Here is a 72,089-nt window from a genome sequence, read left to right on the forward strand (position 1 = left end):
AAAGAAAAGAAAGAAGGAAGAAAAAGAAAAGAAAGAAAAAAGAAAAGAAAAAAGACCCTGTTTTATAGTATATGCCAGGCCAGGTTGCATAGACCTGTAAACCAAGTTAGGAGGCTGAGGCATGGGGACAGCAATTTCAATGCCCATGTAAGCTACAGTGTAAGTTCAAGGCCAGCCAGTGCAACTTAGTGAGCCCGTTTTTCAAAACCAAGAAAAACCTTTTTAGGGCTTCTGTTGGACCAGAGGCAGGTGATTTCTGTGAATTTGGTACTGGCCTGTTCTACATAGTGAGTTCCAGGCTAACCAAGGATATATATTGAGACTGTCTTTAAAAAAGAAAAAAAAAAAAAAAAAGGAAGGAAGGAAGGAAGGAAGGAAGAAAACACTTTTGAGGCAAGGTACAATGGTACATGTCTTTAATAGTAGCTCTCAGGAGGCAGCTTTCCTTGAATTGAGTGAGGGGGCAGGGGAAGGTTGATCGCTGAGTTCTAGACCACTGTGATCTATGTAGCAAGCTGTAGGACAGCCATGGCTACAGTGAGACCCTATCTCAAATAAAATAACATACTTCCATTCTGGTGGCCATATTTAAAAAATAATGGGTAAATTAATTTAAACAGAATTAAAAAATCTTCCATTGTTTTATTTATTGTCTCATAACAAGGAAAACTACTTAAAATCAAAGTACTTGCTTGATAGCCCCCACTTCTGAGATGTGCTTTTATTGTGTAGTCCTGGGGGCCTGGAATTAACTAGCTAGTTCAGGGTGGCTTCAAACTCACAGAGAGCCACCCGCTTCAGTTATCAGAATGCTGGGATTAAAAGTGTGTATCCCTGAAATCCTCATACACAGCCCCAATCAATCCCCCCCACACCCGCATCTCTCCAGGCTCTGTCGCCAGAAAAGATAGCAGCGCAATGGCTATCTTTAAGACTAATTTTTTTTTACATTATTTAAAAAAATATTTATTTATTGTATATACAGTGTTTTGCTTGCATATATGCCTACTTGCTCGAAGAGGGCACCACATCTCATTGCCGATGCTTGTGAGACACCACATGGATTCTGGGAATTGAACTCAGAACCCCTGCGAGAACAGGCAGTGGTCTTAACCACGGAGCCATCTGTCTAGCCCCTTTTTGCGTTTTAATTTTATTTATTTGTTTCGGTAGGGACCATGTGCTTTATAGTAAGGTCATCGTCTAGGGGTCTGAGGAGAACTTGTATGGGCAGTTAGTTTTGTTTTTCCACTCTATTGGTTGTGAACATCCAACTCCAGTCCTCAGGCTTGACAGCCAAAAAACCTGTACTAATTCAGAGTCATTTCCCTGGGCATAGTTTGAGTGTTAAAAAATACACCAGAAGCCAGACTTGTAGATTTGAAATCACTAAGATGGCCCACCTTCCCTAACCTCGCTCCACCTTGTTGCCATGCGCCCTCTGCCCAACTGAGGCGCAGCTTGAGGCGTGGCTAAAATGGCGGAAAAGTTGGGCCTGTCTCTAGGCAAAGTTCGAGGAATTTGTAATACGCAGGCATGCGCACTTTGTGTGGTCATCAACTGCCACTACCCAGTGTTCTCGTGAAAAGGTTCTGAGCCAACAGCTAACAGCCCTTCTGGAAAGTTCTAGTCCTCACTTGTCGCCCCAGCTCGCGGTGAACAGTGGCCAGTAGTACCCATCTCACCTCAGGACGCTTGTCCCTGAGGCAGCCGTTAAGATGGGGCCTGGAGGTTTCTATTTGGGGACCAAACTCTGCCTTGGCCTCCCGGGGCTAAGGCTCCTGCTGTGCCTGTGGCTCTTCGCCACCACCTCGTGCGAGGCTTTCTACTTTCCCGGCCTGATTCCCACCACTTACTGTGAGGAGGGCCATCCTAACCCCCACTGTCTGGTGAGGAGCCGGGGAAGGAAAGACCCCATTGGGAAAGGCCGCAACGGGGACGCGGGGATGCGGGGACGCGGGGATGCGGGGACGCGGGGATGCGGGGACGGGGGGGGGGGGACGCGGGGACGCGGGGATGCGGGGACACGGGGCGGTCCCAGCCCCACCCTCTTGGCACGGCGCCATCCTTCCTCCTGGGTTCGGCCCTCCCATAGTCCCCTCCTGCCTCTCAGCTCCCTCCTCGGCCCAACTCTCCTTGTCCGCTATGGCTGTGGCTCTTCCCTCGGGCGCTGTGGCTCACTCCACCTCCATTCTCTGCCTCCTGCCTGGCCTGCTTCTCTCTCTTCCTAGGCATCCTATTTCTTCCACCGCCTCCCCTCCATCTTCCACCTTGCAGCCCCAAGCCTGTGCCTTTCTCTCTCTCTCAGCTTCTCCTCCCCCTTCCCTGTGTAATGACCCTTCCCCTTTGGGCCCTGTTATGCTCCCGCCATCTTTCTGTCACCCTAACTCCGGGGCTTTCCCATGTTTCCTGCTCTGATCCTTGCTTGCTCCCTGCGGCCTCCCGGGTCCTTCAAAATGTGTACCATTCATTAATTTTCTACTTCTGCAGGGTGGTGGTACTGAATTTGCCACGTGGGGCATTTAGTCAACTTTCAGGAGATGAAATCGTGGTAGCCGTGCCCTGGTCACCCTTTTCCTCCCTTCCACTCCCTATTGACCCCATTGCTTTTTCAGTCAAGATCTGAGTTTGTAGTCCAGGCTAGCCTTGAACTCAGCATCTGTCCAAGTTTGGAATTAACAGATGTGGACCTCTGGCCTCCTCAACTTTTTTTTTTTTTTTTTTTTTTGAGACTTGGTCTCCTATAGCCTACGCTGGTATCTGCCATCTCTATAGGGATCTTCCAGTGTTGTCTTGCTTCACTGTGGTTTGGTTTTTTTTTTTTTTTGGTTTGGTTATTTATTTATTTTATTTTATTTATTATTATTTATTTATTTATTTATTTATTTTTTTGGTCACAGCAGCAGACTGACCTTGAGCTTGAGGCCTTGAATTGGTTGGTGATCATTGCGTTTCAGCAATGCTTGCTCAGAATACTGGCAGAAAGGCAAGCTCTGCAATGAGTGGCCTTTATTTATTTATTTATTTATTTATTTATTTATTTATTTATTTATTTTTAATGAGGGGATCTGGGTTTGCTGAGCAGCCCAGGCTGATTTCCAAAAACAGCCTAGCATCCTAGTGTTTCAAGCCTGTGGAATGTTGGGGTTGCAGGGTATGACATTGTTTGTCCCATTTGCGTGTTTTTTAAGAGAACATCTTCTTTGTTCAATAGGCTCTGGTATCTCACACGAAATGCATTTGCCTCTGCCTCTTATATGCTGGGATTACAGGGTGTGCCACAGCACTAGATTCGTGTTTCTTTTCCTTTTATTTATTTATTTATTTTTTATTTTATCGTCATCATAATTCGTTTTGGTTTTTCAAAACACAGTGTGGTCACTCTGTAGAGCAGATTGACGTCAAACTCACCGAGGTCCTCCTGCCTCTGCCTCCCAAGTGCTGGGATTAAAGGCACCACTGCCCCACACTTTTTTTTTTTTTTTACAGTCATTATCTCAACTTCAAGCACTTTTATTATTTTAGCAACAGAGCTTGAAGGTTATTTGATGTCGTGGTGTAGAGTATAGCCCTCCAGCTTCCCTCTCCTGCATTTTTTCTTCCTTTTCATTGTTTCCCCCCCCCCCACCCCGTCTTTCATTGTTTCCCCTTTCTCCTGGTTTTTGTTTGTTTGGGTTTTTTTTTTTTTTTTTTGGCCTCCCCCGTCTCAGTTTTCTTTGCGCTATGGTTTCATTTTCTATGTCCTTTCTTCTGTTGCTCTTTATGTGGCAGCTGCCCTTACTCTGCTTTGCATTTCTTTGTCCTTCCCTACGTTAGCATTTCTGGCTCCTTTTATCCTGTGTCTCCTCCCTCACTGTCTTCCCTTTCCCGCTTCGCACAGACTCCTCTTTCTCATTTTCTCTGCATCATTCTCGGCTTCTCCTTCGCCTCTCCTCTCTTCTGTTCCATGCATTGTCTTTCCCTTCTCTTCCACTGTACTTCTGTTTCTCATTTCACCCTTTCCTTTGACCGTCGCCCTTTCTCTCTGTGTTTTCTATCACCTTTCCTCCCCTTTCCACTCCCTTTTCTTCTTCCTCTGGCATGCTGTCTTGCTTCTCTGCTTCATCTTTTCTTTGGAATTGTCTTTCTCACTCTTTCCTTTTTCTTCTTCTTTGAAACATTCTTTTGTGTTTGTCTGAGACAGGGTCTCATGTATCCCAGACTGACTTCAAACTTGCAGACGTTCGACTCTGACCTTCTAGTATCTACCTCCTAAGTGATGAGTTCAGGAACACTCCTGGCCTCTTCTGCCTTCCTTTCACTTCCAGTTTTTCTCTGTTCCTGTCTTTATTCCTCCCTCTTTTCCTCTTTTTTTGTTTTGTCTTTCTCACTTTTCCTTTTGTTTTTAATCTTTTTTCTCTCTCACTCTCCATTTCTCTGGCCTTTGGTTTCTGTATTTTCCTTTTTTCTGTTTCTTTTCCTTTCACATTCACCCACTCTTTCTTTTTTCTCCCATTGTTTTGTGTGCCTTTTGTTTCCTTCCTTCCGCTCCTCCCTATCACATTTCCTTCCTTTCCACCTTTTCTCTCCTCCCCCCTCCCTTTCCAGGTTTCTTTCACCTTCCCTCTCATCACGTCTTTCATCTTCTGTTGTCTCTCATCGCCTTTCTTTCTTTATCTCTGCACCTTTTGTTTTGAGACGGGGTTTCTCTGTGGCTTTGGAGGCTGTTCTGGAACTCTCTCTGTAGACCAGGCTGGCCTTGAACTCACAGAGATCGGCCTGCCTCTACCTCCTGAGTGCTGGATTTAAAGGTGTGAGCCACCACTGCCCTTCTCTTATGTCTTCCCCCTTTTTCTTTTCTTCCTTTCCTTTTCCTGTCTTGTTACATAGCTGAGTCTGCCCTGACACTTACTATGAAGACCAGGCTGCCATAGAACTAACTCATGGTTAATCTTCCTATTTGTTCGTTTTACCCCCTTTCCTTTTTTTTTCTTTGCATTTCTCTATTGCGTCTCTTCCTTTGTTTTCTTCTTTTCCATTTCTGTTATTTCTATTGCATTTTCTTTCTTCCTTTACTATGGCCTTTCACCCCCCTTTTTTAACCTGATTCTTGTGCTGAATTTGGTGGTTCACACTTTTAGTCCCAGTACTTGGGGGCCAGAGACAAGCAGATCTCTGTGAGTTCAAGGCCAGCCTTGTCTACAAAGTGACTTCCAGGTCAGTCAGAGCTAGAGAGACCCTGTCTCACAACCCCTCCCCCCAAAAAAGAATGGTAGAGATTCTAATTGTATTCATTCAGAGAAACCAATTGTCTTGGTCGGGGCTTCTATTGCTGCGATTAAATATCATGGCCATGAACAACTTGAGGAGGAATATAGGACTGTACAGCTGTAAACTGATGTAAGCAATAGGGCAGATTACGTCTTAGTTGTTTCATTATGTGTTTTGGAAACACTAGCTCATTGTATTATTAATGATTTTTTTTCTTTCTTCAAGTCATCAATACAAGTGTATGCTGATAAACTGTACTCGCTGGAAACTGTGGTGAGCTACGACTATGATAGGTAAATGTAGTATATAAGTTAAAAACATTTTCAGAGTTGTAGCGTGGCTTTAAAACAGGAAAAAGGTTCATGTAGAAGTGTTTAGTGAATAATGATGTTTTGTCTGGTAATGTTTTGTTTTTACATGATCAGCTACAGTATGACATCACATCTGGAAAAAGTAGCTGTATTATAGAAAAAAGAGTAAGGGGGGGGGCTGAAGAGATAGCTCAGTGGTTAAGATTACTGACTGCTCTTCCAGAGGACCCCTGTTCAATTCCCAGCACCCACATGGCAGCTCACAACTGTCTGTAACTCCACTTCCAAGGGATCTGATACCTTCACACAGACAAATGCTGGAAGAACACAAATGCTCATAAAACAAGAATAAATAATTTAAAAAAGAAAAAAAGAGTAATGAATCTTTTGGTGTTACTTTATTTCTACTAAAATCAGGTCTGACATTCATTATACAGAAAGCCACAAATATAAAGTAACATGCATATTTAAAGTATGTAAAATGTCCTGGCTTCTCTTCAGATTATGTAGCCCTTTTGCCTCTTAAAATGCATACAAGATTTATATGTATTTTATTTTCTACTTAAATCATCTTATATTTATAATAGTTGAAAGAAAATTCTAATTATTTTCATCTACTATGGGAATATATACGGAGATTTTGTTCTTTAAATTTGCTTTTGATCAGAACTAATATGTATAGTTTCTTAATATATTGAGTTAGAATTAATATACTTGCAATTGTTGTTTTTCTTAATTTTGTGTACTTTGAAAAAAGTACACAAAAATTATTGTGAGTTTTTTTTAAATTGCTATTTCCTGTGTTAAGAAAAGTCAAGATCTGCAAAAAAAAAAAAAAAAAGAGCCTTTAAATAATGCAATCAAACTGGCTGGATTATATAGGATATAGCAGCTCCACTCCCTGGGTTGGAGAGTTCAGTGGGAGTCAAGGTATGCCAGCCAACAGGGCGCTGTAACAGGTAGGGACTGAGGGATGCAGGGAGAATCTCATAGCCAGTGTCCAATTTGGTATATTAAATAGGCACCTCAGCCATTTATCCCAGGTTTGAAACCTAACAGCAGTCTTGTTAACAATGGAGAGGCTACATAAATTATAATTAAGACTGATTTCTTGCCAAGTTTTTTTTTTTTAAATAAAAATCTTACTCAACCTTCCTCTTTCTTAGCTTTGACTTCTGCAAAGATACTTTGAAGAGAACACCGTCGGAGACTCTTGCAAAAATCTTATCTGGAGAACAAATAATATCAAGTCCTTACAAGGTTATTCTGCTGATCTTATTAGTATGTCTTAGTTTTGAAAGAACATTCTTAAAACTATTTAAAATTGAATCTTTGTTTTAATGGGAGGGAAAGAAAAAGAGCTCATGTTGATAGAGAAATCTGCTAAAATGCCTGCAGTAGCTGGGTCCATCCATATAAAGGAGATACAGAGATGAAGAGGTAGAGACAGTGATAAGGAGAAAGTGTGTGTGAGAGTATTATTTCGGAGTGAACTCTCGGCATCACATATGATAAGCAGGTGCTCTACCATGGAACTTTGGTCCAGCCCTTTTTATTCTGAGATAAGTACTAGTGTTGTAGCTCAAGTTAGCCTTGGAGCATCCTATGTAGCCCAGGTTGTTGCATAACTTGGAAAAACCCTCCTGCTTCAGCCTCTTGATAGCTGAGATTATAGATGTGTCCATCAGGTCCAACCTTCCTGATTTTCTCCCAAAGAGAGTGTCACACCTTATAGCCCAGATTGTCCTGAAATCCATGGCAGTCCTGCCTAGCATCACAAGTTCTGCTATTGCAAGTGTAAGCCATACTTCTTGGCTCAATAAGGTTTAGTTTCAATGTGTTTGTTTTTTGTTTGTCTGTTTATTTTTGTTTTTACTGTATAAAGAAAAGCTGTTAATATATCACACTTTAATATGTGTGTATGAGTACAGTAATAACAGTTAAAAACTGAAACTGAGAGGAGACAGACTTGAGAATGATAATATAATTTTGCCTTCGAAAGAAAAAAATACGTGCCTGTAAGTTAAATTACTTATTTGGTGACATTACTGAATTCAGCCAAATTTCTTACTGTTTTCACTTTTTGTAGTTTTCTTTTAACAAAGAAGAAACATGTAGAAAAGTTTGTGTAAAATCTTATGCTCCAGAAAATGAAGATCAAATGAACAAGCTGGCTTTTTTGAAGGGAGGAATAAAGCAGAATTACTATCATCGCTGGTAGGTTTATTATATGGTTTTAAACTCTTTTTCAAAGTAATTTTAATAGACATATAAATTACGTTCTATTTTTGTGATTTGAGTTTGATTAAAATTGAACTTAAATATACATGCGATAGATTTATGTTGCTCAATATGAAGTGCTTGTTAAACACCTTATTTAAAAATATTTTTATCTAGGGTTATTGATAACACAAGAATGATATGGTGTTATGATACGGAAGGTGGAGAACACTATTGCATATTAGGATTTCCAATAGGATGTTTCAATAACCTAAGTGGCCAGCTGAAAGGCTCTTGCCTGCCTAATAATGTAAGTATTGCCAACTTAGAATGGAAGTACAAGAATATTGCTTCATTTATGTTCTAGTTCATATTTTACTCATTTAGAAAACATTAATGGGACACCAGCTAGTTAGTGTTTGGAGATACAAAAACAAGTTTACTTTGTCTCTGTCTTTAAATTTATAGTCTTAAGTAGAGGAAATAGACTTATAAAGAAGCGAATGCAACAGTATGGTATATATAGGGGACTCGGGTCAGTGGAGGCAGGCAAATGGAAGGGTAAGCATATGTAGCCCATGTGACCAAACTTTGGAAGTGTGAAGTAGCATATTGTAGTTGGGAGTCTATGAATAGCTGAGCATGAGTCTGTGGCATAAGCTTAAGACTTACAGCTACATAAATAATTGAAAGTGAGTTAAGCAGAAGCCAGCTATATGCTAAGGAAAATATTATTGAATGCCAGTAATTGTGCCATCAGTATTGCTGGTTTTGTCACACATGGTGATTGGTTCTCAGAACAGTTACACTGCTAGAGCCTTCAAGTACAGTTTTACAGATGAGGAAGCTGAATTTCAGATAAGACATGTGACTTGACAAGGATCATAACAGCTGCAAAGTGGCAGAGGTCATACCTGAACTCAGACCTTTTATTTTTTTTTAGTTTTTGTTTTTTGAGACAGGGCTTCTCTGTGTATCTCTGGCTGTCCTGGAACTCGCTCTGTAGACAGGCTGGCCTTGAACCCACAGAGATCCACCTGCCTCTGCCTCCTGAGTGCTGGGCTTAAAGCAAAACACTGTGGCATATGCATTGTCTCTTGCTTACTCACTCTCAGACATATCATACACATCTGTAAAGATAAATGTATTTTTAAAGAGTGGATAAAATTTAATAAGTCCTGTCCTTATCAAGTCTGGTGCCTGTAGTTTTAACACACTGGAAAATGAGGCAGGAGAATTACTATGAGTTTGAAGTTAGCCTTGGCTACTGGCTAACCTCCCTCCCTCTCTCCCTCCTTCCCTCCCTGTCTGTATGTAGTATCTGGCTATCGGTCTCTATTTGTCATTTGCTGCAGGAGGAAGCTTCTCAGATGATGAAGGACAAACACATCATGTACTTAAACTTTATACATTGCTAACATATTTTTAAGAAAGGCTCATTCTAGCCCAGGACAGTCCAGAACAGGAGTCAGTTCTCTTGCCTTAGCCTTTCACGTGTTGTGCTTTACAGTCATGAGTAATTATACAAAGATCAGAAAAGGGCATCAGGTCCCTTGGGACTGGAGTTACCAAAGATTGTAAACCACCGCGTAGGTGCTGGGGAGTAAAGCCAGGTCCTCTGCAAGACCAAGTGCTCTTAACTACTCAGTTGCCTGTCTAGCCCCATGGTACACTTTAAAAAAAAGTGTTAGTGTATCCATTTTTCTTATTCCATTATTACGTTTTGCATCTTTTAGTTGCTAGGAAATGTTCAAAGTTCTTTTATGTTTTTACAGCCTGAATTCAGCAAAAATAATACTTTGTACCTCTTCAACCATGTTGATATTACTATTACATATCATATGGAAAGTGACACAACCAGGAATATTGCAAAATTGGTTAGCTCCAGAGTTGAACCCAAAAGGTAATTATGGAGTTACTTTTTAATGAGTTCTAATGATGTCAAAATGGAATTTAAATGTAGAGATTCTTGACTTTTTTTTACTTTTAGGATACCTATGTATTCATTGCATACTATATTTTGAAAGCTTAACTATTCTTTTACTCTGTGTTCCATATGCTAAGTATGTGAGTATTACACAATGTTAGGAAGAAGTAAAAAAAAAAAGAATAGATTTACTGAGGGTATTTTAGCTGGTATTTTATAAGGTTAATATAAATATATTTTGATTTGTTTTTCTTTAGCGGACAGCTTTAGTACTACTAGATTATACTAGAAAAGCATCAGCTAAGTGAAAGAATCTTGATGACTAGAGCTCTTTTAGCAGCTGAATAAGAAGCCTCAAAAAGTATTGAGAACTCTATCCCTGCACATATGTAGGAAGAGCCTGGAGACTACTTTTAAAGAGATTGAACAATTAAAGATTTACTGCTGTACCTTGAGCCCTAATAAATGCCCAAAGACTTGTTCATTCATCTCCCTCTGATATCCCTAGAAGTTGGTTGGGTGAATAATATAGAAACCTCTGTTCACTTTCCATAATGGCTGTACTAGTTTAATTGCCATTAGAGGTATATATTTATAATAACTTTCATTGCTTAAGCTGGATGCTTTATGCATAGTAGGCTCTCATATATCTGTGTGCTTACAGATATGATTTCTTCTTCATGGACTTAATATTCTGTCCCTACAGTTAAAGTTGCAAGGTATTGTATTGAAGAGGGGTGAGGCAAAAGAAGACAAAAGCTTTTCTCTGGTAGAATATATTTTCTTTCTATTTAGGTGAAAGGAATGCTCGTAAGTACAGTTTTAGGTAGTATATAGAGTCCCATTTGTTGGGGATATTTAGAAACAAAAGATTTTAAAATCATAAAGAACTATAGGTGAGTATCATATTCATTCATGCAATTCCAACATTCCAAGTCAAGAGGCAGAGGCAGGAGGATAGTGAGTTTAAAAAGAGTTCTAAATAAAGAACATAATGGAAAGCTCCCCTTTTCTTTTCTTTTTATTAGCTATAAACATACAGATGAAAATCACCTAACTTGCAGTGGACCCCCTTTGGAAATTCCTGAAGACGCAGATAATTTAAACGTGGTCTACACATATTCTGTGAAATTTGAGGCAAGTATTCCATGGTCTCACCTTGGTTTTTTATAATCAGACACATAAATAGCATATGTCTATATTAAAACTGAAACTTTCATCACTTTAAAGTTGTAAGGATAAGATTAGGGCATGCATAAGGCCGTGGTTCCTTCTTTAGTCGGTCTTTCTGTCTGTCTCCCCCCACTTCCCCTCTCTGCCCCACTCTCTGCCCCTTCTACCTCTTTTCTACCTCCCCTCCTTTCTCTTTCTCCTTGCAGGGTCCACGGTTTCCCATTTGCCCTTGAACCCTCTTGCCCTTACCTCTCAAGGGCTGAGATTACCGCTATGTACCATGTCTTGTTTACATCTCATGTCATTTAATTCTTCTTTTCATAATATGCAAAAGAGCAGAAAATTTTATAGGATTGCCAGCCCCTGCCAAGAGATCAAGCCATATAACTGTCACCCACATTCAGAGGGTCTTGTTTGGGCCCATGCATGTTTCCCAGCTGTCAGTCCGTGGTCCCAGAGCTCCCACTATCTTGGGTCGGCTGTCTCAGTGGTTTTCCCCATCATGGTCTTGACCCCCCCACCCTCTGTTCACATGATCTCCCCTCCTTCTCTTCAACTGAACTTCGGGAGTTCAGCCCAGAGCTTGCCTGTGGGTCACTGCATCTGCTTCCTTTAGTTACTGCATGTAGGTTCTAAGATGACAATCAGGGTAGTTACTAATCTGGTTAAAGGGGAAAAGGCCAGTTCAGATACCCCATCCACTATTGCTAGGCGACTTACCTGGGGTCATCTTTGTGGATTCTCAAGAACTTCTCTAGCCCCAGGTTTCCTCCTAACCCCATAATGGCTTCCTCTATCAAGAAATCTCTTTCATTGTTCTCTCCCTCTGACCCTTTCCCAAATCCAGTCTTCTCGATCTCTCATGTTCCCATCCCCCATCCCTTCCTTTAATAATAAATGTTTTATGACTCTCCCTTTGCTATTCTATCCTATGACTAATAGTTAATAGGAGACAAAACCTGTCTATACATGTAATTTTAACAAATACCAACGTAACCTCCTAATGATAACATAAAGGGTAAATAGTGGTAACTTTTGATAAAATAATATACCCTTTATGTATTTTATCCATTTTATTTGATTATATCTATGTGTATAGTCATTATAAGTGTGATTGTGGGCAGATAAGAACATCGCAAATTATTGGCCCAAATACTGCTATTTTTTAAATGATGCGATGACTTTTTGAGGTGTCAAAAAATTTTGGTAACATGCCAAGACAAGTATAGTATCATTTTTTCCTAATTTAATAAAACAATTGCCTTATTGCATGGGACTATTGAATCTATATTTAAAATCATATAGAAATATATTATGAAGCAAATTTGAAATCAAAGGGTAGGCAATCACAAGCAGTTTTTCACCTACATGAACTTTGGATGGGACATTTGAAAGGTGTGGGGCACAACACAATTCTCCCCAGTTCTCTTTTATGGAGATCTCCATGTGCACTGCAGGACACCTGGCTTTTTGAATGCCAGTAGCAGACGCATGTTTTCATTATGCCCTGTAGGGGGTGCTGCTCTTCCTGTTGAGAACCACTGGACTACAGATCAAATTCCCTACAAACTAGAGTCTCTGCGTAATTTCTATTGACTATGACACATCATGGGGTACTATACTATGGATAAAGGGGTCTTTGTTTCCACCTTGTTGCTATGTCACTGTTGCTAGCATTAAAGACTTATTGGCCACATATTATTTTATGAGAATTGCTAGCTTACAAAAAGATTTTGATACTTTGAAATGGAAAAATTCATTAATTTTAAGCAGATAAAATAGGCTCTCTGTTACTTAATTATTATTTTTGTGTTTGACATTTTGTTTTCATGTACCTTTGATTTTTAAAATAGTTGAATTTTCCTTGGGATGACTAATAAATGTTATGACCCATTATTTCCAGCAGATGGCAGTGTTTGGTGCTAAAATGATGAATGATGAGTAAACACTGTTGATGTTTTGGCTGATGATTTTTTTTTCCCCAGGTGTTTTTTTTTTTTTTTTTTTTTTTTGAGATGGGATCTGGTTTGGGTTTGGGGATAACCACGAATTTGTAATAAGCAAAGCTGCTGGATTTTAGTAGAACAAGTTGTCTTTTAACTTAAATATTATTGATAACGGTTGTATATTTGCAGATGTTATATATAGGGAAAATGTGAGAAGATTCTCCACCTTTATTCTCTTATCCTTGATTCCTCTTTCTGAAAGCATAACCTTTAGGTTTTCTAATTTATCATTCCAGAAAAAATGTTTGCATCTGTAATACAGGCATATGACTTTCTGGGTGGGGGAAAATGAGATTTTAAAAATTAAAAAGTGTGTGTGTGTGAGAGAGACAGAGACAGGGAGGGAGAGATTAGGTTAGAGGACCACTTCGTGGAGTCTATTCTCTCCTTTCCCTGTACCTGGGCTCTCAGAATCAGACTCATTTTGCTTGCTCATGCAGCAAGCACCTGCTGGCCTTGAGAATATAGTTTTGCCATGTGTACCTCTTCCCTTTCTAAACTCACTTTGGACATATCACTTGTCAGTACAGGTCACACTTTCCAATGCTAGTACAGATCAGCATCATCTATTCTCACCCTGAAGAGCATTTTTGGTTGTATTTGGTTTTCCAAATATTACATTGACTCATTATGTAAAGTTTTATGTACTTTGGCAAGCATCATAAGACATTACAGTGTAAATGGAAATATGTCAGGATAAAAGGGAAAAAGAAAGTATCTGATGGGTTTGGGACCACATAAAAAATAATAGCAGAAAGATGCTGTTTCTGTTGGATAGCAACAATAATTTTCTTTTTCTTTTACCTTTCCTTGGTTTTTTTTTTTTTTTTTTTTTTTTTTTTTTTTTTTTGAGGCACAATCTTTCTATGTGGCCTGTGGCCTGGCTGCCCTGGAAGTCACCTATGCATACTACACTGGCAATGAACTCACAGAGATCCACCTGCTTTTGCCTCCTTCCTAGTTCTAATATTACTAAGTGATTCCATGAAGCTGGAGGTAAAGGGGCAAAGGCTGTGCAGAATAGGCTTCTATATGCGTCTGAGTAAGGTGAAGTTTAGTCATTTGATTTTATGTTCTCATTTTAGGAAAGCAAATCTACTGAGTTGCCTTCTGAATGGGATAAAGAATTTGAGTCTTCAACTGAGACCAACATTCTTTGGATTAGGTAAGCACTTCATAAAATAAAGACAAAATAGTCCAGGATAGCAAACATAAATGGTAGATTTTCTCAGATTTTTAGGTGGAGGTGGGCACTGAGGATTGAGCCTTGGGCGGGGGAAGCTGAATGATCAGAAAAGCAAAGCAGCTAGCCATTCGCTCTTACCTCTAGCTCAGACTGAATGGGTGATCGCGTCAGAGTGGATGTTCAGGCAGACTGCCTAGACTGCATCCACCTCTACAAATCCTCAGGCTGCATCTCTCTTATATTCCTCTCTCCGCCCGGCCATATCACTTCAGTCTCTACCTCCCTAGTGCTGGGATTAAAGGTGTGCCATCCCAAGTGCTGGACTCACCTTTGTGTGAGCTCTGTTTCTCTTTTAGACAGATTCGATCTCATGTAGCCTTGAACTAACAGTCTTCCTCTTTCTCCCGAGTGCTGGGATTAAGGGTGTGCACCACCACTGCCTGGCCTCTATGGCTAACTAGTGTGGCTAGCTTTGCACTCTGATATTCAGGTAAGCTTTCATTGTTAGACCATAAACAAAATATCACTGCACTGGTCTAGAGTGCGTTTCAGGACAGGCTCTAAAGCTACAGAGAGACTCTGTCTTGAAGCCCTATCACCCAATTATAAAAAAGAGCAGCCGAGGGCAGAAGAAAGCTGTAAAAGTAAACTGAAAGTAAGGAAACGTGTGATCCTATGACACAGCATTTTCAAGGTGGTGATTCTTCTTACATCCCCGTTGCCTTTAAAATGAGACTAGCCTCTTACCTGAGTGTGGTTGCATACACTGAGATTCTAGCACTGAAGCAGTTGCCTCATGATTTTGAGGTCAGTCTGAGCTACAAAGCAAGATACTTTCTGCCCAAGGAGAAAGAGACTGAGGGAGAGAGAAAATGAATGTGGTTTTTATCTTTATTCATATTCTTTACCCTCCTCTACCAAACAGTAAATTTCTAGAAGAATATTTTGTTTACATATCACCCTATGTTGATCAAGCCACACATAACCCAGAAGTATCCTTGGAAAAAGATTTTTTTGTTATGCATTATTTTCACACACGCGCGCGCGCACACACACACACACACACACACACACACACACACACACACACAGAGAGAGAGAGAGAGAGAGAGAGAGGGAGGCAGAGAAAGACACAGAGAGAATAGAGAGATTCAGAGAGAGACAGAGAAAGAGACATACAGAGGCAGAGACACAGAGAGATTCTTGTTTTTTAAAGACAGCATCTCTTAGACCATGCAGTCACTGAACTTCTATCTTGCTTCTACCCCCAAATGCTGGGCTTATATGTGTGCATATCCATGCCTATCTTATTCTTTTGAGATAGTGTCTCATTGTGTAGTGTAGGCTGGTCTTGAAAGTTTCAACCCTCCTGCACACTGAAATTATAGGCCTGTAATCATGGCTCCTGGCTTATATATTTTATTTTAAATCTATACATAGTAATTGTATTTATTCATAAGGACAGTGTGGCATTTTGTTTCATGTAAGTGGAATACCTCTAACCTTAGATACATATTACTTTATTTTCTTGGAAGCATTCAAAATCATCTCCTGATTTTGAAATATACAATAATTGTTGTGAACCATATGTATCTTACTGTTATTCTCTTGGCATTTCAGTAAAACAGTGCCAGTCTTTTTATTAACCAGTAATTTTTAAATCATGTGTAGATTTGGCTGGGCATTGAAATGGCATCAGACATTGGTTTTGATTTTAGGATTTTTTTGAAGTTTTAATTTTAGAAGCAGTAATGATTGATAGATAGGCAGTCCTTGGAGTTTTGCTCTGATACTCACAAATATGAAAGTTTATTGGCTAAGACGTCAGTAAACCTATGAGTCCTGGACGTTAGCTCACAGTGTCATGCTCCAAAATGAAGTTTGTGATCCTGATTTTACTTATTTCTCCTTGGGGATAGATTGTTTTAAATCTTTATTATTTTTGCCACAGTTCCTGCTGGAGATCAAGTTAACCCCAATCCCAACACAGATGAAGGACAGACTCCCTCTTGTTGAGGAGCTGTTGGTGATTGGTGGCTCCTGGGGGAGGCAGAGTCAGTGTTCTTTAGAGAGTCAGTGTTACCTGTGAGGCGGCCCATGCTCTAGTAGATGCACATTTGGCAGCAGCAAGTGGATTGGGTGGCATTAAAGAAAAAGAACACATGACCCTGTGAAAGATGGGGGAGATAGGGGAGGAATTTGGAAAGCCGGGAATGGGGGAGGACTTCATCAAAACATGTCAATAACATTCTTCAACAAAAGTTGGTATCAGTGGGCAACTTGTGAGAGTCAGCTCTTTGTTTCAGCAGGGCATGTGGCTTTTAGGGATCTAGTTTGAGTCTTAAGCCTTCACAGCATCAGGCATCTTGATGGCCTGACCTTTTAAAAAATCCTGAAATGCTGGGATACTTTGCTTAGCCCCAGGAAGGCCTTACCTGCTCTGAGGAGTGGATGGGGGTAGGAAGGGGAGGAGGCTAGGGGGGATTGGAGAAGGGGAGGGGGAACTGGGGTTGGTATGTAAAATGAAAAATAAATTTAAAAAAAACAAAAAAAAATCAAGAATCTACTAAAAAAAAAATTCTGACATAAAGACTACAGATCTGGTAAGTCTCAAGCATGCCCAGACTGGTCTCAAACTTATGATTCTCTGTCGCAGCCTCCTATGTGTTAGAACCACAAGAGTGTCCAAATATGTCTGTCCTGGATACATTTAGTCTTTGGTCTAAATTTAACCTTATAAATATTTTCTATTTAATGTTCAATTTAATAATTTGAAATCAATTGTGATCACTGTCACAAGTTCCTCATAAGACTGGGTCTGTCAACACACTGTCACAGGCAGGGAAGGGCTCATGAGCAGACACACCCCACTGCCAGGATCCATAGGCAAATAATGATAGATCATGGAGTCCTGCCTTTCCCTAAGTGTCTGCAGGCAATTAATGGTTGCTGGGGAAGGAGAAACTTTTTTTTTTTTTTTCAGTGCGTAGCCAATGATAAGGAGACCGTACTTCCAGGTCTCTGCATCCCTGGATCCTATCAGCAACCTGAATGAATGAATGAATAGAAGTAAAAGAGAAACTAGGTAGGAAGAGGAGGGGGATCAGCGAAAGTAAAAGAGAAACAGTAGTATGTAATAGGGTGAACATGCTAAAAATACATTATATATGTGTAAAATAAATTTAAAATTCGACTTTTCAAAAAACCACAAAACAAATCAAAAATAAAAAGAAATTCAACATTTTTCTTTGTTTTTTTTTTTTTTTTTATTGCACTTGTCTTAGTTTCTTTTCTGTTGCTGTGAAGACACATTATGACCAAGGCAACTTATAAAGGAAACATTTAATTGGGGGTTTGCTTACAGTTTCAGAGGTTAGTCCATGACCGTCACGGTGGACAGACAGGCATGGCACTGGATCAGTGGTAGACCTTATCAGCAAGTTGGAGGCTGATATGGAGCAACTGGGATTCGCATGGGTTTTTTAAAACTTTGAAGCATGCCCTCAGGGACACACCTCCTCTAGCAAGGCCACACCTCCGGTTTTCCACCAACTAAGGACTAAACATTCAAATATATGTGTCTTCAAGGGCCATTCTCATTCAAAGCATCGCAGGCATTTATTTCTATTTATTTGTGTAGTGTATGTTTTGGGTAGCAGACACGCAGAGAGAGGGGGAAGGAGGGAGAGAGGGAGAAATCGAGGGAGGAGAGAGAGTGAGAAAGAGAGAGAGAGAGAGAGAGAGAGAGAGAGAGAGAGAGAGAGAGAGAGAGAGAACATCTTGAAGGAGTCAGTTCTCTACTTCAACTATATGGGTTCCAGGGCTCAAACCCCAGCTCAGTCTTGGTGGCAGGAACATTTACCTGCTGAGTCACCTTGCCAACCCTGACATTTTTTTTCTTTCTGAAAATTTCTAGACTTGTAAACTCTTTTTTTGTGGTACTTACCTTGTGTGGACTGGTGATTATCGTCGTTTTAAAGAGCATCTGCAGAGATATTGCCAAATATAATCGTGTAAAACTTTCTGTAAGTAAAACTGGATATTTTGATTCAAATTGATATGTATTCTGCTTAGTTGTCAGTTATTGAATTTGTACTTAAAGTATAGTACCTTGACTATAACACATTACTGCTGTCTAGCAATTTTGTATATTTTACCAGTGGTTCTCAATCTTTCCAATACTGTTACCCTTTAATACAGTTCCTTCTGTTGTGGTGACTCCCAACTATAAAAATTTTTTCATTGCTACTTCATAACTGTAATTTTGCTACTGTTATAAATCATAATGTAAATATCTGTGTTTTCCAATGGTCGCTGTAAAAGGGCCCTTTGATTCTGAAGGGGTTGCACCCCATAGGTTGAGAACCATTGAATTATTATATAGTCAGAAATTATAGAGTTGTATAGGTTTGCTTAACAGTGTAACTTTATTTAGAGACTTGTTTGCCATCAACTTTGATTATATTTTGTATGTATTTCTGATGCCTAAAATATTATTTTAAGAAAGTCTTAATTGCCTTTAAACATGAGATAGGAATACCAAATGTTGCAAAGCGGTATAATTTATGTTATGCTATACTTACTATCTTGTTTCATGCATATGTTCACATATTGATGAATTTTAAATTTCTATAAATCTGTTGAGTTTGTTAGGTTAAATAATTTTGCTTTCTTTGTGAAAATATAGAAAACTGTGTGCTTTATATAATTAACACATCCCTCTAATGCAAAACAGAATTTAAGAGAGAGATTTATTCATATAGCAGGCTCATATGGCATCCAGAAACATGCTGAATCCACAGCCATTGCTTTCCAGTTAGTTTGTCTTGAGTGGAAAATTTCATTTCATGTAATTTGTCATATTTACTTACATGCTTATTGAAGAATTTCTCACATGCAGGTCTATGACCGGAGCCAGTTTGGGTGGAGGATGATTTTTGGGAATGTATTCAGGCTCCCGCAATATGGAATGTTGCTGTCAGTTTTTCTTGGTCAAGGAACACAAGTTTTCATAATGGCATTTTTTTCTTTATGTGAGTATGTTCAAATATAGCTTAAACATTTATAATGAACTGCTGACATGTATTAGGTTTTGTTTCATAAGTACAAAATGATTTTGAAAAATGTAAATTCAATTTTAAGAAAATTTATGTTTTTTAGTACTTATATTTCTGTCTTTTCAAATTCTGGATATGAATTTGAGAATGTTCCTATGTTGATTCTAAATAATTTGTTTAAAAGCTTCAGCACAGCCAGGCGTAGTGGCACATGTCTTTAATCCCAGCACCCAGGAGGCAGAGACAGACAGATTTCTGTGAATTTCAGGCTAGCCTGGTCTATAGAGTGAGTTCTAGGACTGACGGAATTCCATATTGAGTCCCTATCTTAAAACAAACAAACAAAAACCAAACACACATTAAAAAAAAAACTCAGCACATATTTCTTACTTTATAAGATAGATGCATTACTGAAAATTGGTACAAGGTGAATATTTTCAATGGTCTGAGGCAACACCTGGAGCAAAGGTTATCATTTTGAAGTACCATGGCAAGCTTAAGTGCAAGGTTTTGATTTTTCTCAGTTTCTTTTTTTTTTTTTCTTTTCTTCCTTCCTGTCTTCTTTTCTTTTCTTTTCTTTTTTTTTTTTGAGACAAGGTTTCTTATTGGCCCAGAACTTTCCAACTAAGTAGGCTGGCCAGCCAATAAACCCCAGAGAGCTATCTGTCTACCTCTCTAGAGCTGTGATTAGAAATGCACTACAATACAATGTCCAATATTTTTTTCCAGACAAGGTGTCTCTCTGTAGCCTTAGCTGTCCTGGACTTGCTGTGTAGACTAGACTGGCCTTGAACTCATAGAGATCTACCCACCTCTGCCTCCCAAGTGCTGGGATTAAAGGCATGCACCATCACTGCCTGTTTTTTTTAAAATATAATTTATTTTATTTTATGTTCATTGGTGTTCTGCCTGCATGTATGTCCATGTGAGGGTGTCAGAAGCCCTAGAATTGCAGTTACAGATATGTGCAAGCTGCCATGTGTGTGCTGGGAATTGAACCTGGGTCCTTTAGAAGATTAGCCTCTGCTCTTAATCGCTGAGTCATCTCTCCAGCTCATGTCGAGATATTTTAGCACAGGTTCTTAGTATTGAACTTGGGTCTTTGTACTTGCAAGGTAAGCACTTTGCAGACTGAACTTTGCCCTCAGCCTACAAGTTCAGATCTTTAAGTGTATAAATGAAATGGTATTAGTATATAAATGAAATGGTATTCTGATTTTTTATCTTGCGTTTACTTATTTAGAGTTTCATGTAGATGAGGATGAAATTGAACTTCTTTCCATGCGATGATATTAGAAATAGACATATGGAGACATGTGTCACCACAACAATTTTATGAAGGTCTGGGAATCAAGCCCAGGGCTTAGTGCCTTCTAGGCGAGTACACTACTGAACTATAGTCCCCAGACTTTTTTTTTTTTTTTTAGACAGAATCTTATATAGCACTGAGTGGTCTAGATCTCTCTAGGTGCCCAAGGCCCTGATCTGTTTTCCTTGCCTTCACTTCCCTAATTCTGGGATTCAGATGAGTGCTACCATGCCCAGCTCTGGAACTGCATTTTTAGTAGTCAGCCTAACAATGACCTATGAACATGTGTTGTCATAATTTATGAGCTCAAAGTGGAGCTTGTTACTGTTTGATAGCCAGAGAAATGGCTTATTAGATGTTTCAGAGGTCAATGATTGTTTCAAAAGTTCAATTTGAAGGTACTTTTTCCCTCTAAAACTTTTTCACTTTGAATTTTTTATTTCTTACTTTGACAAATTACAGAGAAAAGAAAATATTTTTTGTTTGTTTTTCAAGATAGGGTTTTTCTGGGTATCAGTTCTGACAGTTCTTGGTGTTCTAGAACTTGTTCTGTAAACCAGAATGGCCTCAAAGTCACAGAGATCTGCCTGCCTCTGCCTCCTGAGTGCAGGGACTAAAGGCATGCACCACCACCTGGCTGAGCAAAGAAATTTCTGAGGGAAAAATAATTTGCTGTTCTTGGGATGACTGTTGGAATATGGGAAGGGGAAACAGTGCATGATTTTGATGTAATGAAATTAAAGACTAATTCAAATATTAAACTTCCATGTAACTTTAACTGAACATCAAATATTTATACTTAAGAAATTGTCATAGAAGTAGATAAGTGAATATTAGTTGTTTGCGATATGATTTAATATTTCCCTTGAGGTTTTTTTTTTTAAAATAATGTGTTAGTGGGGCAATGTATAGACTCCTAGAAAATCTAGAGGATATTCTTATGCTGTTCTGACTTGTTTTTTCTGCCTATAGTTCTGGCTGGTATTGCGTTTTTCACCCCTGCTGTTCAAAGTGACTTAGTAAACTATGCTGTTGTGCTGTGGTTCTTACTGGAAATCCCTGCTGGATATGTGTCTGCCAAAATGTACAAGAGTAAGCATTTCTACTGTTATTAGTCTCGAAAGCTGGTGTATTAAATGTAGAAATTAAAAGACCTTAAAATGGTTAGGCAAAATTACAAGAAATGTTAGCCAACATATTCAATTGTAATTTTGTCCTGATTATACTACAGTATTTTTTTTTAATTTGATTTAAAATTTTTGAGACAGGGTTTCTTTGAGTAGCCCTGGCCATCCTGGAATTCACTATGTAGACAAACAAGGCTGGCCTCTACCTCACAGAGATCCACCTGCCTCTGCCTCTTGAGTACTGGTATTAAAGGCCTGTGCCACCATCACCAGGCTACACTACAATATTTGTAAAATGGTCTAAGTCAAGGCATTTCAATAACTATTCTGTTTTTTACTTCCTCAGCATTTAAGGGTGCAAACTGGAAGATACATTTTTTGATGACAACATTGTTATTTCCGGGGTTAGTATCTCATATTCTCTTCTCTATATACAATTAGATTTTTTTCTTAGGTTTCATCTTAGGAAAAAAATGTATGCTATAATGAAGAGTAGGAAGGAGTTGAATGACCACTATGTTTTTCTGTAGCTACAGTATTCTTTTACTTTTGTGTTTGCATTCTTTCTACCTTCTACTTTTTAACTCTAGTACAAAGATATGACAGTTGTACTACTACATGCCCCATTTTGATCTTGTTGTTTGAAGCAGAGTCTGTCAGTGCTTATCATAGTTCAGCATCTTGCATGCCACATCACACTGTAGTAACAATTTATACACGCAATTTGGTTATTCTCCTTGTTGTTGCCATGAGTGATTATTTTTCCTGTCTTTACTTGTCCCTGCAGCATCATTAGTGACAGTTGTAGGTACATTCATAGCCAGCATGGAGGTGGGGCTTTTGCTATGTCGTGGCTGTGAGAATAGTTCAGTCAGTGTCTTAATGACTGTGTGTGCATGCATGCGTGCATGCGTGTGTGTGTTTGTATGTGTGTAGTTGAGTATTCCTTTAAGTCTTAGCCAGTTCTCTTCACAGTACTTCACTGATAAATTTGGAGATTGCTGAGGATTTTATCTACATATTTCTTGAAGTTTTGGTCTTAGTTTGGGCTGCCACAAAAAAAAAAAATACCATAAACAGGATAACTTGAGAAACAGAGATGTACTTTTACACAGTTTTGCAGGCAAATGAGTCTGAGAGTTCTAGCGTAGTTGTGTTCTACTGTGTGCTGTCTTTCTGGCTTTAAAGTAACCAGTTTCTCCCAAGTCAGAGAGATTAGGAAGGAAGATTAGGGGAGGGAAGGGAAGCAGGGCTCTTCTCGGAGGTCTCTTCTTTTAAGCTCATGGTGCTAATCTCCTGGATCCCACAGTCACAACCACATATAAAGCCAATAGTGTCTCAAAGGACCTGTCTACAAATAGGAGGTTGGTGATTAGGACTTACTTTAATATATGAATTTTAGAGAACACAATTCAGTGCATGTCATGCTTTTTAGTGCCAAGGGGGGAAAAATCCTCAATGTGTTTTTCAAAGGCGATCTTTTATTTGTAAGAAAAATAGTATTGGATTATGTCTCAATTGTATTATAGTACTGTAGTTCCTATTTACTTAAAAAAAAACATGTCTTTAAAGCTACAGGTATGCAACAGAAGAACAGCTCCTATACTGAAATTAGTATAGAGCAGAAAGGAGTCAAATGTGTTCTGACTGGTGGTAGAATGACAGCAAACACTGTAATAATGCTGTCACTTAGTATAGTACCATAAAGGATGCACTTCAGTGATGCCATTAGTAGATGGATAATCATTTCCATCTATATGGATCTTGTTTACTCTAAACTCAAGAGAAAATGTTAAGATCGTTGCAACTTTAAATGTTATTAAAATTGCACATCAGATCTATATTCCTCAGAATGTTTGACTGACTTACATTAGCATAATGAATTGCTTGCCCACTTCGCCTTGAATAGAGCCATCTGGTTCTCTGTAACATAGACTCAAATAAGCATAGGTGAATTTTTCTGAGGAAAAGGGTTGCATGCATTTATGTAGGAAAGACAAGTCCTTGACAGTTTTTCAGATATATTTTGCTTTAGGTTCAAGACTCAGATGAATCTGAAACTGAATAGTTTTGTCAACAAAGTGCCAATGCAAATGCCATTATATGTAACTGTAATCCTAGGGATAACACATGCACACACCAGTTTCTGGGGGTCTAGTGAAATGGCTCAGTAGGTAGGGATGCTTGCTGCCAACCAAGCGCGACAACTTAAGTTCGAGCCCAGTAACCCACACGAGAGAGAAGCCTTACATGTTGTTGTCGTCTGTGTGTTATGTGCTGTCTCCTACACATGTGTGCTGTGGCATGTACATACAGGTCATGTATTTAACAATGCATGCTTTAGGAAAAGAATCAATCATTGTACCAGATTGTTATTCACTGATCTTTCCTCCTGCGGGATTTTTGGTGGTGTTACTGTTTTAGTGCATAAAATAAATAGAAAATGATCTTGAAATTCTGCTTTTGGATAACTTAGAAACTAATGAGATAGGAGGAGGGAATGAACAGGTCTGTAAAATAGTGACTAGTAACAATTCTACTCAGCAGAGAGACTGGGGTTACAAGGGTGTGTATAAACGTAGTGGAGGTACAGGGGAGGAAAAGGCTGCTTCAGCGTGGCACAGCTGGGAAGGCTCTACAAAGGCTATACCACTTCAACTATGACTTGAAGGGTTCTTTAGCTCTATTGGGATCCTTTCTGTTCCTTCTCATTTCTATTACGGCCCGGCTCAATCTCTTGTTGTTCTTCTATTGGATATCTTACTTCTTCCTGAAGTCATTCATTTTCTTGCTTATACATGACTCAGATCTTTCTATTCCTAAGAAAAACTACTTCTCCTCCCTCCCTCCTTCCTTTCTTCCCTCTCTTCCTCTTCTTCCCATTTCCCCCTCTCACTCCTAGTGCTACCCAGAACACTGCACATGCTAGGTATGTGAAGTGTCTATTCAAATCTTTACTTATTTTTTAAACTTCATTTTATATATATATATATATATATATATATATATATATATATATTTACTTATTGAGTGTGTTCAAGGTTAAGAATATGGAGGTCAGAAGACAATAGCCAGGGACTACTTCTGTCCTTCCATCATGTGCATTCTGGAGATCAAACTCAGGCTACCAGACTTCAAAGCAAGTGCCTTTATCCACTGAGCCATCTCCCAGGCCCAACTCTTCACTCATTTTTAATTGATCCTTTTCTCCACTCTTTGTCAAAAAATATCTTCCAATCTTAGTCCCTGTGGTGGTTACAGTGTTTATGGCTCTCATAGACTTATGTGTTTGAATGCTTGGACCATAAGGAGTGGCACTATTAGATAATGTGGCCTTGCTGGAGTAGGTCTGACCTTGTTGGAGGAAGTGTGTCACTGTGGAGGTGGGCTTTGAAGTTTTATACATGCTCAAGCCATCCATGCCCAGTGAGGCAAGCCACTTCCTGTTACCTGGGGATCAAGATGTAGGACTCGCAGTTTCTTCTCCAGCACCATGTCTTCCTGCACACTGCCATGTTTCCCTGCCGTGATGGCAATGGATTGAATCTGAACTGTAAGCTACAACTAAATATTTTCCTTTACAAGAGTTGCCTTGTCATGCTGTCTCTTCACAGCAACAGAAACCCCTAACTAAGACAGTCTCGTAATGCACGTACCACCGTGCCTGTTTACTAGTTTCTTTTGCTTTGTTTTTCTCTTATTTCCCTTTTTTCCTGAGGTAGGGTCTCTTGTCACCAAGGCTAGCCTTGAACTTGCCATGTATCCAAGGATGACCTTGAATTTCTTACCCTTCTGCCTCCACTTCCCAAGTGCTAGGGTTACAGGGATTCACTACTTCTTTTATGCAGTGCTGGAAATCAAAAGGGATTTTTTGTTCTTGCTAGGCAAGTACTCTAGTAATTGAGATCCACACCCAGTCCAACTTTGTTTCCTTCTTGTCAAAATTTGAGAGGCTTTATGTATGGAAGTATTTTCTATCACATAGAATTTATGACTGTTTCTTGTGTTGCTTGTCTTTTGCATAGCAACAGATGTGAAAAAGGGTGTGTCCTGTTTTGTTTTGTACGAATTACGTTACTTTTATTTTGTTGCATGTGTAGAGATCAAAGGTCATTGAGGATCTTGCTTCTATCACTCTCCACTTTATTCTTCTCTCTCTCTCTTTCTGAAATCTCTTAGGATATTATCTTTATGGTTTAAATGTTTGTCTGGTCACTTTTCCAAGAGGCGTATTTTCCAGTCTTCTGTTTGGGGAGATCATTAGCCTTTTAAGAGGTGTGTGGGAGAGAAAAAAAAAAGGTGTTTAAACCTGAAAAATTTAGTGGGTTTTTGGCTACTTAAATATGTCTGAGTATAGTAGCCAATTCCTTTGCCACATCTTGTGTTCTCTAGCCCAGGGAAGAAACCTCCACACATCTGTGAGGGAGGGTGGTGATAGAAGTATCTACTTCTCAAAAACTTTACAAGATTCTCTTCCTTCAGTCATTTCCCACCTCTTCCCATAACTCATAGAAAACCTGCTGTTATCAGTTTCGAAACCTTTTATGGGCTCCACAGTGTGAATTGTTTTTTTCACACATTTCCTACTGCCTGCGTGGCTTCTCACATATCTTTTTATTTTCCATTACCTGCTTTCCTGTTCTTTTTACTTGTGTAGATTTTGAAAACAAAGGCTTTTTTTTTTAAAAAAAATTTTATTGGACTCCAGAATCCACACTGGTAAATTATTTTGTTATTGATGGTTTGTGTCATCTGGACTTCTATGATGGCTTTCAAGCTACTCTTCAAGTTAAAAAATAAAAAATAAAGTATGGACAAAAAAATTATTGGACATGTATGTCTGCGTGCCTGTATGTTAGTGTGCCCATGTGAATGCTGGTGTCTGCAATAGCCAGAAGAGAGCATCAGATTTATAGTATCTGAGATTCTAGGTAGTTGTGAGCTGCCAGATGGATTTGGAAGATGGTAACCAAACTTGGGTCCTCTTGAAGAACAGGAATCACTCCTTTTTTTCTGTTCCATTTTTACATTTGTTATTTCTTTAATTTTTAAATTGTTTGTGTGTGTATGCACACACATATGAGTACATGAACACACCACACACCTGTGTAAATGATGTGTGTATGTCTGCGTGTGTGAAAGTGTGGGTATGCTTGTGCCAAAGCATGAGTGTGGTCAGAGGAAAACTTCTGGGAGTCAGTTCTGTCTTTCCAGTGTGGGATCCAGGGAATGAACTTGGGTCATCAGGTTTGGGCAGCAGCCACTTTTACTGGAGGAGTCATGCCATTGGTCCTTTAGGGTTTCTTTCTTTCTTTCTTTCTTTCTTTCTTTCTTTCTTTCTTTCTTTCTTTCTTTCTTTTTTTGTTTTTTCTTTTTTGAGACAAAGTCTTACTATGGGTAGCCTAGATTTGCCTAGTGCTCACTCTATACAGACAGGTTTGTTTGGAGTTCCTTACCATTAGTGAGACAGAGCCTCACTTTGTAGCCCTGCCTGGCATAGAATTAGCTATGTGAACCAGGTTGGCCTCAAGCTTGAGAATATCTTCATGTCTCTGCTTCCCAACTGGGGGACTTAAAGGTATGCAACACTCTGTCCTACTCAGGAAGCACTATTAACTGCTAAGCATCTGTGCATTCCCCAAACAAATTATTTAAATTTCTATCTTATGTATCTATCAAGAATTTCATGCAAGGATACATTGTATTTTGATGATATCCATTCCTTTCCTCCTTCCAACTTCTCCCATATTTTCCACATCACCCTCCCAAGGTCATGCCTTCTCTTTCTCTTTATAACCCATTGATTACAGTTAATGTTGAATGCATGTGTCTGAGTATAGGGCCATCTATGGAAGCATGGGAAGAATTTAGGCCCAGCAGTACTGCTCAGAAGTCACTATAACATGCTATGTAGACATCTGTGATCACTGCATTGTCCCACATTGTATATTAATTGTAAATTATGTTTTGCCAAATATTACTTTATGTTAGGTTTGTAGTATATTTCTTTAAAATAGATCTTTTTGAACTCCTATTTGTTCTTTTCCTTGTCCACCTTTTACGTTCCTTTCTTACTTATCTTCCCTTCCCATGCATTTTCGTTATTTTTATTTTATATATGTGTTTTCCAGCATATAAGCCTGTGCACTACAGGTGCACCCTGCCCAAGGAGGCCAGAAAAGTGTGTCAGAGCCCTTGGAACTGGAGTTACAGCTGGTTGTGGGCTGCCACATGGGTGCTGGGCATCAAACCTAGGTCCTCTGGAGGATCAGCAGTGCTCTTAAATGCTAAGCTATCTTTCCAGCCTTGCATGTTTACTTTCTAGGTTCCATTTGCTTTACTATCTGCAGGGTTTGTCTCTTCAGAGAGACAGTTTTTGTTCGTTAATACTGACAATGTAACTTAAACCCTTGTGTAGGTAAAACATCCTTTTAACTCCCGCCTTTCCCCTTCCTGGTGACTGAATATGAACCTGCTTCTTAGTTAAGTCCTTGCTTCTTGGTTCCCTTCTCTTCCTATTGTTCCTCCTCCACTCTTGACATAAGCCTATGTCTTTAAATCAGGGTATTAGTTTACATTTAACATAGTATTAGTCAGGATTGACACTTGCCATTTTTATTTTCTGTCTACGTGTCTTGTAATATTTTCCTCTTCATTCCTTCCCTTCCTTGTATGAAGGAAAACATACTTTGTGGAACAGGCTTTTTCACTTCGCATGTTGATCTTCAGCCCCATCCATTTTCCTGCCAATATAATTTTATCTTTCTTGATGGCTGGATAAAATACCACGCTTTTGCTCATTCATCCGCTTATGGGTACTTGGGAATATCGTATACTTTGGTTACTATGCATAGGACTGCCTAGCAAAACTGTAACCCTAAAATGGTTCTTTTTTAAAAGGAAAAAAGAAAAGTACACAAATATCTCCATTGTCATTGTTTGTAGGATTATCTGGTCCTTTGCTATTATTTATATATGTATACACACACACACACACACACACACATACACACACACACATACACACACACACACACACACACACACACACACACACTTATATTCCTGTCCGTCGATTATTTGGCAAAGATTTTGTTCCATTCTACAGACTGTTGCTTGTAGTATGAATTCTAATAGGTCTTAATAATATAAACCCAGAGACAGATATTGCGGTTAAAGCTGAAGATCAGAGAAGCAAATCGGCCACCCACTAGAGAGTTCTCATCTCTACCAATGGTTAGACCAAAGGGATCCTGTCCTCAGACTGCATCTGTCTCCATCAAACCTCAAGCTCTTTCTGCCTAAACTGCATCCATAGACTATATTGTTCCTCCTGTCTCCTCCCACCTTATAGTCCTCTCTCCACCCAGCCATACCCCTTCCTGTCTCCACCGCCTTAGTTCTAGGATTAAAGGCATGTCACTCCAAGTGCTGGGATTACCTTTTCATGAGCTCTGTTTCTCTTTTAGACTGGATCAATTTTGTGTAGCCCAAGGCAGCCTTGAACCAACAGAAATCTGTCTGTCTCTGTCTCTCAAGTGCTGGGATAAAGGTGTGTACCACCACTGCCTGGTTTCTATGACTGACCAGTGTGGCTAGCTCTGCACTCTGATCTTCAGGCAAAGCTATGTTTGTTAGATCATAAACAAAGTATCACCACAGTTGCTGCATTGTGTTGATTGTTTCTTTTCCTGTACAGAAGTGTTTATCATCTTGTTACTGTTTCCTGAGCTATTGGAGTCCTATCTTTATAGATCTTAAATTGGTTCCCCCCTATACTGTCCTGTAGAAGTTATAGAGTTTTATGTCTTTTATGAGTGAATTTTTATGAGTTGAAAGATAAAGATAGAGTTTCTGATCTCTACACAGTACTGGAAAACAAAATTCAGGAATCAGATTGCTTTATGGGCTGTCTTATGCAGATGTTAAGTATCATAATGTACTAGAATTCTTACCTTTTAAAATACCCAAAGTTGAAGGAGAATTTCAGATTCTCAATTTATAAAAGGATTTAGATTTATATGCAATATAGCCTTTCCTCTATGTAGCCCTAAAAGTGATAAATATTAGACTAGGAGTATAAATCAGTGATAAAAGAGTGATTGACTAGTATATATGAAGTCCTGGGTTAAACCTTAGCACTGTAAAAGGAAGCATAAAGCCATAGAGAAGGAAGAGGAAACATGATTTGATGGGTGTATAATGAGACATTCCACAGGGAGAAAGCTTGAACTGTAATATTCAGTAAGGATTGAGTGACTTTGGTAAGTCTCATCACTTCTCTGAATGTCCATTTCCTTACCTGTACTGCTCATGTTGCAGTGTTGTTTAGAGCAATAAATGAACTGATAGATTGTGAAATTGGTTTGTGAGCTATAAAATGTTTTGTCCTTTTCTTCTAGTTTCTTAGTGCCCTCTGTTAATTATTCTACCCTAGTATTTCCCACATTGCATTGTAATTTATTTGTCTTTGTCTATCACCAGATTACCTTTTTTGTTTTAAAGAAGCAAGGTTGTTTTGTTTATCTGTCTTTCAATATCAGAGTTTAAGATGTAAATACTCAGCAGATACTTGATGGATATGTAAATAAGTGTTTCATGTGGGCCCAGGTGACTCAAGTTCAACTCTAGATTTTCTTCTTCTTATGCTATTAAAAGTCTAGAAATAATAAGGTTGCCATAGGATGAAATTTTCAGAATGCAAAAACATGAGGTTACAGAATAGTTATAGATTTGTTAAGCCTCACATTAACATTCTAGAGCATACTTCTTAAAGGAAAATTGTTGAGATGGTTTAATTAAGTTTATGTTCAAGAATGGAGGTTATGATTTGTCAAGTGAGAAGTAATTTTCTGGCTAAAGAATGATAACAGTTAAAATGAATCTCAAAAGTAGGAAATTTGGCAAAGGAATATTATGACTAGACAAATCCATTAGAGCAGCAAGGTATTAGAAGTGTTTTGAGGCATGTGGTTGAATCATGAACCACCAGGCTTCCTTATAAGGTAAAAACTATTTTAAAGCTATGAAGCAGGGGTTTTGTTATTGTTTGGAAGAAGTTGAAGCTGTATTTCCAGTAGAGTATAACCCTTTAAAGAGTAGAATCAATATACCTACTGAAAAGTGTGTTGCTAGAAAACATGTTAAATACAAGTGCGTGGGGAGGTGAAGTACAAATAGTAAAATGAAGGAACAAATAGTGGGAATTGGTTTGAAAATGACCAAATAACTTATAATTGAAGAAGAGAAAGCATTCAGTGCAGCTTTCCTGAGTAGGCATTGAAAAGACATAGAAAATAGAAAGGCATCCTTAGGATTGTAATTTTGTGATGGACCTTGACAGAACTTAAAGTAGAAGACTAGAATCAATGTTTAACAGGCCATGTATGATGGGGTGGCTGTTACTGTGTTCCCCCTTTCTGGAGATAGATGCAATTGCTGGGAGAGTTCGCACATGGCTACCTTGTTATAGAGATGTTTTCAAAGACTAGTCAAAGGTGGACTTTTATTTCATACAAAGTCCATAAAAAGAGCCTTTTATGAGCCTCGCCTGGTGGCATATGCCTTTAATCCCAGCACTCTTGCTTACTCATCTAATTTTTTGGATATGGTATTTTCCTCTTGTTATTATTATTATTTTGCTCTTCTGTTGTGCTGCTTTTTAAGACATTTTATCAGATCTCTCTCACACAACCATTTTATTGAGGTTTTAATTCCTCTTGTCATATTTTTAACTCCCAAGAGCACTTTTATTACCTTAAAAGTCCTTAAATTTTCCTCTTCTTGTTTTATGGTTGTAATATCTCTGCTAATTGCTCCAAGGATGCCTTATGATAGATCTTTAAAGTCATTCTCCTGAGTTTGAAGGCTTCTTCCAGAGACAGTAGACAGTCTTCTGCTGAGGTGGCGGAAGGGAAGCTATTGGGCTGTGACTGGTGGGGATGGGAATTTGTAAGCTTCTTTGCTTCTTAGGCTAATGTTCATAGATCTCTTTTTATGCATACTTACAGATGGACTTGGCCTCTGAACAGTCCTTAGTCTTTTTGGAACTCTCAATAGAAATCAGTTGCCTCTCAGCTTTCCCTGCTGTGAGGTCAGAAGGAAGCTTTCTCAGATGGATTGATTTAGTTACTATCTATCCAGTCACTATGTACAACTAGTTTGTTTCAAAGCTTTTTTTCCTATAACATCTAAACTTTTGCGATTGTGGCCTCTTATAATCCCTTTACTATAATTTTATCAGGGTTTTGGAGAATGAATCGGATCCAAATGCATGAGTTCAATATGCCGTCTTTAGTCAGAATCCTGTTAGCTAGGTCTTTATATCTTTTATGACAATCTCTTTTATGTTTTAACTACCACGTAATACATACTCCTTTCTATTGTCATTTTCCCATAGGTGGACCCCACCCCAGAGAAATTGCATTTCATTATAACAAATTGGAGTTTAAACCTCTTCAGTTCATTTTTATTTTTTATTTTTTTGAGCAGGGCAAACATAGATGAAGGAGAGGTGAGAAAGAACTCTTGAAAGTAGGAGTGTGTTTTGACTATGTCTTTAATTCTTCCTTGATTTTGATGGAATAAAGTCTGTTTTCCTTAATGTTCAGTGACTTTCATAAGCTAGTCTCTGTCCGCATCTTCCAAACTTTGTATTTTAGGTATTCTAAAACAATCATAGTCATTCCCATGTGGACACTTACTTTTATCAGTACACAGATTTATCTGGAACAAATAGAGACACAATATTGCTTGGTGATGTAGCTATTTCATTTATCCGTTATTCTGTTGATTTTGAGGGCATCATATGGCCTATTTCAGTCTAGGTTCCAAAAATCTGTTGTTCCATATATGTTGTTTCTTCATTGGGTTCATTATATTGTATATTGGTATATTGATCCACACCTTACTTAATTTATGGTAGATTTTGAAGATGTAAAGATGAGAGGATTTGTAAACCATATCCTATAACAAATTACTGTTACATGATATCATGTTTAATCTCAGCTCAAGACCAATTTGTGCACTGTGATGTAATATGTTTCTAGGGTTTAACATTGTAACTAGTTATTCTCACCAAAAGAAAGTGTTGACATTTGCATGAAATGTTTATGCCATTATCCTGGAAGTATATTGTGTGATGATATTCTCCACCCCCTTCCTCAGAATTGTCTTCACCGATATCTTTATTATTAATCTAATTCTTTGGATGGAAGGGTCATCAGTTGCTATATCCTTTGGCACATTGGCAAGTCTCTTTGCATTTTGCTTTGGAGTTTCAACACCACTAACATTTTTGGGAGTGTACTTTGGGAAAAAGGAACAGGTAAACTTTTAGAATACTGCTTTTGACTTTTGAGTGATGCCTGAAATATCTTACTGTGTATATGCTATATATAGAATACAATATACCAGTTATAAAAATAAGTAAGTAAATGACAGTGACGTTAAAAGATACTGTTTAATATACTCCCCACACCGTAGGTTATTTGCATTTCTTTATATCTCTAATGGACAAAATGAAAAGGGCATAGTATATTATAAAGGCCTACATCAGCTACCTCAGAAAGTAAATGTTTTTATAGTGGGAGAAGAGAGAAAAGATACAGTTGACAAATGGGATGTTCAGTTTCAGGTTTGAAGTTAGCCTAATTCTGTGTATAGGAGAAAAGGAACAGATGTCCCCAAAAGATTAAATGTGATGATTCTGCAAGAGGACTATATAAAAATAGTTTGAGATTGCAGGAGGAAAGTAAAACAAACAACAAAAAAAACCAATGACATGGGAAATGGAGTTCTACAGAAAGCAGGAAAAAGAAAAAAATAAACACTGTTGATAAATTAATTGATAAATTTATTAAAAATAAAATGTTTAGTAAATTTGGAGGGAACTTTTAAATATGTCTATTTCATATTAGAATAATCACAAGCAAATCTTGTCAAAAATCTCCTTTGGAAAGGTAAATACCCAGGTCTGAAGATCAGTTGATAGAGTGCTAGGCTACCATGCAGGAAGTCCTGGGTTCAATTCCTAACAAAAATGGGGTTTGGTGTCACCATGCCTTTGTGTAAATCACCACAGCTGACTTCAATTGATAACATTTTTATATCAAATAAAAAAAACTCTTAAAATTATTTTACCTGTTAATGTTTATACTTATAAAAAACTACTAAAAATTTAATGTAACTACTAAAAATATTAAAAACTATGTGTGTGGGTATGTATCATATTCCTATTTACATCATATTTTTATTGCATGGTGGTGATATAGTCCTAGTCCACATGACATTCATGTGTTGTTCAGATTCAGGATTCTGTACTGAATTGTCATTATGATCATTATGTCCATGGGTTTGTGTTGTTCACTCTTGTTCTTGTTTCATGTATTTTTAAACAGTTTGAGTTTCCAGTTTACAGACATGCGATCCCTCGTATGAGCTCTAGAAGGAGTTTCTTTGCAAAACCAACCATTACTGTTCTTCTTGGTAGTCTTTTACCATTTGGCTGTATTTTCGTGCAACTTTCTTACATTCTAAACCGTATTTGGTGAGTATCACATCTCAGTAAATTCAAGTCTAGTTTAATATACAATAATAGTGCTTATTTATACAGTAACAGTTCAGTAATAGTATAATAGTTCAGTACTTGCATGTAATGTTCCAAGATAAAATCAAGAATTATTAATAATGGGTACCAACATAAAATTAAATTAAGAATAAATTCTAATGTTCTGTATCACAGTAGAATGGCTTTAGTTTATAGTAATATACATATTTTATAAAGACTAGAAATTTTATGTTGGTAGGATTGAACATAGGACTTTATTCATGCCAGGTAAGATCACTGACACTAGCTGGGTGATGGTGGCACACACCTTTAATCTCAGCACGTGGGAGGCAGAGGCAGGTGGATCTCTGTGAGTTCGAGACCAGCCTGGTCTACAAGAGCTTGTTCCAGGACAGACTCCAAAGCTATACAGAGAAACTCTTTCTCGAAAAACAAAAAACAAAACAAAACAAAATGATTGTTGACACCGAGTTACATTTCTAAACCTCAGAGTTTTAGTTTTGTTTATTAACTTTCTATATTTCAAAGAGGTTAAATTCTTGTGTAATATTTCATCTTTACTCTATTCAGGAAATAGCAGTTTTACCTAGGGCAATTTCCTAGGGAACGGATTTAATTTGCAACTTTTAAACATGATTCTCATGGAATTCTCTATAAAGATTTACTTTAAAAAATTAACAATCAGGGGTGGGGACTGTAATGAGGCTCAGTAGTTAAGAGTACTTGCTGCTGTTCAAGAAGATCCAATTTAGTTCCCAGCACCCATGTCGGGTGACTCACAACTTCCTGTAACTCTAATTCCAGTAGATCTGACACACACTTCTGGCCTTTGTGGGTATGGGCAAACACACACACACACACACACACACACACACACACACACACACACACACACACAGAGAGAGAGAGAGAGAGAGAGAGAGAGACTCTCTCTCACACACACCATATACTTAAACAGATATCCACATAAATGAAAAGTTAATAAAGGCCACTGAGATTGCTCAGTGAGTGTGAGTGTTGCTGCCATGCTTGACCATCTCACACTGGCTCATGGAACTCTGTGGAAGGAATGAATTGACTCCCTCAAATAATCCTACGACATCCACACATGTGCAGTGGCATGCATGTACCCACACACATAGGCACACACAAGGTAGGTTAAAACTTTAAAACTCACCTCTTGGTAAGCTGTTTTACATGACTTAGAGAAGCTTGTCTCTAATTGAACCTTGTTGGAAACACAACGGTAAAGGGTACTTAAATATGGAAAGGAGAGATGTGATTTTTATGTTTTCATGTTAGCCTTCCAAAGGAATATTTATTTACAATTCCTCTGCTAAAATTAATGTGAAAGCTATTGGCTTTATCAGCTTTTGAGTTTTCATGTCCTTTTCTGTTTTCTTCCTGTCAGTTATTAGTTCTTGTGTCAGAATGCCTGGTTCTTATATACACTTTTGCTTGCTACTTTTAATCTTTTATGATTTAAGAATTATAATAATGTGATTGTTGTATGTATTTGCAAAATAAGTAATTGTGCTTTCTGTTTAAAAGCATAATAGCTAGAGCTAGGGATGTAGCTTAGTAGTAGAGTGCTTGCTTAGGATTCTCAAGGCCCTGGATTCTATACCCAACACTGCAAAGTAGGAAAGCCATCTCTGTGTGATGACAAATGCCTATAACCCCTGCCACTCCAGCAATTGGTGTGGCTGAGGCAGGGACAAGTCCAGCCTGGGTTACATATAGCAAGACCCGCCTCCAAAAATACATGTAATATCTTTAGTGTTATGATAGCACTTTCATTTATTCTGTATCTCCACCAACTTCTCCTCCTCCATCTCCTCCTTCTCCTCATTCTCCTCCTTCTCTTCCTTCTCCTTCTCCTTCTTCCTCTTCTTCTTCCAAGATAGGTTTCTTTGTGTAGTCTTAGCTGTCCTGGAACTAGTTCTGTACGAACTCACAGAGATCTGCCTGCCTCTGCCTTCTGAGTGCTGGGATGAAAGTTGTGCGCCACCACACTGACTTTGCCCCTTTCTGGTTCTTAGCTATCATATTTCTATGGAGAAGTTTGGAGATGGACAAAGGCAATAAGAAATAAAAAGCCAGTACTGGAATGACAGTAATTGCAGTGCTTGCTCTTCCAGACGTCCTGAATTTTGTTTCAAGCACCCACATCAGGCAGCTGATAGTTCCAGCTGTACTGGCTCTAACAGCCTCTTTTTGTCTGTGCATATGTACACACACACACACACACACACACACACACACACACACACACACACTATTGTTTTTAAGCATTAGCTTTAAAAAAAGAAGTAAAATGTAGTAGTTGTGTTGTTTTTTATAATTCTTTTTTACCATGGTAGTCTTTCTAACAAATCAATCCTGGAACTCTATCTGTATACAATGCTGGCCTTGAACTCAAGAGATCCTCCTGTCTCTGCCCCCCCACCACCAAGAGCTGTGATCAAAGCTGTGTGCTACAGCTCAAACACATCTTTTAAGTCCTCAAAACTTGGATTTAGTCATGTCCATTATGAGGACTTACTTTTAAATTAGTATTGTGGCAAATTGGTTTGAAAGGGAAAGAGTAAAATCTGAGGCTGTCAGATTGCTTATATAGTTAATAGAAGAATGCCTGCTTAACATTTCCAAGGCCCTAGGTTCAACTTCAGAAAAAAAATCTGTCAAAGAAGGTGTCAAAATGAGAATTATTTTGTGTGTTGAAAGAGGAGTGTATACAACATGTACATTTGTTAATTATAGAATATTTCTCCCTAACCCTGCTCCTTATCCTCACACTCAAACATATAGCACATATTATACTTAAAATGAGGTATTTAGTAATTTAATGTTTTTTTTAAATATTCTAAGCTTTAAAAATTAATCATAGTTAATTAACTTAATTGTACTAGGGACTGGAACTATGGATTTATGCGTTCAAAGCAGGAGCTCCATCACTGATTTTATCCATAGTCCTCTTTTTACTTTTTACTTTTGAGTCAGCCTCACTAAGTTACATAAACTGCTCTTGAATTTGCCATCCTCTTGTCTTAGCTTCCTTAGTGATTGAGATTCCAGGCATGTACCTTGATGCTTGGCTTCAGGGGCCTTTAAAAATGTAATCACTTCAGCTTTATAACAACAATGGGAGTCATTTATTTTCTTTAGTTTGCCCTAAATACAACCCATATACATATTTTTAAAAGATGCATGTTTGCACTGTGGGTGTTCCCTGCACGATCTTGACCAACATCCCCTACCCCCATTCCCGCTCATATTCTCTCCTCCTTCTCTTTGACTGGACTCCCATAGCTCTGTCCAGTGCTTGGTTGTGGATCTCTGCATCTGCTCCCATTAGTTACTGGGTGAAGATTCCATGATGACAATTAAGGTAGTTACCTGATGGGATATGTCATTCTATCAATATGTTTCTCGTATTGGTTAATGAATAAAGCACTGTTGGCCAATAGGAAAGCAAGTTAGGCAGGACTAGGAGACAAGGAGGAGAGAGGAAGTAGTAGGGAGGAGTTCCAAGATGGAGGACTACAGGGTGCCAGCCCCTCTCTCTGGTAAGATGAGACCATGTGGATATACTTAGATTAATAGAAATGAATTAATGTTTAAGACAGAGCTAGCCTATAAGAAACAAGTACCTGGCCAACAGAATTATATCAAATACAGAGTCTCTGTGTGTTATTTGGGGCTGGTACAGCGGTGGGACCAAGACCGGCAGGCTGCTGGGAAAAAAAAAAAGAAAACATACTAATAACAGTTACCAATCTGATTACAAGTGAAGGCAAGTTAAGCACCCTTTCCACTATGCAGGGGGGTAGAGCTTGGTTCTCCCTCAACTGAATGTGCCATGCTTTGTTGCCTCCCATAGGAGGCCTTCCCCTTTCTGAGGAGTGGATGTGGGTGGGTGCAGGTAGAAAGGAAGTGGGGGGGAAGCTGTTTAGTGTGTAAAATAAATTTAAAATTTAATAAAAAGATGCATGTTTGAAAGATTATTTAATAGAATGAAGACATAGTTGGAGATGCATCTTTAGAGCTTCAAAAGCAAAGACATATTTGAGTTTTATTTTCTGCTATATAATGTATTTAGTGGTATTTATGGCATTTACAAATCTTTCACTTCTAAAATGACAGCTTAAATGTGTATAGAGATAATGATGAGTCCCAAGTGAGAACTTAGTTATGAAAACAGATAAACATGGCTAATAAGTGGCTATACTTGTATCTCGAGAAGATGGGGCTCAAATATAAAACTATGTTAGCGAGAGATTACTTTCAGTGCTATGTGGATGGATGGAGGTTTGGAATAAAGAGTTTAAAGGCTGGGCAGCCATGGTGGTGTATACATTTAACCTCAGTGCTTGGGAGGCAGATCTCTGTGAGCCTAGCCCACATAGTAAGTTCCAGCAGCCAGAGTTATGTAGAGAGACTATATTTCAAAGAGAGGGAAGAGGAAGGGAGGAAGAGAGAGAGAAGAAAAATCACAGAATTGTGTTAATTGTCTTTTGTATAGATTTGGAATCATCTTTTTCTATGTAATGTTAAAAATAGAAAACTTGTGTTTGTTTTTAGGTCTCCACATATGTACTACCTGCTTGCCTTCCTTTTACTAGTCTTTTTAATTCTTATGATCTCCTGTTCAGAGGTTACCGTTCTGCTCTGCTATTTTCGGCTCTATGCGGAGGTAAAGACATAGATATTATATTAATGGGGCTTAAGTATTCTAAAACTTACATTATTGGAATTAGAGTGTGTTTCCAAAAGGGTATTGAAATAATTAGTAACTTCATGGTTTTTGCTACTTGGAATAAGTTTTATATTATGCTTTCCTAATGATATATTTTGACTTCGATGTAGCTACTGAGTGTTACTTTTGATGCAAGATTTAAAAAGGAAGCAATTTCTCTGAGTGGTTACTATAATTTCTGCTTGTTATTCAGTTAATTTTGAAAAATATGGCAGTGGGGAGCTGGTTTGAGCTTAAAAATATGGTAGTAGGTGACTAATTTGAGCTTAGACATGTAAAAGACCTAGTATAGTGATTTTAGAAATATACTTAAAGTTTTCTTTGCAGCATCAGCCAACATTGTATTTTGCGGGATTGAGGTCCCTGCTGCAGATCCTTTTGTGTTCTAATATCTTACTATAAATAGTTCTTTTATTTCTATCCTTATTTTTTTCTCCTTGATATCACTTGAATGACTGGTAGTGTAGTAAAATGTTGTTTGTTTTCTGTCTCTTTTTTAAAAACTTATTTATCCTATTTATTTGTTTGTGTGTGTGCACACATGTGCATGTATGTACATCCTTTTAATTGCTAAGTCATCTCTATAGTCTCACATTGTTTCAGGGTTAGTACTAGGGTTAGGATAAATGCCATAAGTCATCATCTTATTGGAATTAAATATCATTGTCTGAAGGTAACAACAAAGAGTTAACAGAATCATTATAATACTTGTTGCTTTGCAACATTTTGAGCTATAAGTATAAATTCTTGAGCTATAAGTATAGATATATAATTAAATATGTATTATACTTAGCTACTGATAAATTCTCTGGTGCTTTTTATCGTAAAGAGACTGTGTAACAATCATTAATGAGCCCAAAGAAACAAACATATCATGGGTATGTTTTTATTTCTTAGAAAATCTTTGAGGCATCTTAAATATCAAATATTAATCAGAAGAACTCATGGTACCAAGCATCAATATACATGTATGTGACTAGAGTTTATGTCAGAATAAAGACACACAACACAGTGAGCAATGGAAAAGGCACAGTTCATGGGGCATGGCAAGAAGAGGGTGCATATTGACCCTGGTTATGTCCACCTTGGGTCCTGAATTCAGCCAGTGAAAGACAATCCTATTAGCTATAAGGTCCATCTTAAATTTTTATAGTACTTTTTCTTGTACCTGACCTAAGGAATCACTAGGCTTAGTATATAGCATTTTTTTTTTAAAAATGAGTTTCATTATGGACTTTTCTTATATCTTTAAATTTTTTTTAGATATAATTACAACATTTCTTATTCCCCTTCCCTCCATGAATAACCTCCCATTTACCCCTCCTTGATTCTTTCAAATTTCTAGCCTCTTTCTACAATTGTTTTTGCATGCATGTATGTATATATATATATGCATATAGATCCTTAAATGTTACCTTCTCAGTTTGTGTAATGTTATTTGTATATATGTTTTCAGAGCTATTTGGTATACAATAACCAATTGGTACACTCTTCCTGGGGAAGACCATTTCGCCCATTCTTAGCATCTTTTAGTTGTCTTTGTGTGGGGTTCATTCTTTAGTTGTCTTTGTGTAGGGTTGATGCCTCATGGGATCCTCTCCCCCATCCGCTTTTGTGTCTATGAAACTTCTCTTTGCAACAGATGGAGAACACTACAGCAAATTACACCAATAAAAACGCAGAGTTGTGGAGCCCAGTCCTAATAGATACATCTATAGAACACTGGGGAAGAGGCAGACAGTAAAATTGTAAGAGCCAAAGGAAAAGGGACTTTGCTGTGAGATTGTGTCTTCAAGGCATGTCAGAAGCTACACCCATAAAACCTCACCAATATAACTGCCCCAAATTCTCTCTTCCTAGTTAGATATATTAGGTACTAGACATAAGCTTTCCAGCTTAGGACAACTCTATTGTAAACTCTGTTATGCCTTTACCCAAGGACTAGTTATGTAGGTCTTAAGTTTGTATGTTCTCGATTTTCCTTCTTAGAGCACACTTGTTATTCGCTGTTTTGTATATAGTTTTGTATCAAGCCTAAATCTTTTCTTTAGACTAACGGGACTTGTAGTGAGATATTCACTTTGTCCGCATCTGTGGCAATGGCCACGCCCATTGTGAATGGAGACAGGGGGCAGACATGACCAGGGGGAACTAGGTCTTGGGAAGGGGCCCTGGAGTGCTCTCTTGCTTGCTGGACAGCAACAGAGAGCATGCGGAGACATCCTTGGGACTGGAACCTGCTGGTGTTCATCTGTCTCTGTTGTAAGTTATTTCTCCCTGAATAACATCTATTCGGCCTATCTGTTTTTTGCTGATCCTTATTAATCCACGATACCCAATCATGAACTTTTCCTATATGATGTATTTGGTCGTATTTATGTTGTAAGTCTTTCTTCTGTGTGCCCCATTCCTACTGATCCTATCCTTCCCAACTGCTTCCCCTTTCACTGTCATATCTTTTCTTTTTGGTAACCCATGGAGTTTAGTTAGGGTTCCTTAGAGGTACATGGCTGAGGGGTTATTTATAAGAGCATGGGTGATGTACTAGTGGCTATACCCCTGAAGAAATTACCTTTCCATTTTCTAGCAATAATTAGCTTCATTTATATAGTTGGTGGAGGAGGGACCTTGTGATCCCTTCTTTTCCCTGACAGAGTGTTAATAGTCCAAGACTTGTACATGGCTGGTGCTGAAAATCACACATTCTGAGAGTTCAAGACTGCAGTGACCATGGCACGCACAGTAGAAAGCATTCTACAATACTCTGCTCCTTCCTCCTGCTGTTAGTTTTTGTTCTGTTCCCTATTCCCAAGTCCCCTGAGACTTAGAGTTGGTCATATGAGTGTCACATTAGGGCTAAACAATATGGATTATTGCCACTATTATTGGTTGCTCATTAATCATAGATAGTCATTTGGTCATAGGACATAGATAAAGTGAAACTGACCTAGAACATCCCTCCCTGATTTCTGGTTCTTACAGCAGTAAAGAGGATAAAGAGACTGCCAAAGGAGATTTGTCATCAGCAGTTATACTTAAATATGGACCCTTCATGTTATAATACCAAATAGCCAGGCAGGGCATATGCCCATTGGTGCAATAGTGGCAAGTTACTAGGGTAACCAATGAACTTTATTGGATTTGAGATATTCTGGACAGGGCAAAATTCATGCCTGGTATAATAAATTTAGTTAATATCCAATTTGGTTAGGTTATTGGCCCTTGTGGGGAAGCCATTGCCATTGTTTTCCTTAGTAAGCAAGATGTGCCTGACATATTTCCTCCTGAATATTTTTGTTACAATTGATTGGTCCTACTGTCAGCTTTGGTCGGAGAGACTTACCATAACTCCAGCCACTATATTTTACTACTTTTAATTAGTAATACAGTCACAGAGTCCATCTTGTGTTATAAAAATAATTGCTGCCAGGCTGTGGTGGTGCATGCATTTAATCCCAGCACTTGGGAGGCAGAGGTAGGTGGATCTCTGTGAGTTGAGGCCAGCCTGGTCTCCAAAAAATAAAGAAAAAATAATTGGTAGTCCATTTATAGTTAAGATTTCACCTACATAGTATCTTTTACTATTTTCACAGGATTGTGGTTGGTGGTGGAGAGCATTTATGACAAGCAGTTTTACATCTTTTTATGTTCTTATATATGCAATTCATTACTTCTTTACCAAACTTCACGTCACTAGCATCGGAAGTGTCTTCATGTACTTCGGGTACACATTGATCCTAGTTCTTGTTTTCTTTCTTTTCACAGGTAAGTGACAACAGAATTATGTGGGATATTTTAGATTCTCTGAAGAGTCAGACATTCATAATGTAGTAAACATCAATTAGCTATTAGAGGAAGAACTAGGGAACAAAGTCACCATGTTTATTCATATGTTTTTGGCATCACAGACTGTGAAGCCTGGGGAGCTGGATGTAACTTACATACTTCATCCTAAGATTTTTTTTCTTGTGGAAATTTTAATCAACAGGGATGTGTTCCAAACCACAGAATGAGTTCAATGTAATCAACTTTGAATTGGCTTCAAGTATAAACATTAACAGATTTAAGTATCTTTTGAATTATTAAAATGAGATTAATTAATTGATCATATAAGCAATCTTATGTCAAGGACAAGATGCTTATATTGTAAGGGTTAGTAAGTTGATGGTTATTATTTTGGTTCAAATGTGGTGGAAACATTTTTCATGCTTAGTGCTTCAATGAAATGTTTTATAAAATGGCCTAGTTGAAGATTTACTGAAGTTGCAAAAGTATTAGACCTTCTGAATACAAAAGAATGTTTTAGCTTGTCTCACAAAGCTTGGGTTGTAGTAGCTTATATCATATCATTTGTATGTACAAGACAGATGAAAAAAGTTAAGGATTTTCTCAGAATTAGCATTCAGGTTCAACAAATACATAGAATGAACCCTGGGAGCTGGGGAAGTGGCTCAGTGTCTAAAGTGCTTGCTGTAGAAGCATCAAGACTGGAGTACAGATGTTAGTCCATCATCATCACAGCAGGGAGAGTGCTGAGATGTGTGGTGTGGGAGCATCCGAGTCTTTATACCCTGGTTCACCAGCAACAGGCTGAGAGAAAGACAGAGCTCGAGACAGAGACACACAGAGAGACAGAGACACTGGTCCTGGCATGGGCTTTAAAAACTTCAAAGCCCACTTCCTGGTGACACACTCCAACAAGGATAGACCTCCTAATCTTTCTAGTTCTTTCAAAGACTTCCACTTCCTGTTAGTATTCATATATATGAGCCTCTGGGACCATTCTTGTTAACTCTATCACAACTCACATGCTTGTGTGTTCTGCACATTTAGGTACACACACACACACACACACACACACACACACACACACAATCCTTCTGAAAAAGGCAAACATTATTTGATAAACTAGGTACCTTTATACATCTTTTAAAAACATACGAAAAAATTGAATTATTTTTGTTATACTGCTAGAATCATGTCCCCAGTAAAGACACTTTTTTCTTTCCTCCAAGCTGTGCATCTTAATCTTTTTCTCCCTTTCACTGCTGGACTTTAGGCTGGTTAGATCTTGTATAGGCCTTATTCAGGTAAGCACAGCTATTATGATATCATGATTATGATAAGTATGTCATACACAGAAGATGTGACTTCACAACACTCCTCCCCGACTCCCTTGTCCTCTAAAGAACTGAAATAACCTTAAGAAGAGGACATTTTATGCCTGTTCAAGAGTATCATTCCTGAATTTCATAGAGCATGGAAGATAGGAGATTCTATCATGTTACCATATTTCTATATCCATTTTAATATTAAATCACAGGTATGAGAACTGTCTTAAGTTAATTGTGGTTACCAATCAGAGCATGGAAAAAGTTATAATATCATAAAACATGCTTCTGGAATCTCTTTTCCAGGACTGTTCTTTTTGGAGCTCTGCCTGCCTGCATTATCTTAAATGGCATGCACACATTTGAATCTATATATTTTGATTGTGTTGTTTTCTTTGCCTCAACTCCACAAAGATCCCTCCCCACACCCAGTTGCCCAACTTTATGTTCTTTTCTCTTAAAAGAAATGAACCAATCCAAAACACACACACACACACACACACACACACACACACACACACACGCACACACACACGCACACGGCGCTCGTGCACGAAGAGAGAGCAAAGAACATGGATTCCAGTTTTTGTTGGCTTACTACTTCTTTAGCACGTGGCTTGTCCTGGAGTGTGGTTGATATATTCAGTGTCTCTCCATTGAAGAAAACTGATTTTACTATCCTAGTAGCTATAAAGTGAAAATAGCTTCTTGGTTGTGGGTAAGAGCTTGTGTCTATATTCGTTTCTTCATGTTAGGATTTTGTCTGGCTTGAACTTGTGCAGTTCTTGGATATGCATCAGCCCTATTGTTTCTAGAAAATTAGGTTTCCTTAGAGTTATCCACTACCTCTGGCTTTTACAGTCTTTCTGCCTCTTTTTTTGCATTGCATAGATCCATGAGCCTTGAGAAGAAGGATGTGATAAAGGCATCCTATTTATGGTAGGGTAATATAAAGTTTTTCACTCTGTGCATTGTCCAGTTCTGGACTTCTGCCTCAATCACACTTTTTGCCTCTTTGGACACTGCATGCATATTGTATGCAGTCATACATGCATGTAAAACACCCATACACAAAAAATTAAAAATGAAGGTAGAATATTTCCATTTTCTGCATTGTTCTAGGATAGAGGCTGCGTTCTTAAGAGTATGGAAAATATTTAGATCATGTTATTTCTATCAATGTAAATAGTTACATCCCTATTCTAATTCTGGAACACATACTGGCCAGTATTCTGGTTTTGACTATGATACTGAAAAGATTGAACTTAAGGAAACATTCTGCTATTGGCAAAGTGGGAATTTGTGCTGGCATTTTTAGACTGTTGTGTAGTTCGCACTCTGAAACTCACATCAATGATGGTTTATGACCACTACCACCTCTAGTTTTTCCTGTCTACCTGCTATGAGTTCTTTGCTGTCTTTCTGTACAAAGTGGTTTCTGGTCATTTTAGCACATTTTGATAACTCCATCTCAGAGCAGTCAAGGAAAGAACTAGTCTTACATTCCATCTCTGCTGCTTATTGACTGTGTATTCTAAGGCAAGTTGCTTTACCTGTCTGAGCATTTCCAGGACTAGAGAAAGTTGGTAGCAGGAAATTAGGGCTCCCCAAATCCTCTTTCTAAACAGGATTTTTCTATACCTCATTGTGAAATCGCTACAGTTTCTATTCCCCCCACCCCCTACATGTCTTAATTCCATGTTTCAAGTTCTGTAATTAAAATGTCTTGGATATTAATCTCTTCATTTACTGGAGAAAGACTCCTTAAAGGTTTGTTTATATGGAATATTGAATGGTAGACTTTCCAACTGTGTTATTTAGCTAGCTTCTCAGAACTCCTTTGTAAAATATACAATTGTGACAATACTGGGAAATTTCTACCATATTTCATAATCCTTATTTATGTTTGTTTTGTTTTCAGAATCAGGGTCTCACTATGTACCCAGTTTGGCATAGAACTTGCTAATTAGCCCAAGGTGACCTTGATTTCTCAGTCTTCTTCCCTCTGAACTTGGAGTTAACCAATTGGCCATACTAGTTGGCTGATGGACTCCCAGGGTCCACATGTTTCTGCCTCAGTGATGGGATTATAGGCATGCAACCTAGCACTCAGAGTTTATGGGGGTGTTGGGGAACTGAACTCAATTCTTCATTTTTGTGTGGCATACACTTTATTGTCTGTGCCGTCTTCATAGCCTGGTTACTAACCTTTTCTAAACCCTGAAGCAAATTACAAGAGTTTCTATCAGAAAGTAGCCTTGAGCCTCTTTGAAATGGAGGACATAAGCTGATCATTTTTGTTTTATTCTTGGTTCTGGCTATAGACTTACAGAATTTAATCAGAAGGGTTCTCTCACCTGTTTATAGGTGATGCTTCTGACCTTGCTGCTCATCCTGATTGCTTAGCAAGAGAGCCTTGTGATTTATCATGTTGTTTTGGTACAGGGTTTCACTATGTAGTGTATGATGGCCTTGGATTACTTTGATTTTCCTTCTTCAGCATTCCAGATTCTGGGAATACCGGTGGGTGTCACTATGACAGCTAAACCTGATGACTTTTATTTAAGCATGTATAAGTCTTGAGATTTAAAGGTTCAGTAGTATGCCTTGAAGCAGCCATGTTTGTGTTTTTAACAAAACTTCTTTGACTTACTATGATACCAGGCTAACAAAGATCTTTTACCTTTTCTTTCAGGAACTATTGGATTTTTTTCCTGCTTCTCCTTCATTACTACTATTTACAATGTGATGAAGGTGGATTAATGAATTTTCACAGATGTTTCAAAGCATATAATACTTGCTTTCGAATACCTTTGTATCTATGCAAATATCTGTTGAGAAACATCTATGTGTATGTTCTAAATTACATACAGTTAAAGTGTTCATGAATGCAAAATCTCACTGTCTGGCCTCAGTTTCTTTGACACAAAATACTCATTAGTGGAAGAAAACTAGATTGGTAAAAAGATTGATTTTCAGTCATAGTTTCTTGAAAGGATAAAAAGATTTCATGCATTTCAAACAATGAAAAGCAGAGGAGGACATTTTCAAAAATTCACATGCATTGACTTTTTTCACGTGAACTTTGTTTTCCCCAATTTTGTTTCCTGATGCTGTTTAGAGTGCCTAGTCTCTGTCAGAACAATAGTTTCATTGGCACTATCCAACAGCTTTTAGGTAAAATGTTTTTGTAACTGAAGTTGACGATACAAGCCATATTATACTTTTATATCTGCATGGTTGTTTTAAAAATGTGTGTGTGTTTATTTGGGTTACTATTGCTATGATGAACACCATAATGAAAAGCAAGTAGGGGAGAAAAGGATTTATTTAGCTTCCACTTCCTCATCACAGTTCCTTATCAAAAGAAGTCAGGACAGGAACTCGAGCAGGGCAGAAACCTGGAGGCAGGATCTGATGCAGAGGCCATGGAAGGAGGTGCTCCTTACTGGCTTGCTTCTCATGGCTTGCTCAGCCTACTTTCTTAGAGAACCCAGGACCACCATGCCAGGGATGGCACTATCCACAATGGACTGGGCCCCCCCACCTCCATCAATCACTAATTAAGAAAATGCCCGGCAGGCTTCCTCCTCTCTGATCACTCTAGCTTGTGTCAAATTGATATAAAACTAGCCAGTACAGTAGTTAAAATACAAAGTTTATAAAAATGAGATATTACTGTCTTATTGCCCAGTCAATCTTATACATTTCCAGTTATTTGTAGTCTGTATCCTATCGCGGTAAATAAGGATCAGGATAAACAAATAGGCCGAATAGATGTTTATTCAGGGAGAAATAACTTACAACCTAGACAGATGAACACCAGGAAATTCAACCCGATCCTCTCCTGTCCGAGTCACGCCAGAAAGAGAGCGCCTTCCTGGCCCCCTCTGACCTCCTTCCACAGGTCACTTCCGCCCATGGCTCCACCCCCCAATGGGCGTGGTCAGTGCTACAGAAGGACTATCTCACTCCCCTTTTAGTCTAAAGAAAAGATTTAGGCTTAATACAAAACTATATACAAAACAGTGAGTAACAAGTGTGCTCCAAGAAAAGGAAAATCGAGAACAAAATGACCTACATATCTAGTCCTAGGGTGAGGGCATAATGGAGTTTACAGTAGAGTTGTCCTAAGCTGGAAAACATAAGTCTAGTACCTAATATATCTAACTAGGAAGAGAGAATAATAGTTGTGATAGTTTAATCTTCAACCTCATCAAGACCTGAGAAGGAAATTAACCATACTAGAGTAGACAGGAAATGCGGATGGACAACTTCCAAAAGGTGCAGCAAGGACAGAAACAGCAAGCCACCTGAACAGTCACCCTAGGTCTCACAGCGACGTTGGTACACCCAGATTTGGCCAAGAGAACTTGACAGACCACAACAACAGCAGGGAAATAGAATGGCTGTCTTACCCTGACTTGGCAAGGTCAAGCAGTCTTCTATATTTGTCTCCTGCAAGCACATAGGACTGCATGTCCAAATCAGTGGTCAAGGTGGGGGCAATTCTATGCCCAACAGGCCATTAGCTGAGGCGAGATTGAACTCCAGCAGGAGCAACAACAGTGTCCAACATATTTTCGGGAAAGTGCACGGTGTTGTCAGGAGCAACAGTGTCTCATGTCAATGGAGTACTAATATTAAAACATTTAAATGCCATGTTCTGCATGTCTATGAAGTGATTGAAGATTAAGCATCTATATCTGACTAATCTCATAGGTACAGGAAATGTGAGTGAAGATAATCTGTAATACTCGGGAACTTAGCTAAAAAGACTGATTAAAACTTTTCTGAGTAAAGCAGGAACAAATACTTAAACAATATAACTATTTACATATACCTACATGTAAATCCCTAAAATAGAGGTAGAGTATAAGTGTCAAGACAAGAGGTAGAACTATAAAGGGCAGCAAGATAAATATCCCAAATTGTATCAATATACAAAATGTCTTGAACACAAGAAAAGTATACATACATAGAATATGGTAAAAAATAATGTGCATAAAACATTGTAAGTGGAAATATTTAACACAATATAACAAAATATAAACTTAATTTTACATAGCTTACCACATAAGAATACACACCAGTGTAAGCTGTAAAATACTATCTCATTCTTACTCAAATTCTCAAGAAAATAGGCTAATCTACCTATATCCCATCTAAACCATACCTTTCCCAACCATTCCCTATTCCTGTCTAAAAGATAAACCCGAGTGTAAGCATCACCCAATCCCAAATAACTAAAACCAACCCAAAGACGATGACTATTATCCCAAAATTGCAAGGGTAGGGAAAGGGGGCGTAGTCATATTAAGATTATTTCCTGCTGAAATGGGACGATGATTGCTCCAATGGATCCTGTAGGAAGAAAATTTTTAGCAACCAAATTTCTCAACAGAACTGGCTGTCACATATGTAGTTAGTCACTGTGTGGCAGAAAATTCTTGACTGTAGTTCTATTTGAAACTCTGGCCAGGGTGTAATAAAAAGGTGCACCATTACAGCTAGCTAGTCATGAGTTGTCTCGAGCAAAACAGTCTCAAACCGGTTTTAGGGTGATGTTTGTAGTTCCGATGCATCAGGTTGAGTCAAGTGGAAACGATGATGTGGGGCCCCATCTTCATTATTATTTATACCTTTAGGGTTACTGCCTGGTGGTAAAGGAGTTTGGTTATAGAATGAGCAAGTAGGACATTTCCTTACTATTTCCTTGGCTTGTTCCCAAGTGATAGAAAAATCCTTTTTTAAACCTTTGTTGTTCACGTGGTGTTTCTTATGAAACTCTGAGGCTTCTAGCACAATTCCTATCAATAAACGATCAATTTCATCATTTACCTTAGAAACATATTTTGCTAATCTATTTCTGTTTACTGTCCTTTGGGAGCTGATTTTAACTTAGTTTTATATAGATAACAAACTTTGGAGTCCAGGTTTTTAAAAATGCCTTTATAAGTTTCTGTTCATGTGGGATGTGGGTGTATGAGAGTCATGGAGCATGTGTGGAGGGTAGAGGACAACCATGGCAGTCAATGAACTTCTTCTAACATATGGGTTCCAGGGATTGAACTTAGGTCATCAGGGATTTTGTCAGGTGTCCTTATCCACTTAGCCATCTCATCAGCCTCTGTTATCCAGGCTTATTAGTAGTACTACTACTATTATTATATCTTAGTTATTTTGGACACTTGTATTTCAACTATTTCTCAATTTTGTTTGTAGTTTTTGGGGGGAGCAGTCATGAAAATCATCTATTTCATGTGGTAAATTTTATTGATAAATGTCTAAATTGGGAAAATATTTGAAAAATATTCACACGTACTCATTCATCAATTTATGAACCTTCCCAAGCTCTTCTAAATTTGAACAGTTGTTCTTGTGTGCCTGGCTCAAGGGCTCCAGGAGGTCTTATTACCTTTCGCGGGAGTGGGGCTCCACTGGAATGAGGAAGGAATACACGAGAGAGTCTCATTCCGAGAGAATGAGAGGGCAATTAGGAGATGATTGGCTAACCCTTGGAAGAAAATATGTCACTAGCTGGGTAGCATAGCCTGTCTTTATCTAAGTTAGAAGGGTCTACATTGTGGCTGATGGCAAATGAGCCTGGGTCTATTGTAGGATTGTTGGAGGAGTGGGTACAGAAGGCCACAACAAGTCTCCTGACTGGAGTATTCAGATTCTTCATAATCTAGGTGTAGGCCCTTATGAATGTCTAAGAGGAAACTGCTTTCTGTTTTGTTTGGTTTTTCGAGAAAGGGTTTTTCTGCGTAGCTGTGGAGCTTATCCTGACACACTGTAGCCCAGGCTGGCCTTGAACTCACAAAGATCTGCCTGCCTCTGCCTCCCAAGTGCTGGGATTAAAGGTGTGTACACCACTACCACCTGGAGTCGAGGAGAGTGCTTTTTATGAAGCTCATTGGAACTTACTTCATTATCCAAATAGTCTACACTAAGTGGTGCTATATTGAGCTTCAGGGAACATTTTACCACCAGATTAACTGCCTGATAGGTTTATATAGGTTTCCATTTTTCATTGAAGATAGTTTTCTAGAAAGGAAAATTTATTCCTTAAGCATAAAAGTGTTGTTATCTGAGTGGTGTTCATAGATTAAGATAAAGGCAGGCCTCACGACAACCATCTTTGAACATCTTGAAAGTGCGTAAGTCATTATTAGCTTGGTTTTGTAGTTAAGTGGAGAAGAGCTCTTTAATTTGATTTAAAATGGGGCTGAATAGCGTCCTGAGCTTCCTTGTAGGGGTTCATGAGTATAACTTCAGCAGTGTGAGCTGAATTCCTTAAACCACTACTAATGAGAGTACCAGGAGAGAAGCTACTACGAAGTAGGCCAACTACTTTGTCTCAAGAGAAACGATAGGGTCTTAAATTTTAGACACATTAACCAACCTTATCTGTGTACTCTTTTCATATGTGATGGCTGCATCAGAGTTATTACTGCTTTATGAGGCTTCGGATTGGAGGGGCATGCTTTTGCTCTCCTGTCCTGTAACAGACCCTGGTGAGTTGGGGCTGAACCGAGTGTGGGTAATTAGGTCAGGTTAGCCTGAAAGGTGCTGAAGGACATTCTCTGAGCTGAAATAAGAAAGCAAGGGCTTGAGCCCGGTGGAGATGACTAGGGTACTGGGTAATTTGGTTTATTTATTCATAACATATTATATATTTGTAGCATTTATTTATTAATGTGTCTTTTACATCATGACCCCATCCCTTCACATCTGCCCTCTGCTGCTACACACCTCCAAATAAAACAGAATTCGAAAGGGAAAACAATTGAAAATCTCATCGTGGAAGCTGTAGTGGGACACAGTGAGTCTCGCTGTAAACCCCTTTGTCCATTTATCTTTACTTGCAAGTTTTCATTGTGAAGAGTGCTTGGTCTGCTTCTAGGCCTCTGGCTTCTGCTACACTATCGGTGCTGGGCCCCCACTGGGGCTCCTTCTGAGTATCCTGTTGTGAGCCTGTGTTATGGAGATCCTGCAGCTTTGGGTCTACAGGTCAGGTCCCTTCATGAGCTCTAGCGGGGTTACAGATGGGGTGGATGACGGGGCGGGCAAAGTCATAACATGAGTCTAGGCCTGGGCAGCTGTGGAGTTGGTCTGCCAGATGTGAAATGGGGACAGCTCTCCCATGCTTACAACTTCAGGGCTGGCTCACCCACACCTGCTCTAACAAGGTTGGCTCTATTGTGCTGACCTGGGGAGGTATAGGGTCTGATCATGTGAGTCTTGTAGCTGCTGGGGGTCAGGAGAGCTCTTCCATTCTTATGAGCCTGGGCCAACTCTCTCTCCCCTGCCCCAGACCTTAATGGGTGTGGGGAAGGGGAGCCACCGGCAGATGTGTAATGGGGACAGCTCTCCCATGCTCACAATTTCGGGGCTGGTCACCCACACCTGCGCTAACAGGGGTGGTTCTATTGTGCTATCTGGGGAGGTGTAGCGCCTTCTCTCACAAGTGATGCAGCTGCGGGGTCTGGGCCAGCTCCCCACTCCCATGACCACAGGGCCAGCTCCCCACTCCCATGACCACAGGGCCAGCTCCCCACTCCCATGACCACAGGGCCAGCTCCCCACTCCCATGACCACAGGGCCAGCTCCCCCCACTCCCATGACCACAGGGCCAGCTTCCCCCACTCCCATGACCACAGGGCCAGCTCCCCACTCCCATGACCACAGGGCCAGCTCCTCCACCTGCCTCAGATGTTTATGAACAGCGGGTTCGGGGGAGGGCAGCTCTCCCCCACCCATGCCACCCCACCACAAGACAGTCGGGTAATGGGGGCAGTTCTATACTCGAAATTTCAGAGCTGGCTCACCCACACCTGCACTAACAGGGTTGGCTCTGTTATGCTGCCCTGACAAGGAACAGTTATTTATTTATTTATTTATTATTTTATATGCTGATCTCAGTCCCCTCTCCCTCCCTCCCTCTCTCCCTCCCTGTCTCTTACCTTCTCTGCCCTCTCACATGCCCCCTGACCACCCTCCCCTCCCATCCCCCCACCCCAATTCCATATGTAGGGGAATGCCATCCAGGTGGGGTCATGTAGATCTGACAGGTCATTTGGAGTAGGGACTAGGGCTTCTCTCCTGTCTCTAGGTTAAGGGAGTGTCCCTCCATGGGGGATGTGCCTGCAAGGTCCTTTTGTGCACCAGTTATTATTTTTTAAAGAAATCCCACTTAGAGAAATGGCTCCGTTGTTAAGAGAACTTGTTGCTCTTGCAGAGGACCTGAGTGCAAGATCCTGTACCCATATGTCAGCTTATTCCTGTGCAGAGCTCCAGTTCCAGCGGGTCTCATGTACTTTTCTGACCTCTCGGAGCACCGGACACACAAATATGCAGGCAGACCGCTCAAACCCATAGCAGTTTTAAAATATTTAAAAGTTGTTTTTAGGTTGAAAAGGCCCCATCTGTTCAAACCTCATTTCCGTTTGGAATGAACTTCACACTCGAGAACCTTAGGCATCTGGCTCCATCCATGTTTTCTCTCTGCTCACCTCATTTCACTATGAAATTTTCTTTATTTGTAAAGGACCAACCTAATGTGCCTCTTCCAACAAACCCCTTCTGATAAGTACTACTCCACACTACTGCACCCTCCTTTCATTTTATTTTTATCTTGAAAACAGTATATGTGTGTGCACGTGAGCGCTGTAGTTGCCCATGCAGGCATTTGATACAGTGAGGTTTTGATTCTGTCTCCACAAACAGGAGGGGTGGAAATGTCATGTGTCTCCCTGTATTCTCAAAGACCACAATATAGGGACAAGATGCACACATAAAATCAGACTTTATTTAGAATATTTCAGAAGAATATACCAAGGACAGATTAACAGCACCTATTTAAGAAACACAAACATTAGTTAATAATAGTTAAATCACAAATGTTAATCTCTCGGCATTCCCCAAGCAGGAGTCTGTTATTCCTGTCCAGTAATAAATGCATCATAACCAGTTTAGAACACATTCAATTAAAGCATCCAATATATGAGACCTTGACTTTGGGCAGTGTCTCTGGGACTACTGGCCCTTGGAACAGTATCAATTCATAAATTTGATTGGAATGTGAGGGGATTTCTCTTCTTGCTGAAAGGTGGACAATAAATTCCACCCCATTTGTGCACCTGAAGGTAAGTTGTGCCAATGGGAACTTGGCCCCAGGACTGTAGTTTTGAAAATCCTTTGAAAAGGCACTTTTAAATTACAAACCTTTTTTTAAAGGAAATGTTTAAATTTAAAATGGAAAATATTAAAGAGAACTGTTTTATTGACTGAGTGCAGTTTTCCTATTGTTCTCAGTCTCAAAATAGCACATGAAATTTGCTGTTAAAGGCAGTTTTAGAAATGATTTAATGAGTATATATATATTTTTATATATCCTCTTATAATATTTTTGTTCTCAAAATATAATAAAATAATCTCAGTTCTTTTGCAAATATATTTGATCTACAACTGTAACTCTTCAAACACCTGAGCTGCAACCCCTGCCCCCCTCCCACCCCCCCCCCCCGATCCCAAGAATTCTCACTGTCTCTTTATCAATACTGCATCTAGCATGAGACAGCCAAAGGGGGAAAAACAACAGAGCATCCTTTTTCTGGGGTTTGGCACTTCTCTAGGAAGGCAGGGATGCTCATAATACGGATCAGCTAGATGCAAGTCCAATAACGTCCCAATCAGGTACTGGCTCCTGTTTAGGTCTTGAAGCTGCAGTGTTCATTTCATCCTGCTATCAGGACTCCAATAGCCTGTCCTGGGGTTCTTGCTCTTGTATGGGGAAAGGACTGTCTTCTTTGATTTTGCATTCTACACAATGAAGAAAACACGTATACCAGTGCCAGGTGTATTGTGGAGAACTGCCAGCAAGGACTTCAGCCAAGATGATAATTTACTTCACATTGATTACCAGTTGTACCAGAATAAGTTCTTGCTTGTCACCTACCAGGGATTAAAGGAATGAAAGGCACCTCTTCCTGCCACACCATCTCGGAGCCATCTTACATATCCTGTAGTATACACTTTTAAAGGTAAATAAATGTACTATGTTCTACTTCAAAAATTGTAGGTCACGTATAGAGTAATGCATGCATTTTGTTAACTAATTTTACATGTACACATCACTCACTTTTTACTGATGACACTAGCTATGAGCACAATACAATCTACTATCTAGCACCTTATCTCCAAGAACACATTTTATATACAGTTAGAGCTTACATTTAGAAGAAATACCACAAAAGAACACAGCACTGACACAAGAGAAAAGTACCAATTTTCAACAACGTTGTAACAGATGAAGAGGGGAAATCCACTCAAGTTTGAAGCACCAAACTAAAATCAATCTTGTTTTTGTCTCATTTAGAGCAAAAGAAATACAGCAATTAATCTTCACACAGCAAACTTCCTTGCATGCACAAGTTGCTGTGGTTTCCCCTTTAGTGTGTATACTATTAAGATATGGATGCGTTGGGAGGCAATGATGGAAACCTAACTCCTATTGTCAACCTTCATTCTCCTTGAGGATTCTTACCCTACTTACCAAAAAGCAGTGAACTTGCCAGTGACCTGGCAGTGGCCAAGTTCAGCATATTTGAGTTTTCCTGTTTCTTCCTCTAACCAGTTTTGTAGCTTATAGCCCCAGTGTGCTAATACTCATGTTAAATATTTTACACTGAGGAAGATACCGAATGTAATTGGAAAGGTTGTCTGTTCTTCCAGGGTTTTAGACGCTAGTCTGTTGTTTCCAGATCATGCTTCTGTCTCCTCATGCCTAAGATTGGGAGTGGTTTGGTGCCTTCAGAGGAAAAAAAAAACTGGAGACACAGTGTTTAAAGCCCTGACTGACCAGAATTCTTAGCTTGGCCCTTAGCTTTGCTGAAATGATTGGACAGTATCTACAACACTGAATGTGCTTTCAAAATATTCTGGGTGGTTTTATTGTTAAGAAATGAGGTTCCTATTTTCTTGTAAACCCTAAAGTGACATCATTCCTCACCTGCTGAATTTGAAATAGACATCTTACCATTTCTAAATCAGATTGGAGTTGGGCATGTGACAAATACCTTTAATTTCTGATCACGCCTATGATTTTCTTTCCTTGCTTCATCCATGGACACCACATCTCTATGAATCAAGCATGGGCTTTTCTTGAAGGGCCCAAATGACATGGGGAAATGGAGTGAGGCAGGTGAGGGCAAGGGACTTGGTAGCAAGAGGTAGGCAGGGATCTGGAAATGTGTAATAGCTGATGTTTGTAGTGCCTCAGAGAAGATTTCTGACATCATAGATGTAACAGAAACCCAATGCTTTGTCTTTATTAGTGCCTTCAAACTTGTTGAAATTGGTATGTTAAAGCACCCATGACTCCTCTATTACTCCTAAATAAGAAAATCGTTGAATTTAAAACATATCATGTCAAAGTCTGGCCTGCCTAGACTCCATAATTTAATGGAATCTTTTTTTAACTGATAAAATATATCCTTTAAAACATTTTGATAAAGTGATTGTACATGATGATCTGTGTACATGATGATGACTTTTTGTGTGATTTTATATTTTAAATGGCAAAACAGTGTGTGTAGTAAAAACTCATTAAGTCAATAGTTCTTTGTTCAAACAGCACAAAACTTGAAGCAATTGCTATCTCCATGCTAAGTAGAAGCCCTATTGTTCATTAAAAGAAAATGTCATCAACACAGAATGCCTTTAATTCAAGGGTTGTCCTTCCTACCTTTTTTCAAAAGGTCTTCACCTTTGAAAAATCCAATTTTCCAAAGAATGGACAGCAAATAAAAGAGGGAAAATTGAACTGTGCTAGGAGGAGGTGAGTCTCCACACCCTGAAAGATGTTGTGTGTGTTATTGAATGGACTTACCACATTTGAACAGGTTCTGGTTCCATTTGGATTTTGGCAAACAATTTTCTTTGTTACACTTTGAAGGGGCTGATCTTTAAAAATAAAATAAGAAGTTCAATTTCGAAAAACTGTTGGAAACACATTTGTAATGCTGTGTGTGTGTGTGTGTGTGTAAGTATATAAGCATTTCTAATTATAGGATAGGCATCTCCATCTTTGAACACCTCTGTTTCAAACCTGCAAGATGATGCCCCTTCTCCCACAAGAAAACTAATCAAACAAGCCCCAGGTATCTCTTAAGGATGGGCCAACATAACTTTAGTGATAAATCAGTGTAACCAATTTTTGATGATTCATTTGGTATATCAGTGTTGATGGAAAAGTAAATGGTGGTGTGAGGGTTAACTTTAGATACCATGCCTTGTCTGAGACCATCACAAGTTCCAAATTAGTGGAGTTGAAGTCAATAAAGTTCTTGTGGAATACTGATCTGACAGGTCAGTTCAATAGTATTTAGTTCTATCAACTCCCCTGCATTTTGAATAATAATAATAATAATAATAATAATAATAATAATAATAATAATAATCCCACATTCCCATACACACTTATCCACAGCCATTTACCTGTCCCCCCTTGAGAAGCTCATGCTGAAATCTGTGAGGAGGAAGAGATAAAATATAAATGAATTGGGCATTTATAAGTGAAAGATTGAACTCTAATAAAGACAAGGTAACACTAGAATCTTAACCTCTGACTATGGTTACCATCATATACAAAGTCCTTGCTAGTTATTGTGAAAGTATCCTTTGTCATTTCTGACACTTACATTCTCCCCTGCATTTGTGCCATTCATACCTGAATTTCTTTTCTTTTTTTAACCTGAAAATACTGTTTAACCAAAAAGTCAATTTGAAATGAAACAAAGTAAAACACGAGTGGTTGGCAGAGATCTGGAGAATTCTTGTGAGCATTCCAACTCGGTCACAGAAGAGAAGTAGCAAAATAGCAGTCCGGTTTCTTTCCTGCTGTTACTCAAATAGGAGACAGAAAATATTTGTGTCAATTAACAATTTTCCATTTGCACAGAGGTCAGTCCCAGCCCACGTAGAAACCCAGGGTAGGGGAGGATAGAGGAAGAGAGGAGAGGAGAGAGAGGGAGAGGGAGAGGGAGAAGGAGAGATATGATTGTTTAGCTCCATGGATATGTCTTAGTTCTTCATTTCCTTCTTTGAACTAACTCTCCATTTCATGTATGTCCTTTTCTAGATCCTTTTTAGAGAACCTAGAAGCATTCTTTACAGTCTAACTGCATAATTCCACTTTGTTGAAGTTTTCACTATAGTCTTTGCACCATATTGTGGGGCTCTTCAGTACAGAAATTGGCTCATACGATGATCAGTCCACCTAGCTCTGCTTTGGGGGCTCCAAAAAGTTATTTGATCAGTTGCTTTTCTTTCAGTTGAACACAGTCTATAGCCCCAGCCCATTAGTTCTTGACCTGCAGGTCAAATAGCTCTTATGTCCACAGGCATCACTTTCCCTTTTACTCAGAGCTAAAGCTGCCATTGTGTCGCCATTTTGTAGCTCTGGGGATGCAGGCAAAATACAAAGAACAGTTCCAAACCAGATAGCCCTTGTTTTAGGAAATTTGGAGCCTAATATGGTAGGAATCCTCAAGTCCATTCCTTAATGGGCTTTACCTTTCAGAAAAGATCCAAGTCTCTACTTCTTCCTTATATTTATCTGCCTTGTGGTGGGAAAGGATGCATGTGCAACACCTTGGCCTGAAATGATAAGGATTGGCACTAATGACATTGTGGGTGGTGCACTGAAAAGAAAGCCGCTTGTGTTTTCTGTCGTATGGACAGTTAAAAGTTTGCCTTAGAAGTAACTTTTAAGGTGAAGTCGCAGAATCGCGGGAGGGGACAACCTTGCCTTCAGTGCCAGCTTCGGTTTCATGTAGGTTACGGCGGTTGTTCTCTTCAGAGGGATTTTTCTTACAGAATAACTTCTTCAGAACCTCCTGGATTTCCTTCTTGATGGCCTTGTGCATGTAACCATAGACATAAGGGTGGATACAGCACTGCAGGAAGAAAAGCCAGATTATTATGGTGATCACCCACTGAGGTACCTGGGTTTCGACATCCACCCACACAGCCAGCACAGCCAGAAAGCAGTAGGGCCCCAGAGACAGCACATAGGAGAAAATGATGAGGAAGATCACTCTGGCAGCTTTGCACTCATAGCACCGGGGCAAAGGTGGGTTGCTGTAGCTGTTCCGACGACTCGCTGGGAGGCTCTCAGGGATGTTCACTGCCTCGACATCATCCTCACTGAAATGGACGTCATCCATGCCAAACTCTATGTCATCTTCACCCAAATCGATGCTGCACTGATTAACATCTAAGCTGCCAGTGTCTGCCATGGTGCTGCTCACCTGCACTTCGCTGCTGCCTTCCAGACCTTCCATGCTGCTATTACTGCCCTTGGACTCAGAAATACCTGCACTTAAATCTAGGCTTCCTTCTCTAGCCTTCATGATGATGTCCTCGGCTTCCATGAGATCCTCTTCCACCTTGATGCTGCTTTCCTTGGTCCTGGTCTCCCCTTCACCTTGGTACTGGAATTCATTCTCATCCTGGAACTCATCCCTCTTCTTTATTCGCCTCTCATTGTCAGTCTTCACAGACTCCTTGGCTCTCACCCCCAAGCTTCGGCTCTTGACGTTGTACAGCAGAGCATGCTGCCGGCGGGCTGCACCAAACACTACAGAATAGCAGGCAATCATAACAACCAGTGGAACAACAATAAAGGAGACCACACTGATAATGGTATAGCTTGGGCTGGCTCCCCAGATCATGGAACAGAGGGCATTACGGTCATCAAAAGTAGCCTGGCCCCAGCCATAGAGAGGAGGTGTGCTCTGCAGAATAGCCATAAACCAGGTGCCATAGAGGAGGCCATAACCACGTCGGTTGGTCATCTTGGATGGGTAGGAAAGAGGGTGGATGATGGACAGATAGCGATCAATTGACACTACCACTATGGTATTGACACTAGCAAAGGCAAATAAGTGGGTGAGGCTAACCAGGGCTGTGCAAAAGTGGATGTTGAGAGGCCAAAAGATAGGAATGGAGGTGGCCATCACCCAGGGGGCCACGAGAGTAATCTGCAGCAGGTCAGTGACGAGGAGATTGAAGATGAACCGGTTGGTCACCTGCAGCAACTGTGGCTTACGGTGCAACACATAAGCCAGCACTACGTTGCCCACAAAGGATACACTGAGGAAGGCGAACAGCACAGTGGCTCGGATGATGCCATGAGCTAGACTAATAGGCATCTTGGAGAGGGGCATGCACACTTGGCTGCTGCTGTTGTTCTCTTGAGTGTTGTTGGTGCAGGTGGATGTCATGGTGATGGCAGGCAGGCAGGAGCCAAGGTGCAGCTCAGTGTCGGCACCAGTGGGCAAGGAGACGTGCAGCCTGCACGCTATCTATACTGAGGGTGAGAGAGAAACATGTGGGCAGCGTTAGTGCCTTGCAGAGACAAGCCTCTGAGCCCAGCAGCAGCAATGCAGGGTCCCTCCCTTAGACCCCTGCTTAGTCTCAACCCCAATCAGACCAGTTTCTCTGGCTCCTCTTGTAACTCTTGGGGTCTTGCTGCCACTCTGTCTTTCTTTCTCTTCCTCTTGTTAGTGCAGTGGGCACTCCCTCAGCCTGTCTCCCCCATGTCTTTTGGAGATTTGTTCTATCTCGATGACGCATGCATGTACACTGCCTGCTTAGGGAGTCTAGAGTTCTGTCTCCACTGTTTTCCTGGGGGTATTTTTCCTCATTCAAAGAGTGTATGCCCCTATTTCCACAGACACTGTCTCATCCTTCACTCTGTAATATTCCTTTTCAGTTTCTCCCTAGCACGTACATAGCCCGTCTATGTCTGGCTGTCACTGCCCTCTGTCTGATAATGCTATCTCTCCCTCCCACTCTCGGTGCTCTGTCTCTCAGTCTCTGCGCGATTTTATTTTCGTCTGGTGAACTTGCTCTGTATGTATGCTCCTCTTCTGCTTGGGTCTTTCTCTCTCTCTCTCAGAGGGTTTTCCTAACCGTCCCTTTGGGCTCCTAACACACCTGTTTGCTGTCTCTGACTCTCTTGTCTGTGTCTCTCTCAGATTTGTGTGTCTCAAGTCTCACCAAGCACCTGTGTGCCAGCTCTTTCTCACCATTCGGGGTCTCTTCCTGTCTCCCTTTACTGTCTTTCTGAGAACCTACCTTGTGTGTCTTGCCTCATCTGCCCCTCCTTCTTGGTCCCAAACACTCAGGGGGGTCTCTGTTTCTCAAATGATGCCTCTAGGTGTGTGCTCTAGTTCATCTCTGCTTCTCATTCCCACCACCCTAGTGGCATTGCCAATCTCTCGCTGCCTATTTCAATGCGCATACATCATTATCGCTCAGCATCCTTCTTTGAGAGCACCCCCTCCCACCTTAGTTTTCCTCTAGCTGGATCTTTGTCTCCTTGTACCTCTCTCTGCCGACTTTGTCTTACCATGGAAACCAGTTGCCCCCTTGGCCATCAGGGCTTTTATCGGATAAAATGCGTAGTTTCTCAATAGCGCAGTGGTGGCTGGAGCATGCAAGGTGGATACCTACTACCCTGCCTCATTTCCCCAAATCGCCATCCTCCTTATATTCTCCAGCCGGATAGGAGTCTGTATGATGGAAGGGTGGGGGTGAGGGGGGCGAGCTGAGAAGAGTGAAGAGTAGGGAAAGAGCCAGGAGGTGTGCAAGGACAGGGGTGGGGGTCTGAGAGTGACAGAATGAGATACTTGGAAAGGTACAGAGCCACAGAAGGGAAATAGACAGAGAAAGGGAGAGAGTGGCTTGGCAGGAGAACCAAGAAAGAACCCATAGGACTCTAAAAGTGGGAGAGAGAGAGAAAAGGTGGATAATGAGAGAGAGGAGGGGGCAGTAGGAGACAGGGGCACGGAGAAAGAAAAAGTTAAGCAGAATAAGAAAAAAGGTCAAGAAGCAGAGAACGCAGGAAGGAAACTAGAATTTGGGGAGATGGAGAGGACGCAGGAGAGAAAGTGCTTGGAATACGCAAGGGCTGGCTCCCGGAGAGCCCTGGCTGACTTCGTGCAACCTTAGTAACCTTCTAACCTTGGCAAAGGGTTGTCCCAGCCACTTGCACTAGGGGACAGATTGGGCTGGGGGACCCGCGGCGAACCGAGCAGAGCTCCGCAGCTTACCTGTTGCTGTTGGGGGCCTTGCGCATCAGGAGCTGAGGACCGATCCCTCGGGGCTCGCCGCGCTCAACTGGCCACCTTACGGGGCACAGGAGGCTGCGAGCTCGCACCGAGTGGAAGGGGCAGCGGGCGCAGCAGGAGCCGGGCACTGAGCTTGTGCCCGCACGTCCGACCAGCGCGCAGCGCCGCAAGCTCTGAGCTGTGGCGGGGGCGCGAGGCTTCTTAAAGCCGCGCGGTGCCCTCACCTTGCGGCACCCCCCTCCTCTCTGTCCCCGCCCGCGCTGGTGACGCACGAGGCCACCGAACCCAGAGGAGATGGGCTGGTGGCAGCGGCAGTGGGGAGGGAAGGAAGGAGGGGGGATGACTCGCAATGGACCCACACAGATTTTGTCACCCTGCATCCAGTCACAAGCACTCTGAGGCTCACAGACTGAAGCTGTCACCACGGCGAATTTTGAAGCAGACCTTATCTCCTGGTCCTTAGCCTTTGGATTTTGGGCAGGACCACTGCCACTGACTTACTTTCAGGGTCTTTATAAAGAGAGAGTAGGAGATGCTGGCCTTGACCTCTGGAGACCTCCCTCCAAATAAGAACTATCCTCAGTTCCCACACAGAAATCGCAGCTTTGATGTCAATAATTTTTTTCCCTTGCTCCCACAAACAGCAGCGTCTTTCCTGTAGGTTTCAGGACCACCGTTCCATCTAAGACAAGTTGGGTAATTATTAATCCACACTATTTGCTTGAAGTCTGCTTGCCAGTCTCTCCCTCCCTCCCTCTCTCTCTCTCTCTCTCTCTCTCTCTCTCTCTCTCTCTCTCTCTCTCTCTGTGTGTGTATGTCTCCTTCTCTCTCCCTGTCTTTGTCTGTCTCCCCATCTCTCTCTCCCTCTCCCTTCCTCTTTGCCTCCCTTTCCTTTCCTTCCTTTCGTCTTTTTCCCCTTCCTCTGCTCTCTCCCTCTCTCTCCCTCCTTTCTCCTCTTTCCTCTCCCATCTCCCCTATGCCATCTTCCTTTGTTTTCATAGGGGACAAAGCAGAACTGGAGGTTACCCCAGTCTTGTGAGATGAGTACTGCTGTTACTTTCATTTCCTAGAGACAGAGCAGAAGCCAAGTTAGATCACTCGATTTGCCCATGTGCAAGTAAATATCACACCCATTTGATTAACAAAACAATCTGCTCTCTTGAATATGTGTTCAGCATATATGCATATCAGGCCAGAGGAGGCACCCTCCTTAGGATGGATCATGTATCACTTTCATTTGACTGCTTCTTAGAGTAACTTTGTAGGCAGGAGAGGAGGCAGATTCTCTGTTATTTGGAAGTACATGGTCCAAGATAGGGCAGCATGCCAAAGTGAGGAAATACAGAAGGCTGTGTGTTATGGTATCTTATAAACAGCCTGAGAGATCTGAAGGCTATCGAGTTTGCTGTAACTTGATAACCCTGAAGAGCTGTTGAAGATCTGTTTTCTTATGAGTAATTTAGAGTATACACAAATATGCCGAAAATAATTAAATAAGTCATTATGTTCTTATCAGTCAACATGAATGCTTACATGCTAAACCATTCTGGTTCATTGATTTTTTTTTAAAGTAAGGCAATGTTATGAGATTTCTGCTATACCATGCTCTCCTAGAAGTACTGCTTATGTAGGGGAAGATGGGATACTGGATGGAGAAAGGGCAGAAAGGATGCTACCATAGGAAGCACAAGAAGGGTTCAACAGGCCACACAGAAGGGCCTAGCAGACTCTTCAGGAAAGAAGAAATTATTCAGGATTCTCTTTTCTTCCTATCACCTGCCTCTGGGACAGAGACGAGGCTAGTGCATAGTCATGTCCCAGGATGCTTTTTGCATTTCCAGTCCTGCTTTTGCTCTTAGATCATTTGTCTTTTTCTGCTAAGCCTGATTTTATCTTCCCAAGGTTGAATGGTAAAAAACCTGGTCGTTTTTCCTGGAGACAGTTTCTATGATTATCACTCACTGTTATTAATTCCCAGTCTCACACTGGCCATGGTGCAGAATCCTGGGTGGCATGCACTGTCAAGCATCAGTTGGTTCAGATTCGATTATTTTACAATTGCTTGGGAAGCAGTCAAACTGCTTGCTCCAAATGGCCAGACACAAATTCCATTCTTTCCTGCGCTTTCTTGGTTTTACTGGGGTTCTCCAGAGTGCCTTAGATTGCTGGGAAGCTGAAATAAACAGAAGAGAGCTAATCTCTGCTTACGTGATAAAGGTTGGTGTTCCAGGACCAGCTCATGAAATGTACAGCTGTATTCATGGGCAAAGTGAGGGCTGATTGGGATGGAGAGAGAAAGAGAGAGAGAGAGAGAGAGAGAGAGAGAGAGAGAGGGAGGGAGGGAGGGAGGGAGGGAGGGAGAGAGAGAGAGAGAGAGAGAGAGAGAGAGAGAGAGAGAGAGAGAGAATGTTTATTTGTGCCTGTGTTGTGGGAGAAGTCTGGGAGGGGTAAGGCAATGCAAGCAGCTTGCCTTGTCGGCACCACATACTAACAAAAGCAGGAAGAGAGCTGGAGAGAAATGCAGGCCATTTTTGTGTATGCGGAGAGGTAGGCTGGCGCTTCACCCTCAGGTGTCCCCTTTCACATCACGCCTGAGCAGACTTGGTACACTTGAATTTCAAAGACATGTAAGTATTAATTCCCTAACACGGGGCACTGGATGTGTACTGAGGAAAGTAGATTTGACTTTCAGCCTTGACAGCTCTGATTCTAGCTACCACTAGAATGCTTCCTCAGATTCTGGTGAGGGTAGTTGGAAAGGAAGTACAGAGAGTTTTGGAAAATGACAGAAGAAGTCACAGAACCCATTTTCAATAGGAGCAAAGATGATAGTGACATAATGGTTTTTATAGAATGAAAGTAGAGAGGGAAAAATCTACTAACAAGAAAGCCCTAGTGCTAAACTACAGGGACAAGTTATGACACTGGTGAGCAGCATTACAGCCTCCAACTTGTATGACAAGCAGTTCCATCTGTGCACTGACGACCAGAAGAGGCAAGTCGGAAGGCTTATGACCTGACCCTGGTGGTGGTGGTGATGATGATGATGATGACGACAACAACAACAATAATAATTACCAAGAGGTCTCTGAATGTCTACCATGTACCAGGCACTCTGCTTACTTTGTTGTATTTGCTGTTAGGGACTAGTACAGTAGTTTTACATCCCACAATATCTTAAATACCATTAAAGGGGGGGCTGGAGAGATTGTTCAACAAATTAGATCACGGACTGCTCTTCCAGAGGACATGGGTTTGATTCCCAGCACCCACAAGACAGTGTGTATAAATATCTCTAACTCCAGTTCCAAGGGGATCTGACGCCTTCTTGTGTTCTCTGTGGGTGTTGCATGCACATGGTACACAGACACATATGCAGGCAAAACATTATACACATAAAACAAAAAAAAATAAAAAAAAAATAAAATAAAATAAAATAAATAAAATAAATCTGAAGATATAAATAAACTGCAAAGTTGTGTATTATTTGAAAGGTGCTAAATTATAATGATGATGTACTACAATGCCAGCACTACCCTCACAGAGGTTAAGTCACTTCTCCAAGTGATAGATACAGTAAGTGTTGAAGTTAGTTGTTAAAACCTGTTCCAGTTGACTTTGAAACCAGGGTCCCCTAGACTATTTTCTCATCTTTTTCTTATTTTACATGTCAATACCAGTTCCCTTTCCCTTCCTCCCTCCCTCTTTCCCTCCTTCCCTCTCTCCCACCCTCCCATGACCCCCCCACGATCCTCCCATCCCATCCCCCCCACACTCCACATGTAGGGTGATGCCCTCCAGGAGGGGTCATCTAAATCTGTCAAGTCATTTGGAGTAGGGACTAGGCTCTCCCTCCTGTCTCTAGGTTAAGGGAGTATCCTCCATGGGGAATGTGTTCCCAAAGTCCTTTTGTGCACCAGGAATACATCCTGGTTCCACTGTCAGAGGTCTCTTAGAGTGCCCAGGCCTTCTAACTGAGACCCATGTTCAGGGGGTCTGAGTTGGTCCAATGCTGGATTCACAGCTATGAGTCTGGGGGTCCATGAGCTCCCACTTGTTCAGGTCAGCTGTCTCTGTGGGTTTCTGTAGCCTGGTCGTTCTCCTCTGCGTCTGGATTCCAGTTCAGCTCAGTGTTTAGCTGTGGGTGTTTGCTTTTGCTTCCATCAGCTACTAGATGGGGGCTCTATGATGATGGATAAGTTAGTCAGTTAGTCATCTATCTCATTATCAGGGAAGGGTATTTATGGTTTTAAGATGTGGTATGACAGCAGGGTTTTTGGAGACTTAGCCAAGCCTTTTTTTTTTTTTTTTTTTTTTTTTTTTTTTTTGTTCAGGTGAAAGGGCACTCAGAATCACTGAACTTGTGGGAACACATACACAACTACAAAAAAATTTGATATTTTTGTAGGGAACCAGTCTAAGTTCTAAGTCACATGCCTTCCTACTTAGGAAGTTCACAATAAATCAATGGGGAAAATATATAGTTTTGTCCTGGAGTGACTGTCATGGATATGTTTTAATTTTTTAATGCTTTGAGTAATTCTGGTAGTATTTACTTTCAGTCAGCCCCTAGGAGTTGTGTCTGTAAAACTCAATCAAAATGGAATAGCATCTAGGTGGGAGCTAATAATTGCCCATTCTGTAGCCCGGGGAAGCTATAATCTATCCAAATAAACTGGGTTGTAAGAGAAAATGATTTAATGTAATCACTGCAAAATTAAAATTAAAGAATAGAAGGCTTGAATTTGGCTTATTTTTGTGTTCACCTTGCAATGTGACTTTGGAAAAAGTCTGCATTTCTTGATCTTTGTTCTATAATCCATCAAATGAAACCTGAGGAGACATGAGTGGAGAGGAGGGTCCAAGGTCATCTTTAAAAATCCTATCGGTTTATGAATCAGAACTCTTGCTTTTTCATCTGGTGTTACTAGGAATCCAAAACCTAGTCTAAGCCAAATATTTGAAAAAAAATGGAAAGCTACACTCTGCTTCTAGCTGTGGAAGAGTAACAGGAGCTGGATTTAGCCCCTTTAACTCAAGCTACTTTAAAATGTGCAAAACACATGAAATAATGATTGTCAGACATTTGGAAAACATGCTGTAGAGGACTGTGATCCTTGGGAGGGGTGGTAGTTGTACAGTTATTCTCCCGTGTAACCTAGAGAGAGTTTTCACAAAGCTCAGGATGAACCTGCACATCCCTGAATTGAAGAGACAGGTTTTAAGAACCCAGGATGTAAGGTTGGCCCCAAAAGAAAGCTTGGGAGTATCTGTAATATGTTCCCCATAAGCCTTTAGCTGTATATTGAGCACAATCACATGAAGAAACTGTACAAGGCTGGAAGAGGAACCATTCAGAAGATGCAGAGAAGCGATTTCTTGAGTTGCTTAGCTTCTCAATACAAAACCCTCATAATATCCAAGGCATCGGTCTGAGTGCTCCGAAAGAGACTGCCTCAGTGATGATAGAGGCCAATGAGCCTTAGTTGCACTTTGCCTGGTCCAACATAAGAAAGCTGAAATTAAGCATTGAAAGGCTCAAATTATTTCCAAGAGCAAGGCTCATTAAAACTTAAAGGAGTATCCAGCACTCAAGAATACAATTCCTCAAATCTGAAATCTAGGAAAATATCATAAGGTGTGCATAATAGAAAAATGTGTTCCATAGTGCAAAGAAGACATTTTAAGTGGTAAGTAACATAGATAAGAGAATTGGTAAGCAATTACATTACAATAGTTCTTACCAAGCATGTGTCCTATTCTAAGGATAGACGTAATTCAATTCTTATGTACACAGATAAAAATATATTGCCAGCTATAAAACACACTGAAGAGTATTATTATGCTATACATTGTATCTGAAAATGCTAGTGACCTTAAAAGGCTTAGCAATATAAAGTGTTCAAAATCAAACACAGAGAAATAAAACATAAATAAATGAGCAGAACAACAGCAACATGTGCAGAAACATCCCATGGCCTTAATGCATGTGTAGTTGGAGCCCCAGAAATAGGGAGACAAAATGATTATTTCAAGAAGTAATGGCCGAAGCTTTCCTAAATTTGATCAAGGTTCTAGACTCAAAGCTCCAAGAACCCCAACAAAACTCAAGCATAAATAATATGGAGAAAATCTAGCTAAGGCAAATCATAAAGCTTAGTTTCTCCCTAAGGACTCCCTAGTTAGTGAGGATTTGGAGAAATTCTACACCTCCATACTGCTTTTGGAATGGAAAATAGTATGGCGATAATGGAAAGTAATCTCGTTAGTTTAAACAATGTTAAAAAGAAATAAAAATACTTGTTCTCCACAAACATACAGATAAAAGCTTATAATACCTTCATTTGTATAGACCAAACCCTGAGAGGATTCTTAATCTACTCAGTCAATAATACTACTCAGTCAATAAAGAGAATGAATTTTTAGTATATGGCAGTGGATGATTATTAAAATAATGATGCCAAAAAAGAAATCAGACCTAAAAGATTATATATTGTATGATCCCATTTATGTAAAATTCCAGCTAAAATTACAAAAAGTGGACCAATGATTGCCTTGGCAGGAGAGATGAGAAGAAAGGATGTTCAATTAAAAAGGCTCGTGGAGATGATCATGATGACAGTTTTATAAGAATATACTCTTATCAATAGTCATCAAATTATACTCACTAGGTATGTAGTCTAATTTACATCTGTTATGTATTTTAAAATATTATGAAAAATATTATGACAATATTTTTTAAATTTTATTTTAAAATTTTTATGTTTTAAATTTTTTAAAAAAAATATTATGAAAAATAAAACCCAAAGCCAATGGTTTGCCTGCCAATGCTTTTACCTCTAGTATAAGAACACTGACTGGTTTTCCCAAATGGAAGCAATCAAGCCTTCTAGCACCTCCATCTTGGGTCTCATCTGTCTGCCCCTGTGATCTAGAAATCAGCATTTTTCATCCGTCTTTTCTACGAGAGCTGTGTCCAAATGCTTGCAAAATAGCATCCACTCTCTTGGACCTGCCTAACAGCCCCCCAGTTATTGAGGACTTGCACTTGACCTCTTTCAGCTTAATTTCATGACTGCTGAGAGGTAGGTGCTATGATTATGGTTGAGAAACCAAAGGCTAAGAAAGAAGCCAGGACTGACTTAAAGTCAGTTACTAGGAATATGTAGGGCTGGTAGCTAAATTTAGGACTGATTGACTTTAAAACCCAGACACTTATGTGCTATGTTATTTTGCTTCTATATCCTAAGGGTTTTTGGATGCCTCACTGGTGTGTAAGGAATTTTATCCACTTTGTCTTATCTATTCTTTAACAATTGTGAAATTTCTTAATACTCCTTTCTGTATAGATATAAAAACAGAGCACAGAGAAAGTATATAATTCAAGTTCAGCTATTCCAACAACAGGTGGATAACAGTAGAGCTTACTGTCTGTAGCTGCTTGACTTACCATCATGCTTAGGACAGGCAAGGTTTAGCTCCACTAATCTAGGAATCAGACGTCATCTTTTTAAATCCATTTGTCAACAGGCAGCAGTGTTCACGACCTAAGAACAGTAAGTATCAGGTGCCAGGATGAGCATACCCCATTCCAAACCCTGTATTTCTCCAGAGGAAGTCTTTTGTGGTCAGAAATGGCACAGTGTTAATTAACAACAAATACTCAAAGTATCAACTACATCAAACTTGTGACTGTTCATTAAATAGCAAGACTTTTGGAGATTTTCAAAGACTAGTTGATATTTTGTTTGTCATTTCATGAAGTCATTTTGAAGCTTCATTTTGAAGTTTGACTTCATGAACCAGAACAAGCACCGAGACTGATGATATTTAGGAATATAAAGAGCCCATGGCCTAACTGCAGGCAGTAAGGCTATTCATCCCATGTGTCCAGGTGTTTTGTTGAACTGTTAGTGTTGAAAAATAGTACCCAAATGCCTCAAAACTGTCTACAGAAAATAGGATTATTCTGCTACAACCAAGAAAATATTTCTGCTACGCTAAGTTATCAGTAGTAGAGGAAGAAATGGGAACCTGCTTAGGACATGCAAGCATTTGAGTTCTGATCAGAGGAATGGACATGGTGGCATTTTCCTAGATTTACACAAAGTCCTTCAAAAGGAATGTTTTTGAATCACAGAATAGTGCCCAGAGTCAGTCTGAACGTTTATGGGCAATTAATGTTCAGTTTTTCATGACTTAAAAATAATAGCTAAAACCCAAATGGCACAATTATAGTTAAATGTATTACATTTAAACAATGGAAATTAATAGTCAGCATGTAATTTTCTAATTATTCTATCATCTTACATTATACTCCTTGGCATATTTGCTACTTTGACTGATTGTGTATGGATGCTTTAAATGCTGTGAGAGTAAGAAGTCTATGTTTCTTCCCACTCCCACATTTACCAATAAAGAACTTGCTGCTTGGAAACAACCAGGGGGATATTATCCCTCATGGAAACACTGGACACTGTAAGCCAAGACATCTTTCCCCTCCGAGGACTAGAAGTAAAACATTTACTGACAGATACAATTCTGACTTTATGACACCTCACTTTTATTTTCTTTAACTTATTAACATGTAGTGTACATACTATACACCCCATTTAAACTTATTTACATACATGTGCAATCATTACCACAGCCAACTTTAGAAACATTATGATTCTTAGCTAATAGTTTTCTGTCTGCCAATGCCTCCAAGTCCTACTTTGTATGAATAGCTTATTCTGGAAGTTGCATATAAATTGTTATGGTTTGAAATAAAATGACCCCCCAAAGGAGTGACACCATTAGGAGGTGTGTCCTTTTGGAGGAAGTGTGTCACAGTAAGGGCAGACTCGGAAGTCTCTTCACAAACTTCACTTCCTGTTGCCTCTGAGTCAAGATGAAATACTGTCAGCCCCAGCACCACATCTGCCTGCATGCTGCCATGATGATAAAGGACTAAACCTCTGAAACTGTAAGCAAGCCAATTCAGTTAAATATTTTTATTTATAAGAGTTGCCATGGTCATGGTGCCTCCTCACAGCAAAACAACAACAAAGACGGACATTTGTACCAGTGTAGGGGGGTATTATTGTGACAGACCTGATCAGGTTTTGGGAAGGATTGAGGAAGGACTTTGGGACTTTGAGCTAGAAAAGCCACTGAGTATTGAGACCTCAAATGGGATGTTCTGTGAAAACGTGGAAGATAAGAATTTGAGAACGGCGCAGAATATAGAGGCCTGACTTATTTGCCAGGTTTCAGAGGGAAGTTTAAAGACCCTCAGGGCCATCTGTTGTTTTGAATTAAGATTCTGTGGTTCTATTTAGCTGGTGCTGAAGAATCAGCTGTGATTCACAAGCTACCAGAACTACTCAAGTAAAATTCTGCTTTGCTGGAATACGTGATGCTGGTCAGCTGAAGCGAAGAAGTGCTGATCAAGAAGAGACCAGCATCAATGAGGTGAAATCTTCTGGGAAGTGTTTCCTGAGAGCAGAGAAGTTATGATCCAGAGGCAGCCAAGGGTGTACCTCCTCCTGGCAGCTGGACTTAGTAATGTCTAAGAGTAAGCCACTTGGGACTGGTTTTGAAGGCATGAAGGGGTCGTTGAGAGCAGCTGAGGCTTGGCACTGTGAGAAGCTATGATAGGCCATTGATGAGGGTGCAGCCTCAGTAGCAGTTGAAGGCTGAGAAGGAGTCATGCAAAGAAATTGAGGTGTGGCACTGCGAAGAGGGCCCATGAGAGGCTGTTGGTGAAAGTGCAGCCCAGTTCCAGTGAGAGACCCCAGCATACTAGAGATGCCAGTATCATAGGAAGACCACTAGCAATGATGTGGAGTCAGCCAGAGAAAAGAAGAGAAATTATGTGCACTGCAGATGGCACCCAACAATGGAATTACTGGGTCATGTTTTATTATCCAAAGATATGCCAAATTGTTTACCATAATA

General features: G+C 39.8%; 2 protein-coding genes across 2 annotated transcripts; one reads left to right on the forward strand and one right to left on the reverse strand.

Annotated features, from left to right (window-relative positions):
• The first annotated feature begins 1,477 nt into the window (after positions 1-1,477).
• LOC127217839 (transmembrane 9 superfamily member 2) lies at positions 1,478-46,791 on the forward strand. The gene is made up of 18 exons (XM_051178849.1): positions 1,478-1,581; positions 1,691-1,889; positions 5,476-5,543; positions 6,728-6,821; positions 7,651-7,778; positions 7,959-8,091; positions 9,557-9,684; positions 10,737-10,845; positions 13,973-14,052; positions 17,990-18,098; positions 18,974-19,106; positions 21,412-21,531; positions 21,913-21,970; positions 32,733-32,892; positions 33,965-34,113; positions 38,719-38,830; positions 42,487-42,658; positions 46,700-46,791. Exons 1-18 carry the CDS (start codon positions 1,478-1,480, stop codon positions 46,765-46,767), a joined length of 2,124 nt encoding a protein of 707 aa, XP_051034806.1. The 3' UTR covers positions 46,768-46,791.
• Positions 46,792-58,548: 11,757 nt separating this feature from the next.
• Positions 58,549-60,383, reverse strand: Gpr101 (G protein-coupled receptor 101). The gene has a single exon (XM_051178844.1). The coding sequence runs from the start codon at positions 60,294-60,296 to the stop codon at positions 58,779-58,781; it is 1,518 nt and encodes a 505-aa protein (XP_051034801.1). The 5' UTR covers positions 60,297-60,383; the 3' UTR covers positions 58,549-58,778.
• Positions 60,384-72,089: the final 11,706 nt, after the last annotated feature.

The sequence above is a fragment of the Phodopus roborovskii genome, unplaced genomic scaffold, assembly GCF_943737965.1.
Source record: "Phodopus roborovskii unplaced genomic scaffold, PHOROB, whole genome shotgun sequence".
Taxonomy (NCBI): domain Eukaryota; kingdom Metazoa; phylum Chordata; class Mammalia; order Rodentia; family Cricetidae; genus Phodopus; species Phodopus roborovskii.

What these genes read in the sequence shown, in the direction of transcription:
- Gpr101 (XM_051178844.1), bottom strand. Translation starts at nt 60,296, where the DNA reads ATGACATCCACCTGCACCAACAACACTCAAGAGAACAACAGCAGCAGC.
- LOC127217839 (XM_051178849.1), top strand. Translation starts at nt 1,478, where the DNA reads ATGGCGGAAAAGTTGGGCCTGTCTCTAGGCAAAGTTCGAGGAATTTGT. An exon ending in CAGAATTACTATCATCGCTG is followed by an intron (nt 7,779 to 7,958) that starts GTAGGTTTATTA and finishes ATTTTTATCTAG; the next exon opens with GGTTATTGATAACACAAGAA. An exon ending in GCTCTTGCCTGCCTAATAAT is followed by an intron (nt 8,092 to 9,556) that starts GTAAGTATTGCC and finishes ATGTTTTTACAG; the next exon opens with CCTGAATTCAGCAAAAATAA.